The sequence below is a fragment of the Myotis myotis genome, unplaced genomic scaffold (assembly GCF_014108235.1).
Source record: "Myotis myotis isolate mMyoMyo1 unplaced genomic scaffold, mMyoMyo1.p scaffold_m19_p_7, whole genome shotgun sequence".
In the NCBI taxonomy this organism is placed as follows: Eukaryota; Metazoa; Chordata; class Mammalia; order Chiroptera; family Vespertilionidae; genus Myotis; species Myotis myotis.
The window spans coordinates 64191547-64262341 of NW_023416379.1; the positions used below are offsets into that span (position 1 = coordinate 64191547).

Sequence of the window (70795 nt, forward strand, 5' to 3'; positions counted from 1 at the left end):
GCCTGGGACCCCTCGGGGGATGTCCACCTGCTGGCTTAGGCCCGCTCCCCGGGGGGGATCGGGCCTAAGCTGGCAGTCAGACATCCCTCTGGGAGCCCGGGAGCCCTCAAGGGACGTCCACTTGCCAGCGGGGAGTAGTCCTAAGCTGCAGTCGGACATCCTTCGTGCTGCTGAGGAGGCGGGAGAGGCTTCTGCCACCACCGCTGTGCTGGCAGCCGTCAGCCTGGCTTGTGGCTGAGCGCTCCCCCTGTGGGAGCGCACTGACCACCAGGGGGCAGCTCCTGCATTGAACGTCTGCCCCCTGGTGGTCAGTGTGTGTCATAGTGACCAGTCATTCCCAGTCGTTCTGCTGTTAGGGTCAATTTGGGTATTACCCTTTTATTATATAGGATTGCCAATGCATGTCATATGTACCGGCCAGTCGGACAGACGGATAGTTGGTCATTTAGCCTTTTATATATAGACTAGAGGCCTGGTGCATGGATTCATGCACCAGTGGGGTCCCTAGTCCTGGCCTGCGGGGATCGGGCCAAAACCGGCTCTCCAACATGCCCCAAGAGGTCCTGGATTGCAAGAGGGTGCAGGCCAGGCCGAGGGACCCTGCCAGTGCACGATTGGGGCTGGGGAGGGACCCCGAGAGGGCTCCAGGGCGTGTCTGGCTTGTCTTGCCCAATCCCGATCAGCCAGACCCCAGCAGCAAGCTAATCTACCAATCAGAGCATCTGCCCCTGGTGGTCAGTGTGTGTCACAGAAACTGGTCGAATGGTTGGACACTTAGCATATTAGGCTTTTATTATATAGGATAGATAAGTTCTTTGGTTAATCTCTTCCCAACAACCCACCTCCCACCCCTTCCCTTTGAGATCTGTCAGTCTATTCCATGCTTCCTTGACTCTGACCATGTTTGTTCACCAGTTTATTTTGTTCATTAGATTCCACATGTAAGTGGAGATCATGTGATATTTTTAAAAAGAGAAGAATTAGAGTGACTATAATTGAAATGTTTGGTCCTAGCTGGTTTGGCTCAGTGGATAGAGCGTTGGCCTGTGGACTGAAGGGTCCCCAGGTTCAATTCCAGCCATGGGCACATGCCCAGGTTGAAAACTCAATCCCAAGTAGAGGGTGTGCAGGAAGCAGCCGATCAATGATTCTCTCTCATCATTGATGTTTCTATCTCTCCCTCTCCCTTCCTCTCTGAAATCAATAAAAATATATATTTCTTAAATGTTTGAAATTTGTCACCGTAATGATGGCTAAAAATGAATAAACAATTATTCTGCTCTATTTGTCTTAAACTAATTAATATTAAAGGATTAATTTTTTGGGAAAGAAATTAGTCAAGGAATACAAAGCAAAAGGAGTATTTAAAATCTGAAAGCTTTACCAGATTGGAATGATAAAGACAAAATATATAGTTATCTATCACCTTCATTCATTAAGCCCTTACTGAACACCACTTTTCACCAAGCTCAAATATGTGGAAGGTTGCAAGAGACAATATTAGAAATGGCCATTGCCTCCATAAAACTGGTGGGCTTTGTTCAACATACAAATATATTTGGAAGTAGTGTCCTATCCTAAATATTAGGATATTTAAGAAGGAAATGAAAAAATAAATTCTACATTGTCTTTACATGTCTCAGGAAATTCATAATGTTATAGGAAAATATTGGCTAAATTAATACATGTGGCTAAATATAAAACATGTAATATTTTTTTAAAGTAGCACTTTTATATATATTTCAGAAAAGGCAATAAATACACATGGTACAAAACTAAAAGAAACAGGTGTGGAGTAAAATTTCACCTATTCTCTGTGCTCAGGTAGCCTTTAACCTCAAGACAGAATAACTTGGGAATTTTTAGTGACAGCTGCTGTTTGTTCACTTTTTTCGGTTCCTATATTTTGCATATTTTCTTTTTGGCTATTTTATTGTTTTCTAGAACTTTAAAAATGTATTTTAGATACAGTCATGTGCCATATAGTGACAGACCACATATATGATGGTGATCCCATAAGATTATAATAGAGCTGAAAAATTCTTATCAACTAGAGACATAGCCATGGTTACATCATAGCACAACACATTACTCATGTGTTTAAGGTGATGCTCATGTAAACAAACCTAAGTCAAATCACACATGCAGTTATATACAGTACTTAATATTTGATGATAATAAATGACTTACTGATTTACATATTTACTATTCTACACTTTTTATCATTATTTTAGAGTGTTACTATTTCTACCTATACAAAAAATAGTTTGTGCCCTGGACAGTGTGGCTCAGTTAGTTGGGTCTTGTCCCATGCACCAAAAGATTACCGGTTTGATTTCCAGTTGAGGCACATGCCCATGTTGCAGGTTCAATCCCCAGTAGGGGGCGTGCAGGAGTCGGTTGATATTTTCTCTCATATCAATATTTCTCTCTCTCCTTCTGTCTAAAAGTAAATTTAAAAATTTTTAATAGTTTTCTGTGCCCAGCTGGTGTAGCTCGGTGGTTGAGTGTTGACCTGTGAACTTGGAGGCTACGGTTCTATTCCCAGTCAGGGCACATGCCCAGGTTGCAGGCTAGATTCCTAATAGGGGACGTGCAGGAGGCAGCCAATCGATGCCTCTCTCTCATTGATGCTTCTATCTCTCTATCCCTCTCCTTCCTCTTTCTCTAAAGTCAATAACAACATTAAAAAAACAGTTTGCTATAAAACAGTACATTGTTACATTGGCAGCAGCCTCCTCTCATGTTTACCGTGTCTCTTGATTGCATCATTTTCTCTTGTTACTGATTTAATCTCATTTTATAAATTTAGTGTAGCCTAAGTGTATAATGTTTATAAAGTCTACAGTAGTGCACAGCAATGTCTAAGGCCTTTATATTCACTCACCACTCACTGACTCACCCAGAGCAACTTCCAGGCCTGCAAGCTCCATTTAGGGTCAGTGCTATGTTGGGGTTGTGCCATTTTTATCTTTTATACTGTATTTTTATGTTTATGTATGTTTAAATATACGAATATTTACCATTGTGCTACAGTATTCAGTACAGCAATATGCTGTACAGGTCTGTAATCTAGGAGCAACAAGCTATATCATATAGCCTTCGTGTGCAGTAGACTACACCATTTAGGTTTCTCTAACTGCAGTCTGTCATGTTCGCACAATGACAAAATTGCCTAATGATGCATTTCTCCGAACATATCCTCGTTGTTAAGCGGTGCATGACAGTACTTACGTTTGGTTGGTTGTCTACACAATGAATAACTTCTTCCACTGTGTGGAAAGTCTACCATTTTTGGTTTCTTTCTTTTAGTAAACAAGGTTTAAATTTTTAAAAATTCTAATTGATTTTTTTAGAGAAAGGAAGGGAAAGAGAGAAACATTGATTTGTTGTTTCACTTATTTATGCATTCATTGGTTGATTCTTGTATGTGCCCTGATCTGGGATGGAACCTGCAACCTTGGTGTATCAGGACGACACTCCAGCCGAGATACCCAGCCAGGACTAAGTTAAAAAAATTTTTTTTAATCACCTGATATTTTTTCCATTGCTTTTTAGAGAGAGGGGAAGACAGAAATATTGATGTGAGAGAAACTCATTGATTGGTTGCCTCCTGCACAAGCCCTGACCAGGGCCGGGGCCAGAGAGGAACCTGCAACCGAGGTATGTGCCCTTGACTGGAATCGAACCCTAGATCCTTCGGTCCACAGGCCGACGCTCTATCCACTGAGCCAAACCAGCTAGGGTCAAGTTTTTAAATTTTGAATGTAGTTGAATTTGTCAAGTCTTCTGATTTTTGTATTTTATGTATCTTAACCTACTATATTTGAACGTATCTAAGAGAAAAGTTAGACATCTGGAGGAGAGTTTGGGGGACAATGAATGATAGAGAACTAGGCAAACAAAAAAATCTAAGCTACTGCAGGAAAAAAAATGAATGTGTGCAAAAGAAATCAGTCTGATTTGAGAATATTGTTCAGCCATAAGTATTGAAGTCAAAGTGACATAACCATTGACTATTAATCAAATTCTATGGAGAGGACAGGGCAACAGGCTGAGTGCTTGTGTGGTGATAGTGGTGGTAGAGTGTGTTGGATTGATTTGTTTCCTGGGCTTTACATCTGTGTGGATAGAACTACCTCATCCTTCCTAGGGTTTGCATTTTATTCCATTACAGTATTCAGATTGCTGTTATCGTCTAGATTTATGTACAGAAGGGAGAATGGTTTGATTTTGTGCTATTTTTCAGTTTTGATACCAGTTATGCTAACTTTATAGAATGAGCTTTGAAAAAATCTTTTTTAATGTTCTGGTTTGTAGAATTTACCCTCCTGTTGAAGGACTCTAATTACCTTTCATGTTTCTTCTGTTTTATCTATTGAGCTTAACTACCTGAGTTAATTTTGGTAACTTAGGAAAGTATAGTCAAGCTTATGAATTCATATTTGTTGACATAGTGTTATACACCGTTCTTAAAATTTTTTGCCTCCATATTCCTAAGGTAGTTAGAGTGGGAAGAGCTGTTCTTCCCTCCCCACTCAGACTTATCAGAAACGTATCTATTTGATGGTTCTTACTAAAGAATCAGGTGTTGGCTTTCAATGAACTCTGTATTTTCTTTAAAAAAATTAATATATTTTTATTGATTTCAGAGAGGGAGAAATAGGGAGAGAGGGAAAAAGAGAAACATCAGTGATGAGAATCATTGATCAGCTGCCTCCTGCACATCCCACACTGGGGATCAAGTCTGCAACCCGGGCATGTGCCCTGACCGGGTATTTAATTGTGACCTCCTGGTTCATAGGTCAATGCTCAACTACTGAGCCACGCTAGCCAGGCTGAACTCTGTATTTCCTAATTAATTAATCTCTACTTTTACCTTTATTTCCTTATTAATCTTCTTAGTTAACTATTACTGCACGAATAATGTAAGATGAGATGGTGAAGGCCTAATTATACACAAATATAAATACCTACCTAAATACTAAATGTTAATAAAAGTAACTATCATATATGGAATACAGGAAGCTGTACACAGAACTGTAAGGGAAAGGTGGAGAGTATCATTGGTCATGGAAATGAAATTTTCCTAGGATTTATTTTAGCATGGGGCTATAGGCTAAAATGTAAGGAACAGCTGTTGCATATTTCATTGCCATGAAATCCTTTTACTGTTTCATTTCAAAGTAGGTGAAGTATAATCACTTAAAAGAACCCCCGAACAAAATACTATTTATTTATTTTTTAATATATTTTATTGATTTTTTACAGAGAGGAAGGGAGAGAGATAGAGAGTTAGAAACATCGATGAGAGAGAAACATCGATCAGCTGCCGCCTGCACATCTCCCACTGGGGATGTGCCCGCAACCCAGGTACAATACTATTTAGTAAGTGCAAAATTAAAGGGCTCTGCAGACAGACAAGAGATCAGTATGTCTTTTATCATAGAAAAATTTTTATTTTGTTAGTATCTTTTTCACTGCCATGACAATATCCAAACAAGCTTTAAACCCTTTAAAGACTGACCTTAATACAGGAACATTACAGAAGACAAAATTTACTTTTATTTTTTAAAAGTGAAAAAAAAATTATGCTACATTCCTTAATATCCATTAAAAAAATTTTCAACTCAAGTTGAAATACTTTTAATTTTGTTAAACTATAAAATATTGAATTCTACATTTTAAAGCACTATTATTTTAATAATCAGTCAAGTCTTTCAAACACCATCAGTATGTTTCCGTATTTCCATACAGCTGAAGTACTATATCTATAAAAAATCTTGAGTTCTGAAAAATAAGCAGAAAAAAATGTAAACCGCTGTTCCAAAATTTTTAAGTTATAATTGTGGTGAAATACATAACAAAACTTACCATGCTAGTGATTTTTAAATACACAGTTCAGTAGTAAAGCATTAAGTATATTCATTTTTCTACAACCAATCTCTACGACCTTTTCTTTTTGCAAAACTGAAACTATATCCCCATTAAACATTTCTCCATTTCCCCCTCTCCCACTAGCTCCTGGCAACCACCATGCTAGTTTGTCTTTTTATTGGCTACTCTAGCTACCTCAGGTCCTTATTTCATTGAGCATGATATCCTTTCACTATCCTATCCATGATTTCAATGGATCTGACACATCCATTTTATAGGATGTGTCAGAATGTCCTCTTACGCACCACTTAGTTCATCAATGCATTAACACCTGGTTGCCTCCACCTTATGGCCATTATGAAGAAAGCTGCTATGAACATAGGTGTACAAATACCTCCTAGGGACCTTGCTTTCCATTTTGGATATATACCCAGAAGCAGATTTGCTGGATTCTATTTTTAATTTTTTGAGTAATTGCTAGTTTGGATAGTGGATGCCCCATTTTACATTCCCACCAACAGTGCACAAGGGTTCTGGTTTCTGCATATCCTGGCCAACACTTACTTTCTGTTTATTCGGTATTAGCCATCCTAATGGGTATGAGGTGATCTCATTGTGGTTTTGATTTGCATTTCCCTAGTGACTAGTGAGACTGAGCATCTTTCATGTTTGTTGGCCATTGGTACAGGGTGGGGCAAAAGTAGATTTACAGTTGTTGGTATGGAAAATAATATAATAAATAATAATACAAGAATAAGCTGTTATGTATACTCAAAACTGTATATCTTATTTGGAGAAATGTCTGTCCAAACCCTCTGCCCATTTCTTAATCAGGTTGTGTGTTTTGTTCAGTTTTAGTTCTCTATATTGTGGATAAATAGTCCCTTACCAGAAATATGATTTGCAAAGTATTTTCTTCATAGTTTATTCACTTAGTGCCCTACTGGACATTTATAGTCTCTTCCTACTACAAATATTGCTGTAGTAAATCTTTACTTGTACATGCCGACATATTTGTAGAATACATTCTTAGAAGAGGAAATGCTGGATTAAAAGGTATATGTATTTTAATTGAGACATTACCAAATTGCTCAGAAGAGGGTATGATATGTGTACCTACACCACGTCCATTACACTCTTGATCTTTCTGTACAATTTAAAGAATTAATAGTTCTAACTCTAAATAAAGATATATTACCTAGAATTTAGGTAACAGGTAAAGAGTAACACCTAATAATTTATTATGTTAACAGCTCTTAAATACTGCTGATTGCAGTAAACATACTAACAAAGCCTAGTTAAGGAAAACAGGCATTTCAAAGACCATGTGTTATTCAAATTTTACCTCCTATAAGTAGGCTGAAACCACTTTTCAACACAGACATTAATAATGAAACTTCTTGGGTTTTCCTTGGGGTTTTCCCAATTTTTTTTCCACTTCTTTTTTCAGTTTATTTGCCTTATATCTCTCAGCCATCGATACAAGCTCCTCTGGGATACTCTGAAACCATTAAATGTGATTTTAGGATTGAGATTATTCTTTTAGTAGAACAGCTTTTCCACAATATACTAAAATGCCTCCAAACCATTCAATCAGAGCATGTCCAGAACTGTTTACATGAAATCTTTCAAATGTGTCTCTGCATATTAAACTCTGAATTTATCTTCAAGCTATAAAATCAGGCTGATCTTAAAAACACCCATCATTATACACTCCCCCGTTTGTATAGCCTCCCAGTTGCTTCCCAAGTCCTTTAACTTGCCTTACCTGGTGCCACTTTCTTTATGTTCTTTCTCATCTCTAGGCCTGAATATGTTGCCCTGCTGAAACACTTACCCCATTCTTCTACAACTCTCCTAACCCACTGGTTTCTTCCTCAGCAGGGCTTTCAGTGATGCTCATCTCCATTATACTAGTGGCCATAATTATATAATTTTATAGCTCCTCATCTTTGCTAGGCTACAGTCCTCATAACATGTTTTTATTTATTTGAGAGAAAAAGAGAGAGAGGGAGGGAGGGAGGAAGGGAGAGAGAGAGAGAGAGGAAGAGAGAGAAAGATTGATTTGTTATTCCACTCATTAGTGCATTCATGGTTGCTTCTTATATGTGTGCCCTGACCTGGGATTGAACCCACAACCTTGATATCTCAGAACAAAGCCCTAACCATATGAGCTACCTGGCCAGGGCTCATAATATGTTTAATTACTTGTTTAATATCTGTCTTTTCTGGTAAGCAGTAAGCCCAAGTAATGAGAACTAATGAAATTATTTGAACATATGTGACATGAGGTAATGTTCTAATGAGTTTTATATTCTCACCTGGTTTGCTCTTTCCAGAATGTTAATTAATTCATTGGCAACCCTCCAATCATTTCTAGTGATAAGGGTAATTGACACTCCAGTCCTCCTTTAAGGGGGAGAAAAACACTCAATTTTGATTTATAATTTATATTCATTATTCAGTTAGCAAAATAGAATAAAAACAGCTGCAGCAAAACCTCAACTCTTTCACAAGCCCAAATATGTATTATACATCAGAATTTAGCATCATTTAAATAGCAATATGGAATCTAAACACGCTGTAGTTGTTTAAACAGCACGTTACAAGGGGTGTGTGATAGTGGTGCTCTGGGAAGGAAAGGTCCTCTTACTTATGCCAACTTGGACAAGAGTAACCACTGGGTATATGACACTATAGATATAAAGCAAAGAGTGGAATCAGAAAGTTACATGCAGCTAACCATAGAGGGGCCTATTGAATCAGAACAGGCCAGTTCAACAGAAATAAAGTAGCAAAGCAGGTTATAGGGCAGTGATGGCGAACCTTTTGAGCTCGGCGTGTGAGCATCTTGAAAAACCCTAACTCACTGCCCCACCCTCCTGCTGATCTGGTCATTACTCGGCAAGGTGTAACGACCATTTGCATATTACCTCTTTATTATATAGGATGTCTGTGAGGGGAGTAATGAGGAGACAAGGTTGGCTTCTCACAGGTAGACTATGCTTGCTTACCCTGCTCTTCCAGTGCGCCCTACTCTGTGCACATATTCTTCAATGTTCCGGGGAAAGTCATAATTATAGACATGTGTGACATCATGGACATCAAGACCTCGAGATGCTAAGTCAGTAGCAATCAGTATTCTCACTTTACCTAAAGAGTAAAGCCAAAAGAATATAGATACATTTTTGCATAAATCCAAGATATATCAGAAAACATATTTTCCCCTAATATCTAATCAGGTGAAATATTATCATCTTTAATATTAAAACACTTAAGGCAAAAACACTTAATATTAAAACACTTAAGCATAACCCCTGGACATAGGCAGTAGGAGGGTGAGGGCATGTGCTGGGGGTGGGAATGGCCGGGGAGAAGTCAATGGGGGAAAAAGAAGACATGTGTAATACTTTTAACAATAAAGAATTTAAATTTTTAAAAAGGGAAAAACCAAACACTTAAGGTAGTGAAAATGGGAAAGGGATATTTATTTAGTCTTTCTTGTTAACTGCTGGCAAGTTACAACACAGTAGACATGGTTCAGCAAATGCTCCCTAAATCATCTGAGCCATATCACCAAGATACATGCGTCTCAGGTAAATTAATAGAAATATCCCCCATTGCAAACTGTTGCCCTGACATCCGGGTTTAAGTATTAGCTCTCTGAATTTGGACAGTCTTAGTCTGATTAATATTTAGAGCTCTACCAAGTATAGTTTTGATGTCTGTAAGCCGAGGACAGATCTTAGAAATGGGTTCTATGAAGAAGAGCTGTCACACAGCCAATCACATGCATTGGACTCATTTAAAATGCAACATATAGCCCCAGCTGGTTTGGCTCAGTGGATAGAATGTCAGCCTGCGGACTAAAGGGTCCCAGGTTCGATTCGGGTCAAGGGCGTATGCTCTGGTTGTGGGCTCGATCCCCCCCAGTAGGGGGCATGCAGGAGGCAGCCAATCAATGATACTCTCTCATCATGGATGTTTCTATCTCTCTATCTCCCTTCCTCTCTGAAACCAATAAAAAAAATATTTAAAACAAATAAATAAAATGCAACAAATAGTAATTAAATAAATGTACCTGTTTTAAAGTTTTCTAATGCTTTCTCTCGATCGCTCTGTTCTCTGTTGCCATGCAGAGACTCTACTGATATATGCCGGAGAATCAGGTCACTTGATAAGTGATCAGCACTGAAGCAAAAGATCAAGTCAGTGATCTTAAGTGCTTATTCTAATACCACCATCAATTCACTATTTTACTTCTATTAGCATATCCACTCTCATTTGAAAATAGGATACAAATAGAAATAATGCTAAATAAATCCATTTGATGACTAAGGATGTAAAAGAAAAAAATACCTACACAGCTTTTCTGCCGACAAACACTATGACTTTGTCTTTGGGAGACATGCTCTCTAAGAAGGTTTGGACATGAGATCGTTTCTCTTCTTCTGTGGTGACAATTATATTTTGTGTCACAGTACTTACAGCCTAAAAGATTCAAAGATCATAGTACATCAACATTGATAGGCAAATCCCATACCTCCCTGGCTCACAACAGATATTATTTCACATAATTGGTTAATGCTTTAATAAACTGCCAACAGGAAAAAGAGCAGCAGGTCCTTGCAAAACTATTTCTATTCAAGGATTTGTAGAGAAGTTGGAAACTCTTTTATAAAAAAAATATTTTATTCCCTTTTTATGAATGTATTGGGGGTGAACTGGTTAACAATATTATACAGTTTTCATGTGCATTGGAAACTCTTAAAGGCTTGGCAGTGTGTTGAAGCTATTTGGTTACCATTGTAGGAAAAGAAATACCCATGGGGTGAGGCTACTCTTACAAAAACTAACATGAATATAGCCCCTTTGAGTATAGCCCTTACAACAATGGAAGATTACTGGCTTATACACAAGCGTTTCCATTCTATGAATATTTTGACAATTTAATGCAAAATTTCAAAATATCTTTGGTACCATTTTGACCCAGAGATAAAATAGATTTTTAATACAGTGGGGTCTTGACTTAGAGTTTAATTCGTTCCGTGACGGAACTCGTAACTCAAATTACTCGTATGTCAAATCAATTTTCACCATTACAATGAATTGAATGCTGGGCTGATGTTGTGGCGTTCACTGTGACGTTCGCTGTGCCAACTAGCGGTGGGTATCTGAAGCTGGCTCGTAACCTGAATTTTAGCTCGCAACTCAAAGCAAAAAAATCGGCTGAGAGACGGCTCGTATCTCGAAAAACTCGTTAGTCAGGACACTCGTAAGTCAAGGCCCCACTGTAGTATTTAATAAAAGGAAAGAACCAACCATTTATCCTGCCTTTCATGAAATCTAATGAAGTGAGCCTAGGCAAAGAGCCATTATTATTACCAGTGACTGAGTAAAAAGGGGCAATTTTCATTAATGATTACCTGAAAGGCCAATTATAATTATTAAGTGAAAGGCGAGAGAACTTTATAATGGAAGAGAGATATAATGGAGATCTTCAGTTATAAATTGTATAATTACTAACATCATCTGAAACTACTGATCTATCTAAACTTCACAAAAAGAGAACACCAGGCTTAAGTATATGCAAAGATACAGACCTTGTTCAGAACCTGATTCTAACAGGGTTAATAAAAATGAGACACCAGGAAAATAGATAGGACTGGATATCCTATGGCATTAAAGGATTATTAAAATTTTAGGTATACTATGGTATGCTAAATTAGTCTTTTAGACATATATACTGAAGTATTTATAAATAAAATCGTATGTATCTAGTATTTGCTCTAAAATTAGGTAGTGGGCAGAGAAGACTTGCCAAAACACAAAGTATATTTTGGAAGATGGTTTTACTTTGGGTGGTGGACACGCAATGCAATATATAGATCATGCATCATGGAAATGTACACTTGAAACTTACATGATCATACTAACCAATGTCACCCTCAAAAATTTAATAAAAAAATAAATGTGATAGCATTTTAAGCAATCAAATAAAGTTCTCCATTTGCATTGGAAAAAATATTTTTTATAGTATTTATTGATTTTTAGAGAGAAAGGGAGAGGTAGGAACATCAATGATAGAGAAACACCAGCAGACAGCTGCCTCCTGCACAACCCCCATTGGGGATCGAGGCCGCAACCTGGGCATGTGGCCTGACTGGGAATGGAACCGGTGACCTCTTGATTCCTAGGTAGATGCTCAACCATTATGTAACACAAGCTGGGTTGAAATATTTATTAAAATAGTAATTAAAAAACAAACTTACAACTAGATCCAAAGTACCAACATATACAATCATTGGCTCTTTTAAATAAGATTGTGAAAGCCGACGGACTGCATATGGCCATGTTGCACTGAAAATTAAAAAAAGGGAAAAAATACACTAATATTAAAAATTTACTCTAAATTAAACATTACTAAGTTTCCTAAGACTGCTATGAACCAAATTGCTCATGAAAGACAAATTTAGTACTTTTCAATAAGACAGATTTTACAGAAAATATATGCTTCACAAAGAATTGTTCAACTTTAGTGCATCTACTAGAAGAAACCTTCAAATATGTTTTTTTAAAATTAATAAATCTTTATTGTTCAGATTATTACAGATGTTCCTCTTTTTTTCCCCCATAGCTCCTCTCCACCTGGTTCCCACCCCACCCCATGCCCTTACCCCCTGCCACTGTCCTCATCCATAGGTGTAAGATTTTTGTCCAGTCTCTTCCCACACCCCCCACATCTCCTTCCCCACAAGAATTGTCAGTCCACTCCCTTTCTATGCCCCTGCTTCTATTATATTCACCAGTTTATTCTGACTTAATTTTTAGGTTCACTTGTTGATAGATATTTATTTGTTCATAATTTTTATCTTTACCTTTTTCTTTTCCCTCTTCTTAAAGAATATCCTTCAGCATTTCATATAATCCTGGTTTGGTGGTGATGAACTCCTTTAGCTTTTTCTTGTCTGTGAAGCTCTTTATCTGGCCTTCAATTCTGAATGATAGCTTTGCTGGATAAAGTAATCTTGGTTGTAGGTTCTTGGTATTCATCACTTTGAATATTTCTTGCCACTCCCTTCTGGCCTGCATGGTTTCTGTTGAGAAATCAGCTGACAGTCATATGGGTACTCCCTTGTCGGTAACTAACTGTTTTTCTCTTGCTGCTTTTAAGCTTCTCTGTCTTTAGCCCTTGGCATTTTAATTATGATGTGTCTTGGTGTGGTCCTCTTTAGATTCCTTTTGTTTGAGGTTCTCTGGACTTGTAAGTGTATTTCTTTCATCAGGTAGGGGAAGTTTTCTGTCATGATTTCTTCTAACAGGCTTTCAGTATCTTGCTCTCTTCTTCCAGCACCCCAATAATTCGGATGTTGGTACGTTTGAAGTTGTCCCAGAGGCTCCTTACACTATCTTCATATTTTTGGATTCTTTTTTCGTTTCGCTTTTCCGGATGGGTGTTTTTTGCTTCTTCGTATTTCAAATCTTTTGACTTGATTCTTGCAATCCTCTAGTCTGCTGTTGGATCTCTGTATATTATTTTTAATTCAGTCAGTGTATGTTTAATTTCTGACTGGTCCTTTTCCATTTTTTTGGCATTCTCATTAAGATCCTCGAAGTTCTCACTAAGTTCCTCGGAGGTTCGTAGAAGATTTTTGAGTAACATTATAACTGTGGTTTTGAACTCTATGTCCTCCATTAGTTTGCTTTCCTCCACTTCTTTCATTTGTGACATGTTTCTTTGTCTCCGCATTTTTGGCTGACTGCGAGGACCCGCTGTGTCTACAGTGGAAGAACTGCTGTGCTGGAGACACCCTTATGGGGTAGGACTTGCTTCAGTGGGACTTTGGTGCTCACTGAGTCTGCTTCTTGAGTGTGTCCGTTACGGATGTGAGGAGTTGAAATCTGGTATCTGACCAGGGGTACCCTGGCTCCTGGATATCCAAGTCAACCACTGTGTGAGTCCACCCAGCAGGAGCTACAGCGATACCAGCAGATTTCTCCTCTTTGCTTGGGGTTTGGAAGTTTTGGAGCTCTCTGACCCAGCTGCAGTTAGGTTAGGCTGCAAAAGCGCAGGTAATTCCTTTGTGCCGCTGCGCACAGTTTGGGTGGGGATGTAAATTGAGTGGGGCAGGGTCTCAGAGAATCACCAGGGCAGAGCAAAAAGCAATGGCTGTCGTCAGCCATTTCCGCGTCTCTGTGTCCCGAGTCCCTGCCCCACAGCAACAATGATCCCTGCGAGCAGCTCTGTGAGAAAATCACCCTCGCTTTCCAACCCACTGCAAGACAGTCCAGTTTCTACCCGTAGGAGTCTGGGACCCCCCGGCCATAAATGAGTTCAGTGCATTCGAGAGCTTGTACCCCCTTTCGATCGAAAAAAACCGCGCACCCAGGTGCAGCCCGGTTCCTGCGCCTCCGTACTACTGTTCTTGGCGCCTCTGCACCTCCTACCCAGTCTCAATGCGCTTTTTTCTTTCCTTCTAGTTGTAGAACTTCCACTCGGCCAGCTTTCCCGTGGTTCTGGATGATAGCTGTTTTGTCTTATAGTTGTAGTTTTAATGTTGTTGTGGGGGGGCAGCACGTACAGGTTTATACCTTATGCCGCCATCTTGGTTCCTCAAATATGTTTTTTTTGTTTGTTTTTGTTCATCCTCCCCCAAGGATATTTTTCTTTTTTTTTCTTTCTTTTTTTTTTTGTAATGATGTTTACTTTGAATTTATATTAGTTCACACAAACACTCCATCCATGCTTTTGTTCCGGCCCTCTGGTCCATTTTAAGAACCCATTGTGGCCCTCGAGTCAAAAAGTTTGCCCACTCCTGGTCTAGAATGATATCTACTCTAAATGTCTTTGTAATTTTCTGCAAAGCAGAATACTGGAAAGGAAAACTGCAGCCTTCCCTCCGTAACTGGACTGAAAACATTGATGGGCTGAACCCCTCAGAGTGCTTGTAGAAACTTTTGATTTGTAACAGCAATTCCACATCCGTCAGCACCGTGCACTCTACTACCTGATTTAGCAGGCCTTTGAGTGTGGAATTGTACTTTGAAAATTCGGTTATATTAGCGCTGAGTTTCTTTTCAATCGCCTTTTCTTCATTAGCTAATCTTGAAAGAACTGCTTCTTGATCACGTTCTAAAAACTGCCTCAGGTGCTCAAATTCGGAGAGTAATTCCAGCCTTTGGGTTTCCACCTTCTCTCTCAGTTCTAAGGGTTTTTTGCTTTGAATGCTTATTGATTTCTGAGCGTCTGCCAGCTGCTTCTTCAGGGGCTCAATGTAACTGCCGAGCCTTTGGCTGCGATGAGAGGCAGCCTCCTCCGTGGGCCTCACCTGGTGGCCCTGGTGGTCAGGAGGCTGAGTGCACAGGGGGACACAACAGCTCTCGGTCCTCCTCACAGAAGAGGGTCAGGACCTGGTTGTGCTTCTCACAAGCGCCTCTCTTCCTGCTGCTGCTTCTTGCCCCTGGTGATCTGGAGGAGCTTGGCCATGTCAACCATCCTTCCCAGCTGGGTGTTGCTCCTCAAGCACCTCTCTTGGCATGGGTGACGGCACACAGGGCAAGGGAACCTGTCCTGCGGATCAGCCCAGGACTGCTGGGTGCAGGAGCGACAGAAGCTGTGCCCACATTCGATGGTGACAGGGTCTCACAGGCCATCCAGGCAGATGGGACAGTTGATTTCTGCCGGGAGTCCTGCCAGAGCTGCGTCAACCGCCATTGGGCCCCGAAAGGGACGGGACTGAGGTGGGTTTCTTCAGGAGGTTGGGCTCTGGGAGATCTCTCCACCGAGAAGCAGATGCACCCTCAGATCTCACTGGCCTTGCTGTCCTGAATGGCTCATTCCTCTGAGACCAGTGGCCGCTCGTGTCCAGAGGAGCTCCGTTCACCACCTCCAGCTCATCACAGACTAGTTGAGTCCAAGTTCAGAAATTCTTGGTCAGAAAGCAGGCATGGTTCTAAAGTGCCTATGCATTCCTGGGTTGCAGGCTCCTCCCGGCCAGCCCAGGTTGGGGTTCTTGCAGGAGGCAACTAATCCATGTGTTTCTCTCACATGAGTATTTCTCTCTGTCTTCCACTTTCCCTCCCGCAGCCACATGAATTCCGCCTCCGGACTCTTCTGAGCAGCAGATCCTGGGACGGTCGGTAACTCTGGTCGCAGAGACCTTTCTCCCAGAAGGGCCCTTGAAGTCAGTCTGTCACCAGATCTTATCCCAAGGATATTTTTCCATTGATTTTTATGGAGAGTAGAAGAGAGAGGAAAAGACAGAGAAACATCGATGTGAGAGAAACACAGCGACTGGTTGCCTCCTGCGTGAGCCCTGACCAGGGCCCGGGCCAGGGAGGAGTCTGCAACTGAGGTATGTGCCCTTGACCAGAATTGAACCCAGAACCCTTTGTTCTGCAGACCAACGCTCTATCCACTGAGCCAAAAGGGCTAGGGCTCAAATATGGTTAATACACAGGTTTATAAACCAATGGTGAAGGAGATTTATACCTTAAATTCTAATATTTGAAAAGGTAAAATGAATGCAAGTGTTAGATTTCTCTTGGCCTTTATTTTTAAAAAAGTAAAAACCTTGTATTTTTCATACAATGTCAGCAGGCAAAACTATGCCCCCAAAAAAACATTTTAAGCGTACTTATGAGAGGATATACAAATTCAAATGTTTCTTAACCATATGTGTGTGTGTGTGTATATATATATATATAGAGAGAGAGAGATATACATACATATATATATATATATATATATATATATATATATATATATATATACTTTCACAGAAATTAGATGGGAAGATTAGTAAGAAAACAAAGTGAGGGCCCTGGCCAGTGTGGCTTAGTTGGTTGAACGTCATCCTGTGCACCAAAAGATCACCAGTTTAATTCCTGGTCAGGGCACATACCCAGTTTGTGGGTTCAGTCCCATGGGAGGAAAATCTCTAAAATCAATTTAAAAAATTTTTTTAAAAAGAAAACAAAGTGAAGAAATTTAGTATAGTTCATCAAGTATATACCACTTTTTTATGCTAACAACACAAAGGAGAAAATGGTTTACAAATCACTTTGCATTAGTTTTTATTTTATTGTTTTAAGATTTTAAAAATTGATTTTAAACAAGAGAGAAAGTGGGAAAGAGAGAAACAACCATTGGTTGCCTCCTGCATGCCCCAACTGGCGATCAAGCCCGAAACCTGGGCATGTGCCTTATGGGGAATCAGACCAGCAACCTTTTGATGCCTAGAATAACGCCCAACCAACTGAACCACACTGGCCAGGGTGAGATCACTGTGCATTTAAATAACAATCATTGCTTCCTCAGTTTGACTTTGGGCAAAAAGTACTCAGTAATCAAATGTTTATCCCTAAGGACAGGGGATCATTTATTCAAATGTGAGACCCCACTATGAAACACGACCTCCCCTTTAGGAGTCCCCTCCATGTTTTTATAGAAATCTCTATCTGTAATTTAGGAAACCCAGTAGTCCTTGTTACACTGATACATTGAGTTGCTATACTAAGTGATGACATACCTTTCACCTAAGGATCTCAAAATACTTTCAAGAAATGCTCTGAAAATCCTGTGGGGAAATTAACCAAAGAACGGAATCTATTCCAGATTTATATGTTGTAGGCTAGCAATTAGTCACATACCTACCTTGTCATAATAGTCTGCCTGTCTGGGCGCACATCCAATAAAATCTTCATTATCTGTGGTTCAAATCCCATATCCAGCATCTTGTCAGCCTCATCTAATACCTGCATTAAAAATGAGGCTCGATTAGATATGAGGTAGCTAGTATGTATGCTCTCAATGAATAGAATACTGAGATAATTTTTTCTCATTTTCCCTATTACTTAAACCTCTATTTTAACTTCTCCAGGAGAATATGACAGTGATGGCGAACCTCTGACACGCGAACTCATTTTTTTGGTTGATTTTTCTTTGTTAAATGGCATTTAAATATATAAATATAAAAAATATAAATCTTTGTTTTACTATGGTTGCAAATATCAAAAAATTTCTATATGTGACACGGCATCAGAGGTAAGTTAGGGTTTTTCAAAATGCTGACACGCCAAGCTCAAAAGGTTCGCCATCACTTATATAAGAGCTCTGTGTTTCCAACATAAATTAATTTGATTATTTATAAGTTGGTTAAGTTTCTAAATCTATTTAATGAAAAAATTGTATCTAAATATCCATGTGGATTTTTATTTTCTTTTGTACTTATCTACATTTTTCAACATTTATAAAAAAAACACATTAAAATAAAATTATCTTAAAACCCTTACTTTAACATAGTAGAGGAAATGAGAAATGTTCCTATGATTTAAAACTATTATAGCCCTAGCCAGTTTGGCTCAGTGGATAGAGCATCGGCCTGTGGACTGGACGGTCCCGGGTTTGATTCTGGTCAAGGGCACATGCCCGGGTTTTGGGCTTGATTCCCAGTTGGGGCATGCGGGGGCTTGCGGGAGAGCCAATCAGTAATTCCCTCTCATCATTGATGTTTCTCTCTCTCTCTCCCTTCCTCTGTGAAATCAATACAAATATATTTTAAAAAATAAAACCATTATAAAATGAACAGTCATTTGAAGAGTATTTTAATAAGAGTTCAGCTCTTCCATTATTTCAGACCCCTGCTCCATGATTACCAAGTAGGTTATGCTTTTCAGGTTGACAAAGTTATTCATTTGCAGGTCATTCAATCTTCCAGGAGTTGCAATGATGATATCTACACCTTTTGTCAGGTCTTGTATTTGTCCATTTCTATCTCCACCACCATATATACAAACACTTAAAAAAAAAAAAATAGAGGTTCACGTTCATGTTTGGAATTACATGCCCCTTTCTGAGAACTATCAACATCCATCAACCCACGGTGGTGTGTCATAAAGAGCCATCTTTACATCACTGTTATTGATTCCATTGCCCTGGTTATAATTATATTGTCAGGGATAATACCTGACCCATGCCAAGCCAATCAGATTCTTGAAATGTGTGAAAAATAATAGGAAAATATATAAAGCTACAAATGATCAAGATGCTGATGCAGGTGCAGACAAAGAAATGACTTACTTTTTAAGACCTTTATATGAATACTTAGAACATTCAGCTTGCACTTGAAGAGCTAATTCCCGAGTGGGTGTAAGGACTAACATGCCAGGGCCATTCCTTTTCTCTCTAGCTCTTCGGAGAGAAAAACAGACTATTGAAGTACCTGTCTCAGATACATGGTATATTCATTCAGTGCTTTTAAAATTTGTAGCAATGAGTGTCAATGTCACATACATTCACCATAAAAGGTGGAGAAATGTAGAAAGACAGTCAAACAAAAAAATCCAAGGGCCCAAATAGAAGCCTTTTCATTGAATATGGCCAATGCTTTCCTATGTCAAACTTTCTCTCACACAATTGTACTGAACATGATAATTTAAATAAATTGTTTCCCATGTTTCACCGTTAAGACCTTTGGTAGGTACTTTCTATTGCTTCACCAGACTGTTTTGTCTATTCATACTTTCACCAGCACAGTGAAAGTGTATTTCCCTGGGACTAGGCATTACCTTTTGACTGATACAATATGTCAAAGAAACTTTAAGTGAATTTTTGGTATCCATGTCCATTAAACCCCTAGAGAACCCAGCTGTAGAAATTCTTACACTGGTTGAGAGTCAAGGTGAATAAATCCAGGCATTAAGTAAGACAGTGTCTTCCCTGTTCCTGTTTGGGCTACTCCTATAAGATCTATTCCTTGTAGAACTATTGGCCATGCCTGCGACTGAAATAAAATGATAAATAGTGAAATCAAAAGTGCATTTCTTGGGGGTAAGGGGAAGAGATCAACCGAAGGACTTGTATACATGTATATAAGCCAAACCAATGGACATGGACAACAGGGGGATGGGAGCATGAGTGTGCGGGGCGGGGGGGGGGGGGGGGGGGGGGTTGGGGGTTGGCGGGGGGGATGAGGACACATTTGTAATACCTTAACTAATAAAAAAAAAAAAGTGCATTTCTTTGTGTCAAGTGTCCCTCCTATTCCAGTCCCAAACTTCATTCAACAAATACTTTCTGAGTGCTAGAAGTGGTAGTGCAGGAAGTGCTGGAGGAGTGCTCATAAGAGACAGTTGCTCCCTGGTGATTTAACTTCTAACAGATATTGTTGGGGGGGGGGGGGCTGGAAATGGCCAGTGAAATATTAGAATTAAACAATTATTCAGCATACCTGAATTGGTGTTGGTTTTTGGAAACCTGCCTTTTTAATGTTTTCCATAACTTCAGGATAACATTCAAAGGCATCCTCAAATTTACAAGTAGGATTGGGGATAGGACGTTTCTCACCATCTTTCAAGTCATCACACACTATATTATAATTTTCCTTCCTTTAAGGGAAAAAACAACAACACAGAACAAATATTATTGGTTTTGGTCACTTTACTCCCAAAGCAAGAAATTTTCCAGCATTAGTTCAGGTCATATCTAGAAATTCAATTGCAACTGATTAAAACCAGACTGTTAGTACAGTCACAGTAAATAAGCACATCTTTTTTCTTATCAGAATAGTTGCAAAAAGAAGGGAAAAAATTACATTGTATATGTGAATGGGCCAATAAAAGTTTCATGGAAAAGTTAAGAATAGAGCCTGAGCCTGAAGTGTGTGTGTGTGTGTGGGGGGGGGAGTGGAGGGGGAAGAAAGCCAAGATATTAACGGGTCAATGGGAGAAAAACGGGACATATGTAATACTTCCAACAATAAAGATTTAAAAAAAGAATAGAGCCTGAAAATTATATGCTTCATGATTCAAAATTAGATTGGCAAACACTTGAGGGCCAACACACATATTTCCTTTTTCTAAAAATTTTTTTAAAAATTTTCTTAGGAAGGGAGAGGAGAGGGAGAGAAAGAGAAACTTCGGTGTGAGAGAGAAACATTGACTGGTTGCCTCCATCACACATCCTGACTGGGGATCCAAGCTGCAACCTTGGTATGTGCCCTGACCAGAATGGAACTGGTGACCTTTTGGTGCACAGGGGGACCCTCAATCAACTAAGCCACACCAGCCAGGGCTTTATTTCTTTAAACCTCAACAATCCTGTGAAGTGGGAATTATTCCCATTTGGCAAGTGAGTATTAGTTACTTGTCCAAGGTGTGAACCCCATCCCAATCTCTAGAATAACTATTGTTTCTGCTATACTATCTTAATTTCCTAACAGGTGTTAATAGAAAAAAAATGTTGCCAATAGCACCTTTAATTCCAGATAATAAGGATTGAAGAGTAAAAAATTATTCTAGTATTCAGATACCAGATCAATTTCTTATGATTTTCAGTTGCAGAAATAATTCTCTAAAACTTCTACTCAATACAGCAGGCATCAACCACATGTGCCTTTTTAAATTAAAAAATTTCAAGTAAGCTGTGGCGGATGTTTCTCAGTGGTTAGAGCCCTAGGAATGAAGGGTTGTGGGTTTGATTCCTAGTTAAAGTCATTAACCTGGGTTGCACATTCCATCCCTGACCCCGGTAGGGTTGGGTGTGCAGAAAGCAACCAATCTATGTGTCTCGCTTTCTCCCCCTACCCCCTTCCACTCTCTCTAGAAATCAATGGGAAAAATACCCTTGGGTGAGGATTAACAAAAAAAGACAAAATAATAAAATAATAAATAAATAATTTAAGTTAAAATTTCAGTTCCTCGATTATAATAGCCATACACACACACACACACACACACACACACACACATATACACACACATACACACATGCATATATATGTGTGTATATATATATATGTGTGTGTGTATATATATATATATATATATTTTTTTAATATATTTTTATTGATTTCAGAGGTGAAGGGAGAAAGAAAGAAACATCAATGATGCCTCACACTGGGGATGGAGCCTGCAACCTGGGCATGTGCCCTGACCGGGAATCAAACCATGACCTCCTGGTTCATAGGCCAGGAGGTAGCCATATATTAAGTGTTCCATACCTATATATAAATAGTGACTATTCTATCAGACACAAATATAGCCCATTTTCCATCTTTGCAGAAAGTTTTATTACATAGCAATGCTCTAAAATATGTCAATAGGTTACCAAGTTTTCATTTTTATATGAAAGGTGTAGACTTCAAATGCAAACATTTCAAATCTTTGCCCAAATTAATTTAATAACATAACTATACAAATACTCATTTGGAAAAGTAACCCACCTCCAAATGTCTATTTGCCCTTGTGACATTGACCTTGTTGTTTCTGACTCCATGTAAAAGTTTTTCTTAATTGGAGGTAAATCTGAGACAAAGGTGAAAATTCAGTTTGATAAATAATGACAATTTACATTTCACTGACACTTAAAGTAACACAAATCAACCAAAATACGTATCAAGTTCATCCATACAGTTTTAGACAATTGTTCCACACTTTGTCAGCCAGGCTTATGCCAGAATTTTAGTTTGTCTTTTAATTACATTTTTCACACAAGAAAGAGGTCTTTAATTATAAAATTAAATATAAAAGAAACCATGCTTTGCAAGATCACAATGATCACAGTTGATGAATCTTCTCTCAAATATAGTAAACTGATTTTATCTTTTCTTTGAAGGTCTTTCCTATATTTAGAAATAAAATATTTGTCCTTATTCTACCCTCAGAAGCTACTCATCTTTAAGTGCCTTTATAGCTCCTCCAAACTTGAAAATCCTTTTTCTGGTCACCCATCCCAAATCCCCCAACTCATATATTGATGAGGTGGCACTGGAAACTTAATATGCAGAAAGGTTGACTGCCATTGTGGAATTAATCATCGTTAATATTTGTTACATTTAGTGCATTAGCTTTTTAATTTTAAATAAATATATTGCTGCCTCATTCCGATAGACAAATTTAGTGCTCAAATTTACTCTGAAATTTGGTTATGGAACATTTCACTCCATACATAATTCCAAGTAAGAATTTCATTTAAAATTAAACAAATTTAAAAAACTCATATCTTCTCAAGAACTGAACGCTTATTAAATGTTTTTCCCTTGCCGAAACTGGTTTGGCTCAGTGGATAGAGCGTCAGCCTGCGGACTGAAAGGTCCCGGGTTCGATTCCAGTCAAGGGCATGTACCTGGGTTGTGGGCACTTCCCCAGTGGGGGATGTGCCGGAGGCAGCTGATCGATGTTTCTCTCTCATCGATGTTTCTAACTCTCTATCTCTCTCTCTTCCTCTCTGTAAAAAATCAATAAAATATATTTTTTAAAAAAATGTTTTTCCCTTGTTATTTTGTCCTCGTCAGTCAGGATACTCCAAGATCAACTTTTGCTCAATCACAGCAACAATGTTAATAACTCATGGTCAGCATGTCTATTCCCTTCATTTCCCCTTGGGCCTGATTTTCTATTTTATTAAACTTTTGCAATAAGTTACCTCAAATAAGACAAAGAGTGGGTAAGTTTAATATTTTAATTTCCTACTTATAGCATAAATCACAACACAGACAACATAGAAAGTATCATGTCCTAGGAAATAATTGCAGCATTGCAAACTTGACTATCATTTTTCATATAGACCTTATTACTAAAAGTAACACATTTTACAGAGGATAAAAAACTCAATTAAGAGAAACATCAACACCACATGTAAGTGTTAGAATACAACACTTGCCTGGCTCAGTGGTTGAGCATCAACCCATGAACCAGGAGGTCACAGTTCAATTCCTGCCTGGACAGGACACATGCCGGAGTTGTAGGCTTGATCCCCAGTAGGGGGCATGCAGGAGGCAGCTGATTGATGATTCTCATCGTTGATTTTTCTATCTCTCCCTCCCTCTCCCTTCCTCTTGGACATCAATAAAAACATATTAAAAAAAAAAAGAATACAGCACCAACCTGCCCACTTTTTTTCCTCCCATTTCAAAGCATCTTCTCGAATTTGGTCCCAATCAAGTAGTGGCTGATCTTCTGTAACAACACTGTCATCTGTCCTTACATCTCTTCGAAAAGAAGGTTGGAATGCAACAATATCTGTTAAAATATTTTTACCGAATTAGTTTCAAAACAAATCCTACCAGTACAAAATCCTCAAAACCATTTTACTACTTTGTGTTTTAATAACCTGACAATAATGCTTGCAATATAAAAATCTAGGATTTTAATGCTATAGTGCCATGACAATTCTGGTCATGGTTTTTGTCATCAGTTATCTACTTCAGATTTATGAAATGTAACTTACTGGAGAAGTTAAATAGCATGAGAGCCTAGTGTCTACTAATAAATCACACATATCACTTAATTTTTATTATAATGCTGTGAGCTGAGTTTACTCCAGGCAAACAGATGAAGAAATGGAGTCTTAGCCCTGGCCAGTGTAGCTCAGTTGTTTGAGTGTTGTCCCGTGCGCTGAAAGGTGGCTGGTTCTCAATTCCTGGTCAGAGCACATGTCCATGTTGCTGTTTCTCTAGCCCAATCAGATCTGAGATTTTTAAAATACCAAATTTATTAGGCAGTTTTCAAAGTCAGTCACGTTCCAGGGAAGAGACCATAGAGACAGGAGGCCAGGACTAATCTTGCTCTATCATTAACAGAAGTATGTTTAAAAGGCTAGTTTGTTTTTTCCCAATTATCTGTAGCTAAAAGTAAAACTGCTAGGCTTCACCAAGGAGGTTATGTGTTTTCATTTGAGGAAAATGTATCCTGGAATTCCACAGAAAAAAAATTCTATAACAGACTAGATTTAATGATGGCAACTTAAAGCTTTATTATCAGGAAAAGCATCAGCTATAACATGGCTTATAATACTGAATGAAATTTTTAAAAAATTTTACAGGGCTTTAGTGGGCAAAAATCACTTACCAACTCTGGGTTGTGAACTGTAATTTTGTTGTTTTTTAACAAGATTATCTATCACTGCTTTTGCTTTTGTCTGCATTGCCTTGCTACCAAAAATTTTGATTTCTGCGTCAGGGCACCCTTTTATTACCTAGATTCAAGGGAAAAAATTGGTATGATTGAAGTCCCCTTGCCACTCACCCCTCCAACAATCACTCAAATAATATAAAAGCGTAAGTAAGTATAGTACTGCTATCAGTGTCTGAGATATTATGAAAGGCTTTTATGCAGAAAAGGTCATGAACACACATAATTTGCATTTTAGAAAGATTGGTCTGGCCACAGTGGAGAATGGTTAGAGGAGGACCACTGGAAGCAGGATGCTTCATTTAGGGAAGAATGCCCCAAATGATGGGATTTTTCCTTGAGAAATACAGGAAATAGAAAGGACTTAGCAATGATGGGCTGGTTGTAGATTAATGAGACATTAGTAATCTGAGGTTCCTGGCTTGGGAACTTGGTGAGTGATGTGGCTGCCCACTGAGAGTGGGAAACAGGAACAGCTCAGGGTCTGAGGAATGGGGGTCAGGAAGGGCATATCAGATAGTCCCCAGAGATCTCATTCTTCAGTGAAGCTTATCTCTAAAGATTTTTACCTCCACCCTGGCCAGTATGGCTCACTTGGGCATCATCCCATGACCAAAACGTTGCGGGTTTGCTTCCTGGTCAGGGCACATGCCTGGGTTTCAGGCTCCATCCCTGGTAGAGGGCGGGCAGGAAGCAGCCAACTGACGTTTCACTCACATCAATGTTTTGCTCACATAGATGTTTCTCTCTGTCTCCCTCCCCTTCCCTCTTCTAAAAATCAATAAAAGATTTTTTTTTTTTTAAAGATGTTTACCTCCATGAGTCAAAAAACTGAGACCTGGAATGGCCCATAGCTTAGGTGAGTTCTTGAAAAGAATGGTAGTATAAAGAGCTTTGGCAGCTTATCTAAGTTACCACGGTATGTTAATAACTGAGCAGAAACGAGAGTTATGAATGAACTATGCATTTCGGGATTTAAGAACACAGATCACGTACCTGTATTTTAGTGTTTGTTGCACTTTGGATGTCTTTTATTTTTGACCCACCACGACCTGTTTTTAAAAAATAAAGGAAAATAATTTTTTTTTAGCCAAGTTGAAATCAGTAAGAGGGATATACCTACTTTCCTCAAAGAACCTTTTCTAGTTCTTTCCCAGATCACTCAAACAAAGGCTCCTGGGGTCCAATAATCATTTTCAGTTTGGAAAAAGGAAAGCAAGCATTTTCTATTCCAAATTTTGGTGAGTGGAAAAGGCTCATTTTCTAGACGTAGATACCAAGGATTCATTAGCAGTCCCAACAAACTAATTAGGTCCAAGGCTGTGGAGAAATTAGAACCCTTATACACACCAACTCAACAACAACAAAAATCCAATTAAAAAATGGTGAAAGGTCTTGAATAGACATTTCTCTAAAGAAGACATACAAATGTCCAACAGGCATATGTGATAAGATGCTGAAATCAATAGGGAAATGTAAATTGAAAATCACAATGAGAAATTACCTTGTGTTACAAGGGCCATCATCAAAAAGATAAGAGGTTAAAAAAAAAAAGGTAAGTGTTCCGGAGGATGCTGAGAGAAGGGAACCCTTGTGCACTGTTGATGTGAATGTAAATTGGTGGAGCCACAATAGAAAACAATACAGAGGTTCCTAAAAAATAAAAAATGGAATTATAGTGTAATCCAGCAATCCTACTTCTGGGTATTTATTCAAAAGAACTGAAATCAGGATCTCAAAGTGATATCTGCACTCCCATGCTCATTTCAGCATTATTCACAACAGCTAAGAGGTGGAAACAATGTCAATGTCTGTCAATAGATGACTCGATGAAGAAAACATGGCATGTACACACAATGGAAGTTTTCAGCCTGAGGGGAGAAAAAAAGAAACCCTGGATTTGTGACAACAGGGATGGACCTTGAGGACATTATGCTAAGTGAAATAAACCAATGATGAAAAATAGTGCACAACTCTACTTCTATGAAGGATCTAATGAAAGCAAAGTAAAATGGTGGTTGCCAGGGATGCGGGATAGGGAAAATGGAGAGAGATTTGATGAGTTGGTTCAGCCATGCAAAATGAGAACATCTAGAGGTCTACTACACAAAACTGTTCTTACAGTTATCATTTTGTACTGTACACTGTACACTTAAAATTGTTATGTGTAAAGTTGTATTTATTTTGAAAAATTGGAGTCAGAATCAACATCAATTGTTCTTATAGTTAACAATTTTGACCTATACACTTAAAATTGTTATGTGTGTTATATTGTAAATCAGTGAGCTAAACAGATGCCTTAATTAATCAGTAAGCCAAATTTTAGAGTCTTTTATTACACCAGCGGGCTTAGAGGAATATTGTTTCCAGAGTCTAAGCAAGCACATGGAGGAAGCTTTTCCCTTTTATACTCTTCCCAGCCCTTTGTCTCCCAAATATGCATTACACTTCCGGACCTTTTGCAGGCCTTGCTTGTAACTTGAGCATAGTTAGTACATTTCAGATACCTGGAGTATGGGAGTAACCAGGGACCCCGCGGAGCTGCTCGAAAGTTCAGACAGCTGAACCCACCCTCCCTATTATTCAAGTAAGCAAGCGTGTTTTACAAAAGCCAAGAATAGCCGGGTTAAAATTTCAAACAGCAGTTTTTACAAAATGGAGGAAACATGAATGAGATGGCCTATGCTTCATGTGTAAATTAAAGTTGTATTTATTTATTTATTTTTAAATATATTTTTATTGATTTCAGAGAAGAAGGGAGGAGAGATAGAAACACTGATGATGAGAGAGAATCAATGATTGGCTGCCTCCTGCCCACTGGGGATTGAGCTCGCAACCCAGGCATGTGCCCTTGACCGGAATCAAATTTGGGACCCTTCAGTCCACAGGCTGACGCTCTATCCACTGAGGCAAACCAGGTAGGGCTATTTATTTATTATTGTTTAAAGCATTACATGTCTTTTCCCCCAATTGAACCCCTCCCTGCCACTCCCTCCCCCCAAAGTTGTATTTATTTTTTTAAAAACTGGATCTAGAACCAACATCAAGTCGGTGCTCTCGAGCACAGTGCTTGCATTTCACAGGTGCTCAATAAGTGTTGAGAGCTTAAGTGATTTTTACTGTAAACCTAGTAGTGGGGCATCATTCTTCAGATCTTTGAGCGTGAGCCACCCTGAGAGGTCAATTACTCTCTGGCTGGTCAAGCAACTAGTCTTACATTGCTCTATTTAATAGCAGCCTACAAAATCTGTTCTTTTTTTCTTTTTTTTCAAGAGATTAAAAAAGGGGTAAAACAAAATGTTGGCTCCCATACTTACTGGTCAATTGTTGGAACTCATCTTCAGACTTGATGGCAATAAATGGAGCAAATCTAAATTCCAATAATTTCTAAATGCTTTTTGAAAAAGAATCTGTAAGACTCTAGATATACTAAGAAAAAAAAGATGCCATTTTCAGCAGATAAATCATATTTAAGTTAAACTATGTGCAAGATATGGCTAATGATCTGAGCTGCCCTACATCTTCCACCTCCTTATTTGTGGTTAATGGCTCCATATCATACTGAGATTGATTTCAGCACTGCTGTATTGTTCATTTTGGGGTAAGCTGTCAAAGGCCTGATCTTTCATTCCAAAGCTTTCTGGAAGTCTTCTAAAAGTTCGTACGTTGGTTGTGGGCACTTCCCCAGTAGGGAGTGTGCAGGTGGCAGCTGATCAAAGTTTCTCTCTCATCGATGTTTCTAACTCTCTCTCTCTCTCCCTTCCTCTCTGTAAAAAAATCAAAATATATTAAAAAATAAATAAATAAAAGTTTGCACTCCCATCCCCCCTCAGACTGAAGGGTCCCAGGTTCTATTCTGGTCAAGGGCTGGATCCCCAGTAGGGGGCGTGCAGGAGGCAGCCGATCAATGACTCTCTTTCATCGTTGATGTTTCTATCTCTCCCTCTCCCTTTCTCTCTGAAATCAATAAAAACATATTAAATAAAGAAATATTTTTTAAAATAACAAATAAAAACTAAAACCTTGCTCTCCCTAAACAATGTCTTCGTAAACATCAAAAGGTGTGCTAAGTGATTTATCATTCTAGTCCCAGAAGATAATAGAAATATCACCAGGGACGCTCTTGCCGAGGCCCCGCCCCTGCCGAGGCCCCGCCCCTGCCGAGGCCCCGCCCCTGGCCGCAACCATTCTCCTCTTCCGGCCCTGCCCCCCGCACACCCATCCTCCCGCTCTCACCGATCACCACGCCGACCCAGTCGTTCTTCAGTCCAAAGCAGAGCGGTGGTTCCTGGGGGACATCAGCCACAGGCTGCTGAGGGCTGGAGGGCTCCCTCCACTCGCCGCCTCTGCCGCCCCTACGGCCTCCTCGCCCTCTTCGATTCGGCTCCTCCGTGGGCCTCCATTCCGGAGTCCGGGGCCCTGCCGAGCTTCGCTGAGAAGCAACGACCCAGGAGGAGGCGTTGGCACCGGCTTCCTGCCTAGACATGGTGCCTCGAAGGGAACCCTGCGCCGCCGACGTCGCTCCCGTCCGGCCCGCACCTCCCGGCCGTGCCGTCGTGTGGCTGACCTGCCAGGGCGTCCACGCAGCCGCTACTTAAGGAGCCCGCGCGAGGCGCGCCCCGCCCTTGCGCCGGCCCTCGTGGCCTCACACCCATTGGTGGACGAGACGTTGTGGGCGGGGCACTCACGGCTGGACCAATCCGCTCTTTTCAATCGTGTGAGCGAAACGTCTGTGCGAATGGATCCCTGCGCCTCCGCTGTCTGTTCCCTTTGAGGCGTGGGGCGTCCCTGAAGCCCGCTGGGCGCTTTTCCTGCTCAACTCCCGAGCCCTTTCCATTTCACCAAGGCCCTCAAACGCCGTCACCTCCACAGCGTGGTGCAATGCACGCACAGAACAGTTGAAACAAAAGGTTGGCAACACAGCATTTACCATGGCGCTGTGAGCAGCACTTTGATGTAATTGAGCCGATATTAGTTTTCAGAATGTTGGTGGTAATCTACAAATTTAATGATCCACAATTTTAAAATCTCGGACCTGACAGATGTGGCTTCAGCACTTGACCTGAACTACTTGGTGTAGTTTTATTTTATTTTTTAAAATATATTTTATTGATTTTTTTTTTTTTTTACGGAGAGGAAGGGAGAGGGATAGAGTTAGAAACATTGATGAGAGAAACATCAATCAGCTGCCTCCTGCACACTCCCTATTGGGGATGTGCCTGCAACCAAGGTACATGCCCTTGACTGGAATCGAACCTGGGACCCTTCAGTCCGCAGTCCCACTCTCTAGCCACTGAGCCAAACCGGTTAGGGCAACCTGGTGGAGTTTTAGATCTAATGCAATAAACTGAGTAAATGCCCGAGGCACTCCAATCATTGCAGCCTGGCTCTGTGGCTGGGCATATTATTCCAGGCAAGCAAGCCAGCTGGGAGTGCCCCTGCTTTGATTAGGATCTTCAAATTGTCTGAACAAATCTCATGTCAATCATCTGTCAAACATGGTAGACAACTATTATGATGCTAGGATCTGTGGTCTGTGTTCAGGATTGAAGAACAAAAAGTACTACACCTTTAGATCAAGTGTTGAAGTCACATCTCTTAAGTCCGAGATTTTGAAACTCAGGTCCATCCAGGATTAACTAACACGGAATTAACTTTAATTCTTAATGTGATTGTTTCTGGACAAATAGGATTACAGTGCTATTGGAGCACCCAGGAAATAGAGAAAAAGATAAATGTGCTATGTATTTAATCTCTTTTCTCTGATCTTTAATCTGAAATGGATAATATGAATGATCTTTACAAACGAATTTTATTGGATTCAATTTACAAATATTTTATTAAGTATTTTGCATCTGTGTTCATAAGAAATAGTTTGTGATTTTCTGGCAATGACTTCATCTAGTTTGGTATTAGTTCAATGCTGGCCTCATAGAATGAATTAGGAAGTTTTCCCTCTGCTTCTATTTTCTAGAAGATATTATAGAAAATTGGTGTAAGTTTTTAGCCCTAGCTGGTTTGGCTCAGTGGTTAGAGTGTTGGCCTGTGCATCAAAGGGTCCCACGTTCAATTCCGGTCAAGGGCACATGCCCAGGGTTGCTTTTGCAGGAGGCAGCCAATCAATGATTCTCTCTCATCATCGATTTTTCTCTCTCTCCCTTCCTCTCTGAAATCAATTAAAAAAATTTTAAAAAAAGAAAATTGGTATAAGTTTTTAAATGTTTGTTAGAATTTACCAGTGAAACATTTATGTCTGGTACTTTCTTTTTGCAAAGTCATTAATTATTGACTCAAATTTTAAAATAAATATAGGCATATTCAATATTATCTGTGCTTTAATATAGTAATTCATTTTGCTCTTCTCTCTTCCTATATTTAATATGAACTCTATTTACTTTATGTCTGATGTATTTCATGAGTTATCATCTATGCTTAGTTTCATCTATCTCCATTTGTTTCCGTGTTCTCTACATAGCAAACTTATTATTAAAATACCAAACACACATGGCAATCTACATCTTGAATATTATTTCCTAATCTTCTTTCTATACCATGAGTCATTTTTTAGTAGTCCTTCTGGGTTGGAGTGCTCCTTCCTGAATATTTCTTTGATTTGGAAAGATGATTCTTAGTCGGGATGCCTTTTAATTGCACCCCCTTCACATTTCTAGCCACCACAGTAGCAGATTTCCTCGATGCAGTGATGTCTCCAAGTACTCTATGAGGCAAGATGTCCCAGAGCTTACAGGACAGACCAAATCACACAGTTATTGAATCAATTTAAAACAGTCAGTGAGAAGCAAGTGAAAAGAGAGATGGAATAAGTTAACACACAAGTTAGACTGCAGGCAGGATCAAAAGACCACACTACATGAATCCTGGTTATGCAATGTTCATGTCTTTTCCCTGCTGCATCAGCCTTTGGGGTTTGAGCAAGGGCAGAAGGAAACAAGTGCTGTTCAAGTGGAGATACCCTGGCCACAGCTGTAACTTGCTAAAGTGCTAAGCAGCTGTGAATTTTATGTTATGTCTCTGGGCAGAGAAAGCATCAGACCAAGATGGGTGTTACCAAAGATTTAAGGCTTGAACATTTGGTGCCTCGTGAATGTTGGGTACTATTTGTTTTTCTATAGCAAACTGAATCTTCTTATGTAATACAACAAACATAATTTATATTCCATTTACTTCAATAAGAGCAAATAATGCCCTTCTGGTCCCCAATCTAGGCAGAAGTAAACTTTGCTACTTTCAATCAAGCCAAGCCATGGCCCCAGTTCGGTAGAAGATGTTAATTCAGCACAGAACTTTGTTGAGGCTCAGAGGAGGAAACAGGTGATAAATTGGGGGCCTACATCAAGAGAAGGGATAGAAAAAGGAAAATGAAATACCAGGTCACCAGTGAGTTCAAGACTAAAGTGAAACAAACAAACAAAAAGACTAAAGTGAAAGACTAGGAAATTCTTTTCTAGAAAAAAAAACGTAGTGAGAGAAAAAAAAAATCTAGTGGGAAAAGTGACTTAAAGATGTCAAACTGAGCAAAAAGCAACAAGAAAATGGCTAAGTTACAGGTTAATACTCTGGAAGGGGAATAAAGGGACATGAGCAATGCAAGTAAAAGTTTTATTTTGTAAGCATGAATTAAAAGCAAGTGACATGAGCCCAACAGGTGTGGGTTGACCCATGATTCAGGAGGTCACAGTTCGATTCTGGGACAGGGCACATGCTTGGATTTCGTGCTCGATCTCCAGCACAGGGCTTGCAGGAGGCAGCAATCAATGATTCTCATCACTGATGTTTCTATCCCTCTCTCCCTCTCTCTGAACTCAATTAAAAAAACACACACAAATGGATCATTGTGTCAAAAAAGCAACTTTTAAGGTTATCATCCTATCGCAGCCTTCAAAAGATTAATATATGGAGGGATTCAAAGAAGACATTATAAAATATCAACATTTAGCCCCTGATTTTGAAAAGGAGGAATGGAAAAAATTTGGTTGTACCCTTTACTCAGTCTTTGGCACTCTCAGTATGGCCACTTGGTGGCTCCAGATGATTTTAAATAGATATTAGCTAAATTTATCCATAAAATCATCCATCATGGAACAGACAAATTTGTTATTATCTTAGGTCAGCATTGATGGGGAAACTTTATAAAGACAGCTGAGGTTATTTTCAGATTATGTATCACCTGTCAACAACATAATCCTTAAAAAATTGCAAAGGTGGGACAAGACCTGGAACCAGAGCCTCAAGGACCCTTTGACAGTGTTGGTTAAATATCTCCTTACAACTCTACTTTCCTTATTTTAACCATTTTTTTCCTATCGGTGACATACATTTTTGATGTTATTATTTGGTACAAAAATTGGTATTATGTCTTCTTTATGCTTTGTAACATTTTAAGAGACTTCATCCTTAGAGTTGAAGGTTACAAGGAGTGAAGTAATGAAGAACAAAGTTTCGCAATGAGAAATTACAAAACCAATTCACTCACGTACTTTACTGTCTAAATCCAAAGCCCCTCAGACTGGTTCCTCCAGGGCTAAGCAAAGAAAATGAAAGCAGCTCTAGTCAGTTTGGTTCAGTGGAGAGAGCGTCAGCCAGCGAATTGAAAGGTCCCAGGTTTGATTCCGGTCAAGGGTACACGCCCAGGTTGTGGGCTCTGTAGGGCGCAGCTATAGGGTTAAGCCTCGAACTGACCTGTTGGCAAAGCCACAAACAAGTCCCAGCTTAGAGGGCACAGTCCTCTTAGCATAATTAGGCTTGACCTTATGACGGCTTCCTAGATCCTTCCTAGGTAGCTAATGGGCTATGGGAGCTACAACAAGTGCTGCCAAAACAAGTGAAACTCACAAAAACATTGTAACTATGGTGACCACTACCTTGTTTACCTCTGGCTATAAAATAAAGGCTCAGCTTCCCTCTGGATCTCTCTCTGTGACCTCAGCCAGGCACAGGAGATCCACTATCAGGGGTGGGCAAACTTTTTGACTCGAGGGCCACAATGGGTTCTTAAACTGGACCGGAGGGCCAGAACAAAAGCATGGATGGAGTGTTTGTGTGAACTAATATAAATTCAAAGTAAACATCATTACATAAAAGGGTACGGTCTTTTTTTTTTTAGTTTTATTCATTTCATTTGCCCAGGGCTGCACTAGACCCAGCTTATTCTCTTTGTCATGTCTTCATCCTTCACCGCCCTCACTCAGGCTTTAGAACCCTTGGCTGAGCTGGCTTGGCACAGGGCTCAATCCCCAGTAGGGGGCGTGCAGGAGGCTGCCAACCCATGATTCTCTCTCATCAATGAATTTCTCTCCCTCTTCCTTCCTCTCTGAAATCAATAAAAATATATTTAAAAAACAAACAACACAAATGTATTTTTAAAAAAAAAGGAAAGAAAAATGAAAGCACATGATCCACTGGAAGTCTTCTTCGTAGAAGAGTTTTAACTTGCATTCAGTCACACAGCTAGAAAATCTTGGAGCCAGAATTAAAACCGTGCCCACCTCCCACTCATCAGAGCCAAATTAGGAAGCCTTGGAGATAAGAAAGTGGAAAAACTGATTCATCTTGGCAGATTCTGCTAACTTCTAAAAACCTTTCTGTTTTGAAGCTGGCATGGGGTCAGCAAGTAAAACTCAAGGCTTGCCAATTGTAGGAAACTTTTAAAATATATATATATATTTTATTGATTTTTTTACAGAGAGGAAGGGAGAGGGATAGTCAGAAACATCGATGAGAGAAACATCAACCAGCTGCCTCCTTCACACTCCCCACTTGGGATGTGCCTGTAACCAATGTACATGCCCTTGACCAGAATCGAACCTGGGACCTTTCAGTCTGCAGGCCGATGCTCTATCCACTGAGCCAAACTGGTTTGGCCAATTGTAGGAAACTTAATATGGGGTCTCTGCATAAGACCAGGACCCCAGATGACTGTACTTCCAAAAATGAAACTAAATCAGAATTAAATTTTGCCATCCAGATGAAAATGTCAAAGAACATAATCTTAACTTTGCCTTTCTCAATTATGTCTTGACCTAATAATTAATTACTACAAACCAGCCTTGTGACTAATTCTACGTGTAGGAGTCTGAAATTTTCCAGGCGATAATGTGAACTGGCCTCAGGTTGAATGCATCCTTGAGAGAATGGCTCAAGCAAAAAATTATCATTTTATAAAAAGGTGACATTATCTCCCTACCTAATGTCAATTTTAAAAAATTAACCCCAGGTGGTACAGGATTTAAATGTTAAGATAGAAACGTCAGCATTCTCAGTAGAAAGTATAGTGAATATTTGTAGACCTCCAGGCAGGAAAGGATTTCTTTTTTTTTTTTTTTTAAATATATTTTATTGATTTTTTACAGAGAGAAAGGGAGAGAGAGAGTTAGAAACATCGATGAGAGAGACACATCGATCAGCTGCCTTCTGCACACTCCCCACTGGGGATGTGCCCGCAACCAAGGTACATGCCCTTGACCGGAATCGAACCTGGGACCCTTCAGTCCGCAGGCCGACGCTCTATCCACTGAGCCAAACTGGTTAGGGCAGGAAAGGATTTCTTAAGCAAGACACTTACTATGATGAACTTGACTGCATTAAAATTAAACATTTTAGTCATCAAAAGACACCTTAAATAAACTGAAAAGACAATTTAAACTAGAAGATACTGAGAGTACACACAACTGACAAAGGATTAGTAAGAGACTGAAGAATACATTAAATAAAATACTTTCACATTTTTATATCTTCCATACTTGTTTTTTACAATGTGCATTCATTATTATGTGATTTTTATTTATTTATTTTTATTATTTTTCTAAGAGTCTTCACATGAGAATACTTTTTCCATTGATCTTTAGAGAGAGGGAGAGGGAGAGAGGGAGGGAAGGAGAGAGAGAGAGAGAGAGAGAGAGAGAGAGAGAGAGACATTAATTGGCTACTCCTGCATGCCCCTTACTAGGGATTGAGCCTGACACCCTGGCATGTGCACTGACCTGGAGCGACCTACCTCTTGGTGCATGGGACAACACTCAGCCAACGGAGCCACACCGGCCAGGGCTGTTATGTTGATTTTAAAAATTAAATTGAAGAAGTAAAAACATCCACTAAAGTTAGATTCAACACCTTCTCTTATACAAATTATCTATTGATAACTGTTGATGCCTAGATGGATGTGGATGAGGGAATTCAGTATATTAATACTATCTCCCTTATACAAATGATCAAAAATGTCCATTAAAATGATTAAAGCAACAACACATAGCTAGTTGTAAGAACAAAACAGTTTGTGCAGCAGCTGCTATCTATTCTAAAACAACTACCAAATAATATTTCTAGAGATGCATTAGAAAAAGTATATAAACATGCATGGAATGATATAGACCAGCTTCAGGAGAATGATATCCTGTGGCGAGAGAAAGGAAAGCTATTTGAGTGATATCTATTTTAAAGAGGAGAGAAGTGAGGCAATGTGGGGAATGTTAACATATTGTAGGGGTGTTGTTCATGGGTGTTTGTTATATAACTTTTTGAATGTGTGAAATCTTTTATAATTTAAAGTTTTACCTAAAATTAAAAACATTGGGAAGAAATGTACATCCATATTGTTTTAGGATTTTGGAAATAAATGGGATTTGTCTATACTTGCTACGTATTCTATAAGCAACAGCTTTGACTTTTACATTTTAAAACACGAAACACTTGCTTGAATGACTTAGAAGTAGTAACTAACCAGACAATCAGAAGATAACAGGAAGCAGAAGAGAGAAAAATGTAGATTCAATGAGCCTGCCCTCAGCCGGATTTGCCTACCAACCTCTGGTTCTCAACCTTGGCTGCTCATTAGAATCACCTGAGAATCTTTTAAAAATCCTGATATCTGGGCCTCATCCTCTGGAAATTCTGTTTCTTTGTTACTAAGGTTGTGGCCCCACCCCATAACAAGGAAACAGAATTTCCGGAGGATGAGGCCCAGAAATCAGGATTCTAAAAAGATTCCCAGGTGATTCTAATGTGCAGCCAAGGTTGAGAACCACTGCCTTAAAGTGACTTCCAGTCAACATAGTCTCCAATGCAAACCACACTGTTAGTCAGCTGGGGGGGTTGGGGGGGAGTCTTGGAGGCCAGGTGATATCTTACTTGTGGAGATGACCTCTGAGACCCAGCTGGAGCCAAATAAAGACAAATTCAAGGTCCCAAAGGAAGTCCTGGTGATTGATGCAGAGCAGGAAGCGCCCTATGGAGCCTGCAGGCCCTGGTGCCCAGTGTCCATTGGGCTGGGGGTGGGGGGTAATGCCAGAAGGGGCGGGGCTGCACGGAGACCCTAAAAGCGGGCACAGGCTCCGCCTCTGATTGGAGTTCTGTGAGAGCCACTCGACCTCGCCCTGGAGCTGCAGCTCCCAGCATGGTCGACCAGCCCGGTGCTGTGGTCCAGGAGGACCCATGGATGTCCGCGCAGGCCCTGGACAGGCTGCTGAAGATGCCGCTTCCACTGCCACGGATTCGCACCCGGCCCTGGTGGTTTCCTGCGCTGGAGCTGAGAGACCCATTGGTGTTTTACCTGGAGGCATGTCTGGCTGACCCCATCTTCGGTGAGCGAGCCGGGTGTGCAGGTGGCCTGGTCCCCTCCAGTCTGGGAGGCCGGCCAGGGCACCTCTCTACAGCCTTTCCCAACGTCGAGGGCCACGTTTGACGCCAGGAAAACGACGGCGGCGGCCTTCCCTTCCAATCTGCCTCCTCTTGACCTTCGACCATGCCACCCCTCAGTCTCTCTCTTCCTGTTTAGGCAAAAACGGAGCCATGATTCCGGAAATAGAGTGGATGAACCAGGTCCTGCTGACGGTGGAAAAGGTGAACTCCGGGAGCTTAATCGAAATCACTGTTTTCGGACAGCCCCGTGTCCAAAATAGGGTGAAAAGCGTGCTCCTCAGCCTGGCAGCAAGGCACCGGGAGAACCGTGCCCGAGGTGAGGCTCTTTGCAACCTGCATGTGGAGGGAGCCCAGGTGAACCACCTGGCGGTACCTGGCTTCCTTCCAGCCTCTCTTCCCTTCCCAGTACTTTCTGCAATTTCCCAGCTCCAGTAAGGTGCAGGCAGCCCCTGGGCATCCCTTTGTGCGGAGTCCAAGTAGGGACTTGGGGTAGTAAGCTGAGATCTGACACATTCATGCCCTTCACTGCCCATGTCGGCCTCAGTTTGATTATACAACTATTTCCAGATCCAAGTTCAGAACCTCCACCCAGAGAAATGGTGTTGCCAGCATCCCCCCCCCCCTCCAGCCCCTCCCCCTGCCCGCAGTGACCGAGTAATTTGAAACTGAGTATTTTTGCTTATCCAGATAAGAAGATAAAACAACTTGAGAAGTTCTTGAAGGCCCATGGGTCACCTCCCCCGACTCCCCAGTCTGCCGGTTCTGGGTCTCCTGTTGCATGATATTGGCAGGAGCATTATGAGAACCGACCTGCTCCTGCTCCTGCTCCTGAAGTTAAAAGAAGCAAGTGTCCTTAAATCTCAGCTTCTTTCTTTCTTTTGCTGGATGGATGGGTGGTTTGGTTTTTCTGATGCAGATGTGAGTGCAGTTGTAATAAAATGAATTTCCTTTTTGTCCACTGAAATAAAAATCTTTGCTCACTTAAAATTAAGCAAATTTACAAAAGATTAACAGTTCATGCATGTCTTTTAAAAAAAAATTTTTTTTGTGGGTTTATTTGAGCCAAACTGGACAGTTGCTGGGAAGCAGAACCTCAACGAATTGAGATAATGCTTCAGAGAATGGGGGTTTCTCATTTATTTTTATACATTGTAATTAAAGGAGGCCAAGTAGGTGAGTTACATGAAATCCATTGGTGATAGATTAGAGAGGTGGGAGAAAGCAAAGGGGAAACCTCTGGGATTGGATAAAAAGTAAAATGATAGACACACACTTAGGTGGGTGGAGGAATAATTAACATAACAATGAAGGAATTTGTGGTATCTGTCCTGGAGTCCAGGCACATTAGGTTGTGCCCCAAGGGGTCTGGAAAAAGGGAAGTTACAAGTTACCCAGACATTTCAAGGATATGTTATCATAGATGCAAAAGACAGATAGGTTCAGTTAAGGTAAAGGTTGACCTTGTCAGTGAAGACACCGGCCTAGGAGACGACCACCCACCATTACTGCTTTCAGTTAAAGTTTAATTTCAGACCGTCCTTTGTAGTTACTTTGTTTTTGAGTTTGCAAGATAGTCATGCAGGCCTTCCCTGAGCTTATTAGGTTAGTGTGTGGCCCCTTTCGTCCATACATCTCCCTTTTGGTCATAAATCAAACCAAAGGATTCATGCATGTCTTGATGTGCGGGGTAGGTATAAGGCCTGATGAGTGGTTTTCTTTTGGTCTGTTTGTTTCTACCATTTTGAAACTACTATTTTATGATTTTATGGTGTCAGGCCTTCATTCACAGGAGGTAGAGATGTTGGGTCAATATACTTTGGGTCTTTTTTTGTTTGTTTTTTGCATCATTTGTTCTCAAACTTGAACATGTGTGTAATCACCTTGGGAGCTTACTAAAAGTTTAATGCTCCTCAGGTGATTCTGATCAGTACATTGGGCCCATGAATTTGCATTTCTAACAAGCTCCCAGGTGATTCCAATCGGTGATTCTTCTTTGAGGCTCTCACTTTGAAGCTGCTGTGCGTTTTCTTCTGGAGCAGTGGTTCTCAACCTTGGCTGCACATTAGAATCACCTGGGAATCTTTAAAATCCTGATTTCTGGGCCTCATCCTCCGGAAATTCTGTTTCTTTGTTATGGGGTGGGGCCACAACATTAGTAGCAAAGAAACAATTTCCGGAAGATGAGGCCCAGAAATCAGGATTTTATTTTATTGATTTTTTACAGAGAGAAAGGGAGAGAGATAGAGAGTTAGAAACATCGATGAGAGAGAAACATCGATCAGCTGCCTCCTGCACATCTCCCACTGGGGAAGTGCCCGCAACCCAGGTACATGCCCTTGACCGGAATCGAACCTGGGACCTTTCAGTCCGCAGGCCGACGCTCTATCCACTGAGCCAAACCGGTTTCAGCCAGAAATCAGGATTTTAAAAAGAGTCCCACGCCCTAACCGGTTTGGCTCAGTGGATAGAGCGTCGGCCTGCGGACTGGAAGGTCCCAGGTTCGATTCCAGCCAAGGGCATGTACCATGGTTGCGGCCACATCCCCAGTAGGAGCTGTGCAGGAGGCAGCTGATCGATGTTCCTTTCTCATCGATGTTAATAACTCTCTTATCTCTCTCCCTTCCTCTCTGTGAAAAATCAATATATGTTTTAAAAGATTCCCAGGTGATTCTAATGTGCAGCCAAGGTTGAGAACCACTGTTCTAGAGGGGTGCCTCCCTCTCTGCACATGGGTGGGTGTTCTAACAGGAAAGCTAAGCCATCAGCATTCATTCTGCTGGTGCTGAGATTCACTGGAGAACTGTGATCCCGGGCAGTTTGTCCCACAGAAGGTGTTCTGTCCCCAGGCTGGCTGGCTCCGCTCCCCCCTCACTCCCATACACACACACTGGCCTGCAAAGGTGTCCTGAACCAGGGGATTTGTTTTTCTATTACCAGTGAAATAGTTATGAACAAATTGTGCAAAACAACCTTAAACCCTTGCTGTCTCCACTTTCAGGAAGCAGATTTCTTGGGAGAGGCAGCTAAGAGCTCGGCAGCTTCAGACACAAAGTTTGAGTTGATTTAACTCCTGCACTTTCTTTACCCCTTAGTAGTAAAGGATTTTAGCTGTTTGCAAGGGTTTTTAAACACACACGTGTCTTTTAAAATATGTCTTTGATTACAAGTGATATTGATCAGATTCCTAGTTTGCTTCTCATTTTTGGTCCATTAGAACTAATATTTTTTTTGCATGAGAGAAATTGTTATGTGTAGCTAAACCAATTGTTTTCTGTGTGATTTTCCCTCATCCTTTTAAAAAAAAGTTTTAATTGATTTTTAGAGGGAGAGGGGGAGAGAAAAACATCTATGAGAAACATCATTGACCAGCTGCCTCCTTCACGCCCCCTACTGGGTATCTTGCCTGCAACCCAGACGTATGCCCAGACCTAGAATCCAACTAGCAACCTCTTGGTGCATGAGCCGATGCTCAACCACTGAACCCCATGCTATTGGGGCCCTCATCCTTACTTTAAGCTTAGGAACTCCTGCTTGCTCTTATTCTGTAGATTTATTTTATTTTAGAGAGGAAGGGAGGTATGGGAGAGGGGGAGAGAAACATCGATGTGAGAGAATATCGTTTGGTTGCCTCCCACACTTGCTCTGATCAGGGAGAAATCCACAACCTGGGTATGTGCGATGACCGATAATCAAACCTGCTACCTTCTGGGGCGATGTGCCAACCAACTGAGCCTCACCAGCCAGGGTATCCTGTAGAAATCTGATAAATATTATTTTTAAAATTTTTTAAATGATTCTGCACTTCTTACCCCCCATTACTTCCAAATATGAGTGTATTTGGAGGTAGGGCCTATAAAGAGTTAATAAAGGTAAAATAAGAGTATATGGGTGGGCCTTTCCCCAGTATAACTGGTGTCTTTATAAGAAGAAGAATATGGACACAAGATAGGTTGAGCACAGAGGAAAGCCCATGTGAAGACATACATAGCAAGAGGGCAGCCATCTGCAAGCTAAGAGAGTCTTCAGAAGAAACCAAACCTGGGAATACCTTGATCTTGGACTTCTAGCCTTTAGAACAGCGGTTCTGGACCTGTGGGGCGTGACCCCTTTGGGGGTCGAACGACCCTTTCACGGGTCGCCTAAGACCATCGGAAAACACATATAATTACATATTTTTGTGATTAATCGCTATGCTTTAATTATGTTCAATTTGTAACAATGAAATTAGGGGTCACCACAACATAAGGAACTGTATTAAAGGGTCTCGGGCAGTAGGAAGGTTGAGAACCACTCCTCTAGAACTTTGAGAACAATAAATGTTGCTTAAGCCACCCAGTCTGTTTTGTTTTCTCTCTCCCTTCCCCTTTCTCTAAAATCACATTAGGTTGTGCCCCAAGGGGTCTGGAAAAAGGAAAGTTACAAGTTACCCAGACATTTCAAGGATACTAGTATATTATCATAGATACAAAAAGACAGGCTCAGTTAAGGTAAAGGTTGACCTTGTCAGTGAAGATACTGGCCTAGGACATTAACTACCCACCATAATTGATTTTAGTTTAATTTCAGACCATCCTTTGTGGTTACTTTAGGTCTCTGAGTTTGAAAGACAGCCATGCAGACCTTCCCTGAGTTTGTCAGGTTAGCATATGGCCCCTTTTGTCCACAGTGATCACCTATTGGTAACCAAAGGGCCTATGACAGACATACCACTGCCCTGATCTTTAAAGTGAAGTTCTCTTAAAATTTATTTCAAATCCTCAACTGAGGATATTTTTCCACTGACTTTTGTTTTTAGACTGTGGAAGGAGGGGGAGAGGAAGAGAAACATTGATGTGAGAGACATATCAATTGGTGGCCTCCCTCATGCACCCTGACCAGGGCCAGGAATCCGAGGTTGGTGTTCTTGACCAGAATTGAACCCCGGACCCTTCAGTCCGCAGGCCTAAGCTCTATCCACTCAGCGAAACTGGCTAGGACTTGAAGTTTTTTTGTGTCTTAATTTTTAAAATGTTTATTTTAGAGAGGAAGGGTGAAGGAGAAAAACATCTGAGAGAGAAATAGCAATTGGCTGCTTCCTGATTGCCCCCTCCTGGAGATAGAGCCCCAAACCCAGGCTTGAGTACTGAAAGAATCCAATGGAACTGACCTAGGTGCATGGGAGGATGATCAGGCCCCTGAGCACAAATGAAAGTTTTCCTAACACTAAGACTGGTGCTTGCTCTTGTCTTTTAATCCCAGTGCCCAGCTGTTAACAGTTCGCTTCCTTCTAGCAGGCACCTGGTGTTGGAGCTGCCTGGAGCCAGAAGCCAAATCTGACAAAGTTGCTAATTATCGCTACAATGGCATTCATAATTTATCAAATTAACATGTTACATACCTGAAACTTACATTGTATTTCAAACATTAATTTTAACCGTGAAAAGGGTGCCCCACTCCAGGTTTGGAGAGGTTTCCCAGGGAGGGCAGACTCCTTGGGCCAGAGGGGCCGCTGGTGTGTGCGGTCAAGGAGCATGAGGGAAGCACCTGCCTGCGACCTCTGGCCGCTAGAAATCCAACAGGTCTCACCTGCTTGTAGACAGAAAGCAGCCTAGAGCTGATAATGCTTCCCCTTCTACCTGCCAAACAACAGACGGTAGGTAATTCAATTCTTTATTAAGGAAATTTGATTCTTTTGTTACAATTTTAGATTTGTGCTTGCAAACATTTAACATGGGGGTGGGGAGGGGAAACCAAGAACAACCCACACCACCCTTTCCTTTCCCCAGCTTCTGCTGCAGAAGCTGGACCTAGAATAGGGTTCCAGAGAGGGGTTTTCACTTGAACCTTGCCTGGCTCGCGCTCCGGGGCCCCGAAATGCCTTCATAACCTGGGAACCGGGCTCTGGGTAGTGTTGGGGGAGCTCTGGGTCGCCGCCTCCTAGACTGTGTTGGGGAACAGCTGGGTCGCCACCTCCCAGATAGCGTTGGGGGACCGCTGGGTCCCCTTCTCTTGAACAGCGTCGGGGGACCGCTGGGTCCCCTTCTCTTGAACAGCGTCGGGGGACCGCTGGGTCCCCTTCTCTTGAACAGCGTCGGGGGACCGCTGGGTCCCCTTCTCTTGAACAGCGTCGGGGGACCGCTGGGTCCCCTTCTCCCGGACAGCGTCGGGGGACCGCTGGGTCCCCTTCTCCCGGACAGCGTCGGGGGACCGCTGGGTCGCCTTCTCCTGGACAGCGTCGGGGGACCGCTGGGTCCCCTTCTCTTGGACAGCATCGGGGGACCGCTGGGTTGCCTTCTCTTGGACAGCGTCGGGGGACCGCTGGGTCCCCTTTTCTTGAACAGCGTCAGGGGACCGCTGGGTCGTTTTCTCTTGGACAGCATCGGGGGACCGCTGGGTCGTCTTCTCTTGGACAGCATCGGGGGACCGCTGGGTCCCCATCTCCCGGACAGCGTCAGGGGACCGCTGGGTCGCCTTCTCTTGAACAGCGTCGGGGGACCGCTGGGTCGCGGCCTCCCGAACTTTGTCGGGGGATCTCTGGCTCTTGACCACTCGGACTTTGTCGGGGGAGGCCTGGAGCATAGCCACCCGGACTGCAGCGGAGAAGCTCGGCAGCTCGGCCTGCTGGGCAGCGTTCTTCAGCGAACCTGGAAGAAAAGCAGGTGAAGAGGCCGCACCTGTGTCCCCATACTCTCCCCCCACAGGAGTCACCCGTGAGGGCTGCAGGGGTGGGACGGGAATCTGAGAGCACGGGGTCCATTTGGGCTTCTAGATGCCTTGCAAAGAGGAAGCCCATTCCCGGAGGACTAAGAGGACGAGACCGCTGCCCGGCCACACCCGGGACGCATCAGGATCCCTCCCAAGTGAGCCAAGGTCTGCCCAGACTTCCCCTTACCATTCCCAGTCCCCTACCTTGTGCCCGGAGTTGGCGGTGGTAGTGAGCCAAGTTCATGATCATCTTGGACACATCCTTTTGGTAAGAAGGCCGGCCAAAGATCAGGATCTCGGCCTCGCCTTCGGGATCCCACTGGTTAATGCGAAGCAGGGTCTGCGACACACACTCGACGTGCGGAATGTGCTCTCCGCCGGGGCCTGCACAGGAGGGAGAAAGGGCGTGAGGGGCGCACAGGAAGGGGAGGTGTCGGGAGGGGGAGAATTGCCAGGGCCACAGAGGAGGCTTGCCCCCAGGTGCGGTGAGGCTGGGTGATGGGAGCTGGGGAAAGGAGGCCGCACTGGCTTCCCCTCTCCGCCCACTCACCGAAGATCGCTTCCACCAGCCACGCCTCGAGGTGAACCGTCTTCGGGCTCTTGAGATACTCCGTGTGGAACCAGTAGGGCTGCTTGGTGTTGTCGCCCAGCACCTGGAACGGCGCCCCTCCCCGCTGCTCCAGCTGCACGAGCGTGGGAAAGCGCTTGGTGGTGGCCATGCTGCGGCGGGACACGCAGAGCCGGGGCAAATGCCAGTGGGCCTGGCTAAGGCAGCGGCTCTTGGGCCCGGGCCTTCTTATAAGGGCCGTGGCAAGCTCCTCCCCATCGCGCCCTGCTCATTGGATTCCAGGCCGAGCCTTCCGCAGCCGGCGTGGATCCGAGACGGCACAGGTGCGCTCTATTGCCTGTGGGTTCCCACGGTGCCCGCCCCTCCCTCCTTCCCCGCTCCCCGCACTCGGGGAGGGAGAGGCGGAGCTCTAGCGTAAAAGGGAAGATCCAACAGCAGGACAATATCCGCAGAGAAGCAAACCGATATTTTCAGGGACCCTGGTGCTTTTCAGACAGTTCTAATGGGGCCATTTTAGCATTCCTGAGGAGTTGGGATAACTTTCTAATGGAAAACTAAATACACACACACACACACACACACACACACACACACACACACACACACACAAAGAGCAAAAATTCAAAGGGTAAAATAGTATTCAAGGGCTAAAGTCTCCCACTTCCTCCTGAACCCCTGACCAATGAGTTTCCTACCCAGAGCCAGCCCATTTCCAATTTCTTCCTGCCAGAGACAGCTGAACACAGCCAACAGCAGGTGGTCCATGTGGTTTGGCCGTTAGAGGGGAGTCCCTTGAAATTTTTGATGTCTTAATTCTCTAACACAATTACATTTCCATTTCTCGATTTTTCTGCCCAGCTTAAAACATTACTTATTACCTGCTACTCAGGAAGATGAAGTTATTTAGCTCTCACATCAGTAGTTGGGTATCATGCCCAGGCCCAGTGGGCTGAGACCCTCAGAATACAGGCTCATCCTTGTATGGAGATCTGTTGGCCTCCATGGAGATCTGTTGACCTCCATGGAGATCTGTTGGCCAAAGAAGTGCATGAGAAGTTTGTAGGTATTTGACATGGTCCACAGTCTTGAGACCTAAGCAGAATATGCATTAGGAGCCAAAGAAAGGCAACATCAATTCAAAAGGTCACAGGATTGCCCTGGCTGGTTTGGCTCAATGGCGAGAGTGTCAACCTGGGGACTGAAGGGTCTCTGGTTCGATTTTGGTCAAAGGCACATGCCTGGGGGGGCTTGGTCCCTGGGGGGTTGGTGCAGGAGGCAGCCGATGAATGATTTTCATCATTGATGTTTCAATCTCTCCCTCTATGAAATCAATAAAAAAATTTAAAAAAATAAATAAAAGAAACATGACTATAAAACAAAACAAAGATCACAGGATGGACTTATAAACTCCTGTGGATAGGCATAAGAATTAGATGAATGTATAACTGAAACCCAAGGATCTGGGCTCCATGACTGCCTCCCCTGGAGCTATGGAGTCATTAACACAGCAACTATAAATTGAAATCTGAGGTCCCATCGGATTTGAAGGATCAAATCCAGGAAGCATCTCCATGACAATCTCTGGTCTGAAATCTGTTTCTTCTACCAAAATGATATAGGATGATAATATTTCCCCTTAGTTGACATAGGAATACTGCAGTTCTATGCATATTGCTGTCATTTGTGTGTGTGTGTGTGTGTGTGTGTGTGTGTGTGTAGATCTTTTACTTCCTTGAAGTTTCAGAATTGGGTATAGAAATATTTAAGAGAATTAAAACCATAGTATTAGTAATTATGTTAAAAAAGAATCTGTATTTAAATGAAATCCTAGACTATGAAAACTAATCTATAGTGATAGAAAGCAGGAAGTGATTGCCTGGGAAAGGGGATGGAAGGAGGAAGGGATTAGAAAGAGACACTAGGAAACTTGGGGATGATGGAAATATGCATTAGCTTGATTATAGTGAAGGTTCCACTGGATGTATCTATATGTCAAAATTGGTCAAATAGTACATATTTTAGTATAAGCAGTTTATTGTACTGTATTCTTCAAAGTGGCTAAAAAAGAAGGAATCCATATGCATGGTATTTTATTTTCCTGTAATATTTTAGATAACTTAACATATTAGACAAATAGTTTTGTAATTCCAATTTGAAATATATAAGTAATTGATTTATATATGTAGGTTAAGATGAAATATTAGTTTATATGCAGTATTGGATTTCTGAAGAGAAATTCAGGTTCAACATATTAATAAATTGTATTTATTTGATTTATAGGAATTATTTGTTAATTGGGAAGTTATTTGAGGCTTAAAGTACCTTGCAATGCTCTTTACCATGTATGAGAATATTTAGTTAATTAAATTTGTCAGTGGAACCTGTGATATTTAGAGACCATTAAATGTAATTGTTAAAACTTTCTGCCTGGTTCAGTGGCTAGAGCATTGGCCTTCAGACTGAAGGGTCCCAGGGTTCAATTCCGGTCAAGGGCACATGCCCAGGTTGTGGGCTCAATCCCCAGTGTGGGGCATGCAGTAGACAGCCCACTGATGATTCTCTCTCATCACTGATGTTTCTATCTCTCTCTCCCTCTCCCTTCCTCTCTGAAATCAATACAAATATATTAAAAAACAAAACTTTCTGCCTGGTCAGAGTGGCTCAGTTGGTTCAAGGTCATCCTGTGCATGGAAAGGTTGCCAAGGCACATACATGAGTTGTGGGGTTCCATCCCTGGTTGTATGGAAGGCAACCAATTGATGCACATCAATGTTTCTTTCTCTCTTTTCCTCTCTCTAAGCATGTCCTCAGGTGAGGGTTAAAAACACAAAAATCCAACTTTCTATGCTTATGAATGGGATAATAAGGTTTGAAAGTGAAACTTGGAAGCCTAAGAAATAACTAAAGGTTTGGTTTTTATAATTTTCAGGAAAGAAAATATGACTTTTCAAATAAGCCATGGTCATAATAGCCAGCTGAGGGATTATTAGACAGAAGTTCCCAGAAGGTGGCCTTGGGAAGACCCAGCTTCATCTCCATCTGTGAAGCCCTAAAACATTGAAATCATACCCTCATTGGGTGAACCCAGTACATCGCTTCAAGCAATATATTTTTAAAAATAAATAAAGCAGTTTATTTAGAGCCAGAGATCTGGACCATACGGTTCGGTTCTAGTGGCCAGGCAGAGCCAGATGAGCTTCGAAATAGCAGATTCAAAATTTCCAGGCCCAGGGGCTTCAAGGAACTGGAACAGTGGGAGCACTTTAGAGTCCCTTTACGATAATGAATTTTTAAAATCTCGTTTCCTCTTTGTTAAGTGACAGGAATGACTCCCTGAGGTCCCAGAATTCACACTTGCGATGTGAAGACCCAGGATCCAACACTCAGAGAAGGAAACGGACCCTCCTTTGGAACGTGGAAGGCTGAAAGAAAGGCTGAAACTTGATTGGCAGCTCCCGGGTGGTTCTCGCACCGTTAAACCTGGATTTCCACTTTCTGGGGTTCAGGCCCAACCACTCGTTCCTGGGGCACGAGTAGCGCCTTTGCCCCGCGAACTTCCAAGGCCCAGGGTTTCTGGTGCGGAAGAGTCAATCAGGTGGAAACCCTTGTAACCTTGTGACCTTGGGGACAGCTGGGCCCACCAGTGCCCGGGAAGGTGCAGGAGGTCACCTGCTAGAACCCAGTGCAGGCAGGAGGCGGGGCGAGCAGGGCGATGTGAGCCCCGGATTGGGCCTCCAGGTGGGCTCTTCCGGGGCGGGGCCTGGCTGGGGGCGGGGCCTGCCCGAGAGTTCAACTTTGGCGCGGCGGCGGCAGCGCGGGTTACTCTCAGGCCTAACGTAACTCTGAGCGAGCGTTTCCTTTCGAGGCATTCGAGATGGGGACGATGCCGAGACGGAAAGATATCCCCCCGTGGGTGAAAGTCCCCGAGGACTTGCGAGATCCGGAGGTGCTGCAGGTCCAGACGGCGCTGCTGGAAGCCATGTTTGGTAAGGGAGCCCAGTCCTGACTGGGGTGCCTCCACCCGGGCGGGCGGGCGGGCGCCTGGGCCTCCCGGGGTGGGGGGGTGTCGGAGCGCTCCATCTTCGTCCCCCACGTAGGCCCCGGAGGATCTCGAATCCCATACATCGAGCAAGTGAGCAGAGCCATGCTCGAGCTGAAGGTTCTGGAATCCTCGAACCTCACCGAGGTCGTGGTTTATGGCAATTACTTGTACAAGCTCCGAACCAAGTGGATGCTCCAGTCCATGGCCGAGAGGCACCGCCTGAGGCAGGAGCGAGGTGAGAAGCCTTCGCCGGATGCTGGGGGCGGGGGCGGGGAGGGGCAGCTTCACCCCCACCCCCGCTCCCAGCCCTCCGCACCCCTGCCTCCTGTGCCCCCTGCAACCGCCGCACCGGCCTCACCGCCATTCGGCCCGGCCCTCGGTGTTGGGCTGGTCCTGGGCGCCTTGGGGAGGCCCGTGGGCTGGTCCTCGGGGCCCTGGAGTGAGACTTGGGTGGGAGGTGGCCCCGGGTTGGTCTTACCGGATGGGGTTATCGGAGATCGCAACCCTGCCCGCCCCCGCCCCCCAGTTCCTCGGAGGTGGTTGGAATGGGCCCAGTGGTTCCACGTTCCGAGGTCCCTGAGGATCCCAGGCCCGGAACGTTGGGCCGGGACCTTGGAAGAGGCCGGAACCGGCCAGGCTGTTGCCTCCCTTTCCTCACCACGCCCGCCTTTGCCTTCTGATCCAGGGATGCTCAGACTCGAGGACGCCATGAGTGCCCTCGAGCTCGGCCTTTAGCTGAAGCGAAGCGCGTTTGCAACCGGCGGACCTGGGACCAGGATGTGGACAGGAGGCTGTGCACCTGCAGTGGGTCTGCTCCCCGCGCAACAAGGGAAAGCAGCGTGTTGGGGATTTTTGCATTGGCCTCATGAGTCCTGATGCTTTTTCCCAAGGTTGCTAATTAAATAAAATGTTAAAACAGTTCCTCGACCTGTGGTTGGAGATAATATCTACCTTGTACTTAAGCCTTAAATGAAACCCCCTCCCCGCCAAAGCTAAGTGTAGAGGTCCAAAAACACACTTGGCTAGGGTATATATATATATATATATATATATATATATAAAGGACAGGTGTCTAGGAGCAAAGCTTTGAGATAAATCTCCAACCAAAAACCGGTCAATCTAGGGGAGATGTGATATGGTCTGGAACTGACTCAAAAATAATCGCTCTGCCCTGGCCTGTGTTGCTCAGTAGTTAGAGCGTTGGCCTGCAACTCAGTCTTGGGTTCAGTTCCCAGTCAAGAGCAGGTACCTGGGTTGCAGGTTGATCCCCGGCCCTGGTTGTCTGTGTGGGAGGCAACCAATCCATCCATGTATCTCTCACATCTGTTTCTGTTTCTCTTTCTCCCCCCCCTCCCTCCCTCCTTCCCTTGGCACTCTCTAAAAAAACCATATGGGAAAAATATCCTCAGGTAAGATTAAAAAAATAATAGCCCTATAATAGATTAACATAACATGTATACAATGAAAAGCAACTATTCTATAAAACAAATACAGAAGTGTCAATAACTTGTTAGTATAGCAGTTTTATATCCTTGCAAACTCATTCGGTTCTCATCTTCAGTCTGCTGCAGAATGTTATTTAGGTGAAATTTGAAGAAAATTCAGCCTTACAGATAGGTTCTCCTTTTCCACATACCTAACAGACCTCTTGAAGGGGGCTTTGGGGTTCTCTACCACACTTACAGGGGTTCCCAAAGGGTATGTGAAATTGCAGGCAGATAAAGGCAATATTCTAGGTGGGGATCACCCCTGATTTGTCGCGGGATCATCAGAATGGGGGCTACAGGTTTCCCTAGTAGAGACTAGCTTAGTTGTTCCAAACCAAAATGAGTCCCACTTGGGGAACTTTCTGGCCCTATGACCTTAGTCAAGTTGTTCTATCCTCTCAGTCTCCAAATTGAAGATAACAGCATCTGACTCCACATGAAGTTGTGAGGGTTAGCTGTTAATACAGGTAGGGAACTTAAAACAGGCATCACACTCTAGCAAGTGTTGACTATTCCTAGAGATTGACCAATAATGGAAGAGAAGACTAATAATGAGCTGTCTTCTGATGGCATGTCTATCAGACAGCCATAGGCTAAATTCACAGAATGCTGGTCCAAAGGGAAAGACCATATATAATTTTGCTAGATGCTACTAACTTGCCTTCCAAAGGGGTTGAAATAATTTCACACTCAGCAACAATATATATAAGATTGCCTCTTTCCCCACAACCTCACCCAGAGACATTGGCACACTTTTTTTTGCTGAGCTGTTAGGTGAAGAGTCTTCCTGTCTTTAGTACTTCGTGATGGAGTCTGCTTTGTGGACCAACAGTTGTGGGCCCTCAAATTGCCCTCAGCTAGTGCACCCTTCAGAGTCAGTGGGCAATGAATGATTGTATGTAGGACTGTAAACAAAAATGAAACCCAATCTAGTGAAATCCTTTGGTTTATAAGTGGCTAGCAATAGACAACACTGATTGCCAGTGGAACTCAAACCACCTGGTGCATTAACTCAATTCTCTCACTATTACCATGTTACTAATTAGAAAATCAAGACCCATCAATCACTTCCCCTCCCCAGGATTCATCTGAGTGGAGAAGGGAAGGGGAAGGTTCCAAGCTGGTGTGAATGCTCCTAGGAGAGTCCAAACTGATCTCATTCCCCTCCTGAGCTCTAGAGTACTATCTGCCTGGACTCCAGGGACCAAGGACCTCTGGGGAAAGGGGTCTCTGCTGCTGTGTGTGGGCTGGAGTAAGTTTACCAACCTCTGATGACAGAAGGGCCTGGTCCTCCAGGAGATTCCAATCTGGTTGGGGCATTAATCGGATCTAAGAGGCAGTGACTTTATGACTGCATTGTTTTTGAGGAGCTCGAGGTTCTTTGGGAAATGGCAATGGGAATTTGACCTGAACAAGGTCAAGGAAGGTTCCATCTAGGAGGAAGTCACTCCTGGGTGAGAGCAGAGTGGCAGCAGTGACCCCCAGCCCCCTAGAGACCTGGGGGCAGGGCCAAAAAGGGAGGTGGGGAAGCAGGTTGGCCCAGAGCCTTGCTGACTATGCTAAGAGCAGAGGAAGCCACCCATGGGTTTTCAGCAGGTAGTGAGTTTTCTAAAAATCTAGTCCAGTTTTCCCTATACCACTTATTGAAGAGACCATCATTTCTCCATTATGTATTCTTGCCTCCTTATTAGATTAACTGACCATATAAAGTGGGGGTTTATTTCTGGGCTTTCTATTCTGTTTCTTGATCTATGTGTCTGTTTTTATGTCAATACCACATTGTTACTGTTTTTTGTTTGTTACCACATTATTTTCTGTAAGATTTTATTTGAGCCAAACTGATGATGATACTGGGAAGCAAGAGCTCTAATACCACATTGTTTTGATCACTATAGCTTTGTACTATGGTTGGAAATCAGGGAGTGTGATACCTCCAAGTTTGTTCTTTTTCAAGATTGCATCAGATTCCACAGATTAAGTGTTTAGGCCAGAAGGGAGTGGCAAGAAATATTCAGAGTGATGAATAGCAAGGGCCTACAACCAAGATTACCCAGTAAAGCTATCATTTAGAGTTGAAGGTCTTCACAGACAAGAAAAGACAAGAAAAAGCTAAAGGAGTTCACACTAAATCAATATTACATGAAATGTCGAAGGGTATTTTTTTAAAAAAGGAAGCAGCACCCTAGCCCAGTGGTCGGCAAACCACCGCTCGTGAGCCACATGCGGCTCTTTGGCCCCTCAAGTGTGGCTCTTCCACAAAATACCACGTGTGTTACTTAATAACTATATGTTATTAAGTAACATACAGTGAGATTGAAACTTCGTGGCCCATGCGCAGAAGTCGGTTTGCGGCCTGGGCAAGTCTATTTTGAAGAAGTGGTATTAGAAGAAGTGGGGGTACGTTCGCTGAGGTCGATCCCTCAGATTGAGGACGTTTTTAGCAAAGGCCAGCTTAGGAATACCCTAATTAACTTAATAACAATGTACCTACCTATATAGTTTAAGTTTAAAAAATTGGCTCTCAAAAGAAATTTCAATCGTTGTACTGTTGATATTTGGCTCTGTTGACTAATGAGTTTGCCAACCACTGCCCTAGCCAGTCTGGCTCAGTGGATAGAGCATTGGCCTGTGGACCAAAGGGTCCCAGGTTCAATTCTGGTCGAGGGCATGTACCTTGGTTGCAGGCTCCTCCTCAGCCCACAGGCTCGTTCAGGAGGCAACCAATTGATGTGTTTCTCTCACATCGATGTTTCTGTCTTTTCCTCTCTCACTCTCCCTAAAAGTCAATGGAAGGATGTCTTCAGGTGAAGATTAACAACAACAACAACAATTTAAAAAAAAGAAAGAAGAGATTAAAAATATGAACAATAGCCAAAACCGGTTTGGCTCAGTGGATAGGGCGTCGGCCTGCAGACTGAAAGGTCCCAGGTTCGATTCCGGTCAAGGGCATGTACCTGGGTTGCGGGCACATCCCCAGTGGGAGATGTGCAGGAGGCGGCTGATCGATGTTTCTCTCTCTCTCTCTCCCTTCCTCTCTGTAAAAAATCAATAAAATATATTTAAAAAAAAAAGAACAATAAAATGCCAATAAATACATATCTATCAACAATTGAATCTAAAAGTCAAAATAAATGAACAAGAAGTTTAATGAACAAAATAAACCAATGAATAAAATAAAACCAGAAGCATGAAAAAATGGAACAGATGGATGAATTTTGGGGCGGGGGGCGGGGGCGGGTTGCCGGGAAGAGATTAACCAAAGATTTTATATGCATGTATGCATTACCTATGAACACATAGACAATAGGGTGGTGAAGGGGACATCTGTAATACTCAACAATAAACTTTTTTTTTTAAGGCAGAAAATAAAAGAAGATTTTTGTGGAAAGGAACAATTCTGAGTTTAAAAAACAAAAGATAAAAAACAAAATTTAACTGAGTAAATTTGGATATACTAGTTGGCTTTATTAAGCAATTCATGAATTAGGCAACATCCCATCTAGCAAACAAAAGGCTGCTTTGAGGGGTTGTGCAAAATGGAAGATTTTCATAGAAAGAAGGGTGGGACAAGGGACCTAATGACAAAAGAAAGATTATTTGGGGGCAGGGACATCTTTTATTTAGGGAAAGAATAGAGAAGAGTTTTTTTGTGTGTTTTTTTTATCATGCAGATTGCTTTTTTTCTATGGGGAAGGGAGGAGGCCCATGTGACATTGCCTGGCTACACCTGGTTGATTTCAAACTGGTTGATTAAGGTTATATTTCTGGGAGAGGTTGAAACTGCAATTAGATCAGCTATTAAATCTAGATTAGGTATCATGGGATTTTAGCACAAGTGCTTTGTTTTCTCCATCTGAAAATGGGGGTTATAACTATAGTATCTCCTGAAGTGAAGATGGTTAAATGAGTTAATATATTTAAAGGCTTAGAAAATATCAGGCAGGTATTGAGCACTCTATAAATATTAGCTATTCTTTAAAAATTTTTAAAAATATTTATTTATTGATGAGAGAGAGAGAGAGAGAGAGAGAGAGAGAGAGACATCAATTTGTTGTTCTACTTATTGATGCATTCATTGTGTTTCTTGTACATATCCTGACCAGGAATCAAACCCACACCCATGGTATATCTGGACGATGCTCTACCCAGCCAGGGCAATATTCACTATTCTTATTGTTGCTGCTCTTACTGTTCTTTTTCTCAAACTGCTTATTAACCATTCTTTCTTTGTATCTAGTAGGCACGTGTAACTAGTATTTTATTGAATTCCACTTGGTCCAGTGCAAGCAAGAAGTAACTTTTTTCTCACTCACTATTCCCCATTAAATTTACTCAAATTGTTTTTCCACACACCCAGAATAAAATCTCAAGCAGATTCCATAGCCTTTTTTTTCTTTATCACTTTCAGATACTATTGTGTTCCATTGATTTATTTGTCCAATACCACACTGTATTGATTACTGTTGCTTTAAAGTAAGTCTTGAAGTCAGGTAGTGTTGGTCCTTTGACTTAGTTTTTCTGTATCTTATTGTTTTAATATTCATTTTTTAACCTCAGAAGATCATCTCACACACTTGTAGGTAACTTATTTTCCCTTTCTGTGAATTGCCTAATCATATTCTTTATCCATTTTACTATTGGGATCTGCACTGTTTTTGTTTATTTTAAAGAATTCCATACATGATCTATATACCAATATTCTGGTGTTGTTGGGGGTTTTTTTGTGTTTAAGTATCTTTTTCAAAATCTGTCATCTGTTTGATGATTTCATGATGTAATTTTTATGTCTTTTTATTGAAATATAATTGATATACAACACTGTATTAGTTTCAAATGTCAAGATAATGATTTGATATTTGTGTATATTGCAAAAATGATCACAATAAGTTTAGTTAACATCCAATACCACTCATAGTTATATTTTTTTTCTTGTAATGAGAACTTTTAAACTCTACTTTCTTAGCAACTTTAAAACACAATACAGTATGATTAACTACTAGGGGCCCAATGCACAAAATTCATGCAAGGGGCCCGGCCCTCACAGCCCTGGCCAGCCCTCACAGCTCTAGCCGGTCCTCGTAGCCACTCGCAGCCTCGACTTCATCTAGAAGGTCGTCCAGATGGTTGTTCTGCTGTTTGGTCTAATTAGCATATTAGCTCTTTATTAGATAGGATAGTCACCATGCTGTCCATTATATCCCTAGCACTTATTTATTTTATAACTTGAAGTTTGTACCTTTTGACCACCTTCAGTCATTTTGCACCTCCCTCCCCCCCACCCCAACCTGGCAACCTCTCATTTGTTGAAATGAAAAGTCCTTAAGTTTTAGGTATTTGGGACATATACAAAAAATTTTATCTAAAATTCAGATAAGTTTTTTATTCAAAGAAAAATGGTGGGAGAACCAAGATGGCGGCATAGGTTAACGCCGGAGTTTGCTGCTTTGAACAACTACTTCAAAAGTGAAACCAAAAAACGGAAGGGACATCACCCAGAACCACAGGAACGCTGGCTGAGTGGAAGTCCTACAACTAGGAGGAAAGAGAAACGCATACGGACACTCAGAGGAGGCGCAGTGCTGAAGTCAAATTCTGAGGTGCGGAGTGCGCGGAGCGGGCTGGCGGCGGAGGGCGCGGTTGGCGTTTTCAATCGGGAGGGAGTCGCAGAATCTGAGCTCCAGATCCGGGCGAGTCTTTAGGGACCCAGACTCAAACGGGAGAAGCGGGACTGTCTGGCTTCAGTCAGAGCAAGTGCAGCTTTCTCTCTGAGCTTTGCAGCGGGTGCTGGGACTCAGAGAGGCAGAGCCCCTGGGGACAGGACTGAGAGCTGCCATAACTGCTCTCTCCGGCCCACCCTGTTGATCCTGTGCGACCCGCCCTGCCCAAGCCCTGCACACAGGCATTTGCCGGATAGCCTCAGGCAAAGGCTAGATTAGCACCTCCCTAGAGGACAGAAGTTCTCTCACTGCTGACACAGCTGATTCTCATAGCCACTTGGCCTGGAGGTCAAACCCTCCCTGGAATTAGCTACAACAATCAAGATTTAACTATAAGACTGCGAACAAAGACCACTAGGGGGTGCACCAAGGAAGCATAACAAAATGCGGAGACAAAGAAACAGGACAAAATTGTCAATGGAAGATATAGAGTTCAGAACCACACTTTTAAGGTCTCTCAAGAACTGTTTAGAAGCCGCCGATAAACTTAATGAGATCTACAAGAAAACTAATGAGACCCTCGATCTTATATTGGGGAACCAACTAGAAATTAAGCATACACGGACTGAAATAACAAATATTATACAGACTCCCAACAGCAGACCAGAGGAGCGCAAGAATCAAGTCAATGATTTGAAATTCGAGGAAGCAAAAAACACCCAACCGGAAAAGCAAAATGAAAAAAGAATCCAAAAATGCGAGGATAGTGTAAGGAGCCTCTGGGACAGCTTCAAGCGTACCAACATCAGAATTATAGGGGTGCCAGAAGATGAGAGAGAGCAAGATATTGAAAACCTATTTGAAGAAATAATGACAGAAAACTTCCCCCACCTGGTGAAAGAAATGGACTTACAGGTCCAAGAAGCGCGGAGAACCCCAAACAAAAGGAATCCAAAGAGGACCACACCAAGACACATCATAATTAAAATGCCAAGAGCAAAAGATAAAGAGAGAATCTTAAAAACAGCAAGAGAAAGAAACTCAGTTACCTACAAGGGAATACCCATACGACTGTCAGCTGATTTCTCAACAGAAACTTTGCAGGCCAGAAGGGAGTGGCAAGAAATATTCAAAGTGATGAATACCAAGAACCTACAACCAAGATTACTTTATCCAGCAAAGCTATCATTCAGAATTGAAGGTCAGATAAAGAGCTTCACAGATAAGGAAAAGCTAAAGGAGTTCATCACCACCAAACCAGGATTATATGAAATGCTGAAAGGTATCCTTTAAGAAGAGGAAGAGGAAGAGGAAGAAAAAGGCAAAGATACAAATTATGAACAACAAATATGCATCTATCAACAAGTGAATCTAAGAATCAAGTGAATAAATAATCTGATGAGCAGAATGAACTGTTGATTATAATAGAATCAGGGACATAGAAAGGGAATGGACTGACTATTCCTGGGGGGGAAAGGGGTGTGGGAGATGCGGGAAGAGACTGGACAAAAATCGTGCACCTATGGATGAGGACAGTGGGTGGGGAGTGAGGGCAGAGGGTGGGGCGGGAACTGGGAGGAGGGGAGTTATGGGGGGAAAAAAAGAGGAACAAATGTAATAATCTGAACAATAAAGATTTAATAAAAAAAAAAAAATAAAATAAAATTCAGATAAAACTGGACACCTTGTATTTTATCTGTCAATTCTGGCTATGAAGGTTTTTGCTTTCCAGGCACTCCTATTTGCTCTTAAGGATTGTGTCTGTTAATATGCTTTTATGCTGTAAAGAGCCAACTCTCTTTACATTTAGTTTGGGACTAATTCTAAAATAGATGGTCAGTCAGTTCTTTTTGGTCGTCTTGAAGAGTAGAGCTGAAAAATACAAGCACTGCCAAAGACTAACATTTGATCATGCTTGTTTTACCTAGTGCTCTTTTACCTTAGTATGTGGACAAACCTCCCCTCAACCCTTTACCTTTGGTTAAGAATGCTCATGTCGCCCTAACTGGTTTGGCTCAGTGGATAGAGCGTCAGCCTGCGGACTCAAGGGTCCCAGGTTCGATTCCAGTCAAGGGCATGTACCTTGGTTGTGGGCACATCCCCGGTGGGGAGTGTGCAGGAGGCAGCTGATCGATGTTTCTCTCTCTCATCGATGTTTCTGGCTCTCTATCCCTCTCCCTTCCTCTCTGTAAAAAATCAATAAAGTATATTAAAAAAATAATAATAAAAATAAAAAATAAAAAAAAGAATGCTCATGTCTTTGCAAATTTGGCAAATTTCTTGTTTCAGGTTAATCCCATTGTTGGCCACTAGGTAGAGCAAGAATCTTATTTATGCGGATTCTAACTCTCCCTGTTCCTGGATGTCTCATTTAAGAGGTAAAGTGGTCTTATTCTTGGAATTTTTAGGCACTTTTTAGCACACTCTTCATCTTAAAATTCCTCACAGATTATTAAGGATTTAAAAGGAAAAGGAAAGGGAAGAACTTCTAAGTTCATCTACCTATCATGTTTCAGCATAATAACTATAATTTACTTGAGAACAAGTCTCACAATTGTACTCAGTTTGAGGGAATTCTACAGCCTCTTTCTGAAGTAAGTCTAAGATGGTTTAGGTGACTGTAGCCAGAGGTCAAGGACACACCCATTTCTTTACCAGGTCCTAAACTTATCAATTGTTTCTTTTAAATGGCAGTGAGTATATGATTGAGAACTTAAAAAAATTTTTTTTTTGGTGAAAATCTTTTTATTTCCTACTCAGTATAGTATTCAGTAATACAAATGTTGCTCACATTGGTTTGTAAGCCAGCCCTCTGCTAATGAGGTTTTTATTGACTTGTTTCAGAATCAACAAAGTTAAAGCCCTTGTCCCTTCTTTGGAGTGGTAGATCTGTAGAAAGAGTGGTTGGCAACAGTCAAGCTCTGAGGACATAGCCTCATAGGTCTGTTGGAGCCCTGGCCGGTGGTTCAGTTGGTTGCAACATTGTCCTTGAACATCAAAAAGTTGCAGGTTTGATTCCGGTCAGGGCACATACCTCGGTTGAGGGTTCGATCCCTGGCTGGGGTAATTGGGGCATGTATAGGAGGCTACTGGTTGATGTTTCTTTCTCACATCAATATGTACTGTAGGTTGTAAGTCATGTAAATTCTGTTTTGGAAGAGAATGGCTCAAGACTTGACTGCCATGCTCTCTTAGTTGCTATTTATCAAATGCTTTTTCTCATATGTAGGAAGAATTGTCACATTGGGAATGGCCATGAGTCTCAGCCTGCTGGTTTGGCTAGTTCAAGGGCTTCCTGACACAACAGCTGTTTAGAACCTTGGCTCTGCAGAAGGGAAGCAGTTGCCATACAGTCTGCTATAGTTCCAGACTAAAGCAAAGCAAGAAGCAGCACCAACTACCAACAAAAAACACCCCAAACTACCCGGCCCTTCAGTCCAGAGGCTGACGATCTAGCCACTGAGCCAAACCAGCCAGGGCCGGAAGAGAGAGGGAAAGACAGAGAAAATATCAATGTGAGAGAGACTAGAGACAGTAAACTCTTGGTTCATAGGTTGATGCTCAACCACTAAGCCACACACACTAGGGGGGGGCTATGAGCTTGGCTTTTCTAAACTTAAAAGGAAATACAGACAATCCTGGATAACTTGTTTTGCTCAAATTGGTTTTATTATAAAGTTGATGTGAAAAAAATTAAGGGCCCAGGCCTAAAACCGAGGTATGTGTCCTTGATTGGAATTGACCCTGGGACCCTTTGGTTCATAGGCTGACACTCTATGCACTGACCCAAACCAGCTAGGAAAGAAATGCATTATCTTAAAAGCAGTCACTGTAAAGCAAAGAATGAAAGTAAATATATTAAGAGGAGAGGGTGTTTCTATCCTTCCTCATCCACCAGTGGAGAAAAGAATGGGGATGGGAGTGGGGGTGGGTGGAGAGGAATTTTTCCATGAAATACTCATCTATATATATAAAAGCCTAATGGACCAAATGACTGAACAACCGAATGACCGGTCGCTATGACACACACTGACCACCAGGGGACAGATAATGCACAGGATCAGGCTCCCTCCTGTCTGGATTGGGCCTGTGAGAATCGGGCTCTCTCCTGTCTGGATTGGGCTTTTGGGAATCAGGCTGAAACCGGCTATCCGACATCCCCCGAGGGGTCCTGGATTGCGAGAGGGCGCAGGCCAGGCTGAGGGACTCCACTGGTGCACGAATCCATGCACAGGGCCTCTAGTGTAAAAATAATACCATCAATAGTTTATGCCCAGTTGGCCTTAAATACTTGAGCTTTTTTCTCTATTTTTTGCAAGTAAAAGATTATATTAAGTCCTAATTTAATATCCTCAATTTTTTGGAAAATAAGGAAACCAATTTTGCCATAGGCTAAATGAAAAGAAAAAAAGAGTTAAGTTCCTATGACATATTTCTAGTCACAAAAGCATCACCTAACTTCTAAATAAAGACCCAAACATTTCTGGCCCTGGCTGGGTTGTTCAATTGGTTAGAGCATCCTCCTGATATGCCAGGGCTTTGGGTTTGCTCTCTGGTCAGGATACTTACAGGAAGCAACCAATGAATGCAGGAATGCGTGGGACAATAAATTTATGCTTCTCTCTCTCTCTCTCTCTCTCTCTCTCTCTCTCTCTTTTGTTCTCTCTCTCAAATCAATAAATATAAATTAAAAATTAAGAAAAGAGAAACAGACCCAAACATTTCTACTATTAAACACTGAAGTAAATGTAGATATACATACATTTAAGAAAGATTAAGGTAACGATTTTCCAACCCATTTATTCCCAGGTCTTACATGGCAGGACCCTATCCTGGCAGCTCAGGGTGAAAGGCAGGATCTAATCCTAGACAGGGAGCCACTCCATTGCAGAGTGCACCCTCACACATAGTTTGATGTGCTAATTCACCTCACATTGCATATCTTTGGGATGTGGGAAGAAACTGGAGTACCTGAGAAAACCCATGCGGACATGGGGGAAATGTACAAACACCACAGTGGCCCTGGCTGGGAATTAATTTTTTTTACATCAACGTTATAATAAAACCAGTTGATCAAAACAAGTTACCCAGGGTTGTGCTGTATTTCCTTTTTAGTTTAGAAAAGCCAAGCTCATAGCCCCACCAGTGTGTGTGGCTTAGTGGTTGAGCATTGACCTATGAACCAAGAGGTCACTGGAGGTCACTAGTTCCATTCCCAGTCAGGGCACATGCCTGGGTTGTGGGCTCAATTGCCAGTAGGGGGCATGAGGAGGCAGCCAACTTATGTCTTTCTCTCTATCTCTTTCTAAAATCAATAATATATATATATATGACCAAATCAGTACTTTAGAATCGATCTAGTACCATTTCTTATATATACTATCTCCCCAATTTGTTCCCACTCCCTGTTCTCACCAGCTCTGGTGAATTGTGAAGGTTGCTTGGACATGTGTCTGGAGATATACAAATTCAGAGTTGCAAGTCAGGGGCTGTAGTGCTCACCACTAACTGTAGTTCAGGCTCTTGGGCCACAACAGTAATGGTCATAGATAGTCCTGAACATTACTGCAGGTAGCAAATAAGAGACAAGGTAAGGTGAAGGCTCAAAAAAAGGATTGAAAAAGTCTGCCAGTGGTTGAAGGAGAGGTACTTTGTCTGGGACCCTTTGCCTGGCAAGGCAGAGGGGGAAACCCAGCAATATTTGTTTTTGTTTGCATGTACTAGGGAAAACAAATAACCTGTGATAAACAGAGTAGAAGAACGGGTGTGAAAAGGCAAGGTTGGGGAAATTATTACAGATCCTGCAAAAAATTCCAACACTTAACCACTCCCCCCTCCCCCCCACTGAAATGGCGCCACTTATGTGCGAATTCTACCAATTGCACCACCACAACGCAAAAGACTGCATATAAGCCTTTAAAGGCAGATCTGCGGTTGAAAGGCAGAAGAGAAGGCTCATCCACATCCACAAGGGTGGTGCGCCAGGTGCAACCTAAAGCGCCAGGGATGGGATCTCACTTTCGGCCGGCGGGCCATGTATCAACCTCTTCGCACCGACTCCACCCAGCTGTGAATCCGCAGGTCAGACGGTTCCAGTGATTGCCAGGGGTTACCCAACGCTTGGGGTCAAAGAAGCGAGGGAGGCTGCGCCTCGCTGGGCCATCAGAACATTGGAGCTGCTCTTGGGAAACGGGGTGCCTGGGGGTGCCAGGCGGGGAACGCGGTGCCCACGGTGGAGCCCCACCTGCCTTGCGGTCCCAGGGGACTGGCTTCGTCCAGCATCTCCCTCTGTTCACACTTTCAGCGTGGAAGTTCGAGTCTGTAAAGTGGAATGCCTGGGTAGGGACACCTGGGCTCTGAAGGATGGCTCGGGCCTTCGAGCCACAGAGCTTTGCATTCAATCGCAGGTTTACCCCTCCAAACGAGTTGTTTAGCATCTAGGGAGCCTCTGAGGCCTGCAGGTCACCAGGGAGTTCCACGGCCAGGATCCGCACATGGTTGCAGGCTACCCCCGGAAAGGCAGGTGCGATTTCCGCGGCTGCGGGAGAATGCGGACCCCGAGACAAGGGCCTTCTACGTGGAGATTTGGGGATCCTAGAATCCTAGGAGGCGACGCGGTTTCCATTCAGCTGCCACCCTTCACCCCCCCTCACTTACAGATTCTCCACGCTTGGCACCCAAGGCGCCCGTCTCTCGGCTAACCTGTGCCCGGAACCTCGCCAACCTGGAGCCTGGAAGGCCTGGGATGTGCTCAGGCCACCGAATGGCAGAGGCCGCGAAAGAGCATCGCCGAGCGGGACCTGTGCTTTCGGACGATCGAAGAAATGGGATGTCCGACAGCCCGCGGGCGGACACCAGCCCGTGGGATGGGAGCACCAGGTGTGGGCACTAGGAGCAGCGCGCAGGGGCGGGGCGCGAGGCGCCATAAGGGGGCCGCCCCGCACCCGGCCGCCCCGCGCCTCCTGCGGGATGTCCCTGCCTGCTCGCCGCCAGCGCCGCCGCCAGCGCCTGGGCCGGCTCACGAGGTTTCTTCACGACCAAGTCCTGACCTTATTTCAAGACGACCCTTTCACAGAGGTCGTTCACGTCGAAGTGTGGATGGTACCGACGCTGTTTGGTGAGTGAGCGCGGACCGCACGCCCTTGGAGGTCCTGCCAGGCGCATCCTACCCCTTCCCGTAGCTCAGTGCCCACTTCCCTGCACAGGCCCGAGGGCCCAAAGGCTGGCCGCGTACGAGAGGTGCTTGGGCATTTTAATCCTGATGAATACGGCCTCCAGACGCAGAGTCCTGCTCGTCGTTACCGAACAGCCCTTGAGCCGGCGCGATGTGCCGGCCCTGATGACGCGCATGGCTGTCCGGCTTCGGGCCCGCCGAAATCGAGGTGAGTGGCTTCGGGGGGCCTGGTGGGGGCGCTTCACTTGCCCAGGGGCCCAGAAAGGTGCACTTCACTTCCCCGCATCTTTCTGGCTCCAGTTCCCTAGCCTGAGGGCCTGGGCCAGTTCCATGGAGTCTAACCCCAGGGTGTGGGTCCTGGCTCCGGAGGGCAAAGAGCGAGATGCGGTAGGCGAGTCCATGGCTAGACCCGAATGTGGGAAGTTTAGGATATGTGCACGCCAGGGCTGGCAGCCCCTGGGGCGTCTTCAGGGTAGCACTCAGGGACTTGTCTTCCGCCAAACCTCTTCTGTGGGCACGCCCGGTCACTTACGTCACTTACGTTGCTAGGACTCAGCAGAACCAGCCTCACCTAGAAATGTGTTAAGAATGCAAACTCCGGGGCCCAACCCAGACCCATAGAATCAGAACTCTGGGGGCGGGGCAGTCACCTGGGATTTAACAAGCCCTCCAGGTGATTGCGATGCCGGACAGCATTTTAAAACCACCGCCCCAGGGTATTCTCCAGAAAGCTTACACCTGACCAGCTGCTTTCCTTTTAGCCAGAAGGAGGGCCAGACGGCTGCAAAGTCCTGCGTGGGCCTCGGGGCGCTCTGTTTAAGCCCGGCCTGCTTGTGGCTGACCTCGGGAGAGGACGGCATTGCTTGTGGAAGGAATGGGGCCTGGAGGTCAGGCGGCTAAGGGCTCCATCTAGTTTTGTTTGTGCCCTGAAAATGGGGTTGAGGAAGGGTGTGGGGCAATGGTTCTTAATTCTGTGCCGTTCACATTATTGCAAACTCGATCTTTTATGGGAAGTTTCAATGGTTTTATAATAAACGATTTTTACCGGTTTTGTGTGAATCAGTTTTCCTTCCAGGTTATAATGAGGAAAAGAAAAATTGTTTTCACAAAGTAGTTTCAGCTCTTCACAGTTTTGGGTGCCTGTATGAAACCCCCTCTGCGGCTTTATACTCCAGCCCTCCATTTTTGCCTGGGTTCCTGCCAGTCAGAGTGCGGAATTTCAAAGAGAAAGTAGTGGGAAGGCTGTTATCTGCCCAATCAGTTGAGGGCAAAGAATTGCCGCTTCACTGGTGTAATAGGCTCTCTGCTCCCCTTTGCAGGAACGGTTCAGTTGTAGCTCTGACAGTCTTAGAAGCCAGTTTGGAGAAAGTTGAAGAACTTAAACGGAATTGCATGTGGAGTATGTCTAGTGGCCTTTATGAGTAAACAGAACTGATGTTCCTGGGAAGTAAAACCTGAGTAATTTTTGTTGAGGTGGGGAACAGAGAAATAGTTGGCAACAGAAAGGGCTTTGGGTTAAGAGTGAGAGAACCATTTCTGTAGGAAAGGGCGGGCTGCTGGTTGGGGTGAGGATGAGGCTTGGGAAGGAGAGGCGAACAATCTGGAGCAGCGGTTCTCAACCTGTGGGTCCCGACTCCTTTGGGGGTCCAACGACCCTTTCACAGGGGTTGCCTAAGATAATCGGAAAACACATATATAATTACATATTGTTTTTGTGACTAATCACTATGCTTTAATTATGTTCAGTTTGTAACAATGAAATTGGGGGTCACCACAACATGAGGAACTGTGTTAAAGGTCGCGGCATTAGGAAGGTTGAGAACCGCTGGGCTAGAGGCAGATGGGGATAATAGAAGCCTCCAAGCCCTTGTGAAAGCAAGAGCGATGTAACCCAGAGCCCTGGTGGAGGCACCAGGCTTGGGTAGGAGGAGGAGCATATGTAACAGGAGGCCTAAAGGGTAATGATTCAGGGAGCTTTGTGGAGAGATTCGTTCTACCTAAAGGGAAAGAATACTCTTATTTATACCTTGTCTGAGCTCTGATGGCTTAATCTATGACTTTAACATTTCTCTAATAGAAACACAAAATACTTATGCACTACATTCATGACTAAGAAATTAAAACGTATGTACTATGGGGGCAGGGTAGAAGGGTCAATGGGAAAAAAAGGGGGACATCTGTAATACTTTCAACAATAAGCTAAATTAAGAAATATGTACTGTATTTCAAATGTATTTGCTCAAATTTTTAAATGATTGGTCATACATTTCCCCCATTATCTGAAAATGCAGTGTTCCTATGAAACTTTCTGTAAACTGAAATGGGGAAGAAGCAATTACCACCTTACGACATATCTAGGACACACAAAATAAACTGAGATAAATAAAGCACAGATGCTCACACACATAGTTCAAAGCTAAGGTGGCTTGTTCCTGCAGAAGGAGCTAGTGGTACCATTCTCCCCGCTCAGGGTGAGTGCTGCCTCTGAAATGCTCTCCCTGCCAAACAATGCTGACCACTACTTTTGCTTTTCTTATTCTTTTGTAGACTTACAATTCCTTTTCAAATTTCTTTTGGTTAGCAAAAACATGTATTAGTGTAGGTCTTTTATAAAAGTGAAGTGGCATAAAGTAAACTTTCAAAAAGCAGTAGATACTTGTAGTGAATGAAATGTAAATTTTAATTAAATCACGGCTCTAATATAAATAGATCCTCTTAAATGCTAAAAACTTTTAAAGTAGCTAGAACATTTTCAAAATATACAGGGCGTCCCCCCCAAATCATATATACACACTTTAATAGCTGATAGCTCAATTGATGTCTCTTTCTTTTCAGATTTAACCCATTGGAATTAATAATTATTCAAAGTGTGTATACTTCTTTTTGGACACCCTGTATTTGCTGTCATTTGAGACCTTAAACACCAGGTCCTGCTCTGCGTTAGCTGTGTGATTTTAATATCCAAACCAACCATATGAAATTATTCCCTTGAATCTCAGACACAAAGAAAGTAAGCATATCGTAGGCCAGAGGACGGAAGGATCATGGGTTTGATTCTGGTCTAGGGCACGTACCTTGGTTTCAGGCTTGATCCCCCACATGTAGGAGGCAACCAGTCGATGTGTCTCTCTCACATTGATGTTTCTCTCTGTCTCTATCCTCCCTTCCATTCTCTCTAAAATCAATGGAGAAAAATATCCTCAAATGAGGATTTAAAAAAAAAAAGAAACCTATGCTCTTACTCGATCTTTCCCCTTTATTATTATAGTGAATACAAAATAGATTATAACAGTTTTGTTAAAACCAGTTAGAGAAATGCTAATATCACAACTTTAAATTAGTTTCCTTACTATCTCTATTTAATAACTGAGTGGGACATAATTTGTTATGTATAGTGTGCCTCCCAGAGGTATACACACACTTAGAATAATTATAAAAGAAGTGTTTATTAAAGAACATTTCATTTTTAAAATTGAGCTATCAGTTATTGAAGTATATATAGACTTTTTGGGACACACTGTATATTCCTAGAGATGCAATAATATTACCAGGCAATATGTTTATATTTTATTTGGGTTTTAAGACCCCAAAAGGAAAAACATCCCAGATTAGACATATTTTTGGCTCATCGATGCTGGAAGGAAAATGGACCTTGTTTTACAGTCTAGTTCTTTAAAATCTGAGCCGGTCATTAAGTTGAGTGCTTTTTATAGTAAAGTGTAGCAACCCACTAATTATTTTTCAACTTCACACAGATTTTACTTAAATTTTTAGTTCCATAAATATATAATACATGCACATGGTAGAAAATCCAGAAGATACAAAAGGGTATGTGGAGAAAGGTAAGCTTCTCTCCCATTCCTGTCCCTCAGTCATTCAGTCTGTCCTCAGGGGTGTTATATCTATCTATTTAGGCACATTTTATATTGCATATATGGATGTATTTTTATGTGTGGCAGAATATCTCACACATTGTTCTATACCTTTATTTTTTATTTTGAGCTAATCTTATAAAAGAATTGCAAAAATAGTAGAGAGAGTTCCAAGATGTGCGTCACCCAGCTTCCACTTAGGTAAACATCCTACATAACAGAACATTTTTTAAAACTAAGGAATCATTTGGATTGCAACAGTTTTCCCACTCATGTAGTTTTTCTGCTTGAGGATCCAATTTAGGATTCCACATCGTGTTTAGTTGTCATGTCTCCTTAGATTCTCCCCACTTTTGACAGTTCCCCAATCTTTCCTTGTCTTTCATGACTTGACACTTTGGAAGAATATCGGTCAACTATTTTGTAGAGCGTCTCTCAGTGTGGATTTGTCTGATTTTTATTTTTCTTGATTAGATTGATGTTATGCAGTAATGGAAAGTATGCCACAGAGATGATCTGATCATGTGCCCTTCTCATTATAGCTCATTTCTTTCATGCTGAGAGTTCTTCCAGATCTATTCCTATGGTGTGTCCTTTCAATATGTATTAGCCTTTTCTTTTTTTTCTGAGAACTTTCTTACTTTTGGCACTACAAGATGCTCATATATATTATTTTAATATGTGGGAATATATTTCATTGATATGTATATTTTAAACCTAATTTTATTTTGGAAATTATTCCATATCAGAAATAAACTATTTAAAAATGCTAACTAGTATTCCAATGTATAGATGTTGTATGATAACATTAATATAATATTTTACTGGTCTCAGTTGATGGGCTTTTAGGAAACTTAATCTTTAGCTATGATAAGCAACGTATGTCAGAGGACATTTGTAGCATGAATTTTTAGCAAAGTTTTTTTCTGGGATATTTTGTCATTCCCAGAATATTTTAATTTATTTTTATTGTGGGATATAAACACAAGTAGGAAGGTACACAAAACACAAAGGTGTAGGTCAATGAATTATCACATGGTGACTATCCATGTGATAATCATATAGGTTAAAAAAATAGGCCATTGTCACCCTGGCCGGTGTGGCTGGTCATCCCATACACTGAAAGGTCACAGGTTCGATTCTTGGTGAAGGTACATATCTTGTTGCAGGTTCAATCCCTGTCAGGGTGCATGTGGGAGGCAACTGATCGATATTTCTCTCTCTGTCTTCTTCCCTTTCTCTCTCTAAACATATCCTCTGGTGAGGAAAAAAAAAAAAGATGATTGTCAACAAGCACCCTAGAAATCCCTCTTGTACTCTTCAGTTACTCCCCTCGTTAACAAAAGTTCTTTTTTATACCTCCACCTGGGTCAGACTTTGGAATTGGATGCCTTGGGAAGAGGGCATGCCCTCAGTGAGGCAGCTCTTCTCCGTGGAGGCCAGGCCCACAATGCTGACAGCTGAGGGCTTTCTGCCTCAGGGTCTCCCTTCAGCTGAGGCTGATTCTAGAAGGATGATTGGGTTGACCCATTTCACAGCTCATCATACTGTTTGACGTCTCTTCCTTCACCAGGGACAAAGGCAGGCTTGATAAAATAAAATGTTACTGCCCTGGCCGGTGTGGCTTAGTTGGTTGAGTATCGGCCAGTGCACCAAAAGGTTGCTGGTTTGATTCCCGGTCAGGACACATGCCTAGGTTTACCCAGGTTTTGGGTTCAATCCCCGAGGTGCATATTAGATGTTCCTTTTTCTCTCTTTCTCCCTTTCCTTTTCTCTCTCTCTAAAAATCAATAAAAAACATTAAGAATAAATAAATAAAATGTTACTAATAGAGCCTAGAAAAGCAAGATTTATGCACCATTCCTGAGAGATTGGATAAGTTTTAGTAAGCAGGAGAAGGACTATGGGAAGGTGAGAGCATTATAGGTTTCTTAAAAATATTTATACTTTGCTCTTTGTCATGAGAAGTTCTGCATGCTCATCTTTGCAATATTTCTTTAGAGAGTGGAAGAGGCATGGCTTTCAGTGGTTCAGTTGATAAATGAAAAGTTGATCTGTGAGTGACACTGTCCATTATTTCAGGTGTAAATGAGGGAAGAATGTCTCTTTATCATAGTCTCTTTTTTTCTCTATAGTTCTGAATTTTGATATAGTTCAAGGAAAAAAATCCACTATTATCTTATGTAAACCACATAGGGATATTTTTGGACATCCTCCTTGATATATTTCTGTCAGAGTTTGCGCAGGAAGCAGCCGATCAATGATTCTCTCACTGATGTTTTTTAAAAAATATATATTTTATTGATTTTTCAGAGAGGAAGGGAGAGGGATAGAGAGTTAGAAACATCCATGAGAGAGAAACATCCATCAGCTGCCTCCTGCACACCCCCTACTGGGGATGTGCCCGCGACCAAGGTACATGCCCTTGACCGGAATTGAACCTGGGACTCTTCAGTCCACAGGCCGACGCTCTAGCCACTAAGCCAAACTGGTCAGGGCTCTCATTGATGTTTTTATCTCTCTCTCTCCCTCTCCCTTCCTCTCTTTATATATACAATTGTTATATATATAAACAATTAGAGAAAGGAGGGTCAAGATGTCAGTGTAGGTAAACCCAGTATTCGCCTCCTCCCATGACCACATCAAAATTACGGCTAAACCATAGAACAACCGTCATTCTGGACAGCCTGAAATCTGGCTGAATGGAAGCTCTACAACTAGAGAAGTAAAGAAGAAAGCACATTTAGACTGGTAGGAGGGGCAGAGGTGTTAAGGGCTGGGTCAACACCCACGTGTGGTGTGTTTTTAATCGGGAGGGATATCTTGGCTGCAGAGGCCTCCTGTGAGGAGCAAAGGGTCCCAGCCATACACCAGTCCCCCAGCCCAGGGTTCCAGTGCCAGGAAGAGAAGTCCCCGTAACTTTGGGCTGTAAAAACCAGTGGGGATTGTGGCTGAGTAACATAGAGGCTGATGGAGACCTGGACAGCTCCTCTTAAAGGGTTGGCACGTGGACTTACACTCCCTTGGAGCTCCAATGTTGGGCAACAGTTGGAAAGGATCCAGGAACATATGAGTGGATAAAAAAGCTGCGGTACATTTACACCATGGAATACTAAGCAGCAGTAAAAAAGAAGGATCTGTTGCCCTTTTAGACAGCATGAAAGGACCTGGAGAGTATTATGCTCAATGAAATAAGCCAGTCAGAGAAAGACAAGTATCACCTGATCTCACTCATTTGTGGAATCTAATGAACAAAATAAACTGATGGATAAAATAGGTACAGAGACATAGAAGCATGGAACAGATGCAGAATCTCAGAGGGAAGGCAAGGGAGGGTGGGAAGAGATCAACCAAAGAACTCGTATGAATATATGCATAACGCATGGGCATAGAGCCATAGACAATAGGTGGTGAAGGCCTGGGGCAGGGGACAGGGGCAGGCTAGAAGAGGTCAATGGAGGGAAAAGGGGACACGTAATACTTTCAACAATAAAGATTAAAAACAAATAATGACAGAAAACTTCCCCTACCTAGTGAAAGAAATAGACATATAAGTCTATTGAGGTCTAAGTACTTCAAAACAGCAGTATGAGGAAGATACAATTATTATTTCCATTTTTATAGATTAGTAAAATGGAAATGTTGGGATTGGGTCAAAAGTCCAGGCAGGAGGCTGCTGAGTTCCTGCTTGACTATGGTGCTAAAAGAATTCCATTATTTCTTATAATTGACGCTTCTAATGTTATCAGAAGGGAGGGGCGGGGGTGGGAGGGAGAGAGAGAGAAAAACGTCTATGTGTGAGAGACACATCAATTGGTTGCCTCCCGCACGTGCCCTGTCGAGGGCCTGAGATTGAACCCAGATATGT

General features: G+C 42.4%; 4 protein-coding genes across 4 annotated transcripts; 2 read left to right on the forward strand and 2 right to left on the reverse strand.

The window, feature by feature from the left end:
• Nucleotides 1-5599: 5599 nt before the first annotated feature.
• DDX43 (DEAD-box helicase 43) lies at nucleotides 5600-29378 on the reverse strand. The gene is made up of 17 exons (XM_036317521.1): nucleotides 29026-29378; nucleotides 25786-25841; nucleotides 24727-24853; nucleotides 23764-23898; nucleotides 22101-22182; nucleotides 20109-20265; nucleotides 19543-19661; nucleotides 18959-19069; nucleotides 18535-18676; nucleotides 17534-17634; nucleotides 12150-12237; nucleotides 10241-10368; nucleotides 9959-10068; nucleotides 8892-9030; nucleotides 8199-8286; nucleotides 7223-7378; nucleotides 5600-5790 (listed from the first exon to the last, which is right to left on the reverse strand). Exons 1-16 carry the CDS (start codon nucleotides 29273-29275, stop codon nucleotides 7262-7264), a joined length of 1950 nt encoding a protein of 649 aa, XP_036173414.1. The 5' UTR covers nucleotides 29276-29378; the 3' UTR covers nucleotides 5600-5790; nucleotides 7223-7261.
• A 7479-nt stretch (nucleotides 29379-36857) lies between these two features.
• LOC118660453 (oocyte expressed protein) lies at nucleotides 36858-38429 on the forward strand. Its single transcript, XM_036317910.1, has 3 exons — nucleotides 36858-37385; nucleotides 37580-37759; nucleotides 38131-38429. Exons 1-3 carry the CDS (start codon nucleotides 37199-37201, stop codon nucleotides 38223-38225), a joined length of 462 nt encoding a protein of 153 aa, XP_036173803.1. The 5' UTR covers nucleotides 36858-37198; the 3' UTR covers nucleotides 38226-38429.
• Nucleotides 38430-43084: 4655 nt separating this feature from the next.
• Nucleotides 43085-44918, reverse strand: KHDC3L (KH domain containing 3 like, subcortical maternal complex member). The gene is made up of 3 exons (XM_036317735.1): nucleotides 44678-44918; nucleotides 44332-44511; nucleotides 43085-44066 (listed from the first exon to the last, which is right to left on the reverse strand). Exons 1-3 carry the CDS (start codon nucleotides 44844-44846, stop codon nucleotides 43360-43362), a joined length of 1056 nt encoding a protein of 351 aa, XP_036173628.1. The 5' UTR covers nucleotides 44847-44918; the 3' UTR covers nucleotides 43085-43359.
• Nucleotides 44919-48488: 3570 nt separating this feature from the next.
• Nucleotides 48489-49494, forward strand: DPPA5 (developmental pluripotency associated 5). Its single transcript, XM_036316426.1, has 3 exons — nucleotides 48489-48681; nucleotides 48793-48972; nucleotides 49423-49494. Exons 1-3 carry the CDS (start codon nucleotides 48570-48572, stop codon nucleotides 49470-49472), a joined length of 342 nt encoding a protein of 113 aa, XP_036172319.1. The 5' UTR covers nucleotides 48489-48569; the 3' UTR covers nucleotides 49473-49494.
• The last annotated feature ends 21301 nt before the right edge of the window (nucleotides 49495-70795 follow it).

Bases quoted from the DNA above. Each gene is read 5' to 3' on its own strand.
- DDX43 (XM_036317521.1), bottom strand. From the start codon at position 29,275: ATGTCTAGGCAGGAAGCCGGTGCCAACGCCTCCTCCTGGGTCGTTGCT. The intron at 22,183-23,763 runs GTTGGTGCTGTA...CCTTTGTCTCAG, and splicing joins GGAGGAAAAAAAGTGGGCAG to ATTTACCTCCAATTAAGAAA. The intron at 18,677-18,958 runs GTAAGTCATTTC...TTTTTTTTTAAG, and splicing joins TCATATAAAGGTCTTAAAAA to TGTTTGTATATATGGTGGTG.
- LOC118660453 (XM_036317910.1), top strand. From the start codon at position 37,199: ATGGTCGACCAGCCCGGTGCTGTGGTCCAGGAGGACCCATGGATGTCC. The intron at 37,386-37,579 runs GTGAGCGAGCCG...CTTCCTGTTTAG, and splicing joins TCTGGCTGACCCCATCTTCG to GCAAAAACGGAGCCATGATT. The intron at 37,760-38,130 runs GTGAGGCTCTTT...TTGCTTATCCAG, and splicing joins CCGGGAGAACCGTGCCCGAG to ATAAGAAGATAAAACAACTT.
- KHDC3L (XM_036317735.1), bottom strand. From the start codon at position 44,846: ATGGCCACCACCAAGCGCTTTCCCACGCTCGTGCAGCTGGAGCAGCGG. The intron at 44,512-44,677 runs GTGAGTGGGCGG...CCTCCTGTGCAG, and splicing joins GCTGGTGGAAGCGATCTTCG to GCCCCGGCGGAGAGCACATT. The intron at 44,067-44,331 runs GTAGGGGACTGG...CTTTTCTTCCAG, and splicing joins CCGCCAACTCCGGGCACAAG to GTTCGCTGAAGAACGCTGCC.
- DPPA5 (XM_036316426.1), top strand. From the start codon at position 48,570: ATGGGGACGATGCCGAGACGGAAAGATATCCCCCCGTGGGTGAAAGTC. The intron at 48,682-48,792 runs GTAAGGGAGCCC...TCCCCCACGTAG, and splicing joins GCTGCTGGAAGCCATGTTTG to GCCCCGGAGGATCTCGAATC. The intron at 48,973-49,422 runs GTGAGAAGCCTT...CTTCTGATCCAG, and splicing joins CCGCCTGAGGCAGGAGCGAG to GGATGCTCAGACTCGAGGAC.